This window comes from Haliotis rubra, unplaced genomic scaffold (assembly GCF_003918875.1).
Source record: "Haliotis rubra isolate DU_JTF1 unplaced genomic scaffold, ASM391887v1 Scf451, whole genome shotgun sequence".
NCBI classification, from domain to species: Eukaryota; Metazoa; Mollusca; class Gastropoda; order Lepetellida; family Haliotidae; genus Haliotis; species Haliotis rubra.
Genome location: NW_025767137.1, coordinates 711,753 through 772,700, shown reverse-complemented (window position 1 = coordinate 772,700; position 60,948 = coordinate 711,753). Strand labels below are relative to the sequence as shown.

Genomic DNA, 60,948 nt, shown 5'->3' with positions numbered 1-60,948 from the left:
GGTATTCTTGTTTCTAAAAACAAACGAAGGTGTTTAGAAAACTTAAGGCTGGATATGATTGATAGAGGAACTGTGGCTGTCTGTAAGGAGACAATTAGAACTGAGCTGCATGCAATGGGTTGGCAGAAAAGTCGAGGAATTCCATCACCGATCATGAAACCTGAACAAAAGGAGCTAGTGTTTCCCCCCGTCATATTTGGCAGGGTGCAGCGCCCTGCCCTTTATATTCAGCGCCCTGTCATTGTGACAGATCATAGGAACAGGCTGAAAGTAAATAACTGCACCAAGCTACTTATGGTCAGCATGAATGCTAAGTCTTCTACTGACATTGACTTGAGGAAGTGTGTGGCCAAGTTCTTGGCACGAAAGAAGAGGAGAATATGGATGAATAATTTTATGAACTTTGCATCAAAGCATGCCAAACAGACCCAAATTATGTCATCCACAGTAAATTATTGAACCCTTAATTGTTGTGCCTTTTTTGTTTGCTGAATGCCCTTTTGAATTTTAAAGTGCCCTTTTTTCTCTGAGTCTACCCTGCCCTTTCATAATCCTGGGGGAAACACTAGGAGCGAAGGTTGAACTGGTGCTTACAGCATAGAAATTTTAACTGGGACAATGTGATTTTCTCAGATGAAAGTTCTGTGTGGCTGTTTCCTAATACACTGAAATTCTGGACCAAGCAAACCGAAAAACTTTTGTATCAGCACCCAAAGTACAGTCCGAAATTTAACGTGTGGGGTGGCATATCAGTGTTAGGGGCAACACCCTCTGTGTATTTGAAGGGAATATGAACAGTGAGCGGTACACAGATATTCTCGAGGGACATTTACTTCCATCTGCTCACGTGTTCTATGGAATTTTTTCCAGCAGGACAACGACCCAAAACATCGTTCAAAGTATCACAGGCCTGGTTTCGGACCCAAAATATGACATTATTAGATTGGCCAAGCTATAGCCCTGACCTAAATCCAATAGAAAATGTTTGGGGACTTATGAAGGAAAGTGTCAATAAGAAAAATCTGACAAATATTGCTGAAATGAAAGAAGAGGTGGTCCGATATTGGGACAGCATGGACCACTACTTTCTAACTTATTTGATCAGTAGTATGTACACAAACAGGATTTGCTATGGGGGTATTATTGGGAGGAAGCCAGTGATATGACAGACAGGAGAATAATGGGATTATTGAGTATTGTACATCATTAGCTTGATAACAGTGTTAGTAGCTACACCGAAACATCGCTCATATTATATTAAAGAAGTTGTATATCCATAGAACCCTCTCCTTGTTCATCACATCAACTGCTAAATGCCACTCAAACAAGTTGCATGGGGTAAGTTCAGGTCTGAAGAAGCAAATGTATTACATGTCATGTAATATGCACGTGGAGGTGCGATAAGAGGTTGATTATTAGTTGAGTTTTAAAAACATGGATCAAAAGATTAACTGATAACATGTTGACTGATTTACCACTTTTATGCACAGTGGACTTGTCAAAACATAGTGTTTATGTAGGTTTACTTACATGAAAATGTGACGGTGTATAAACAACATCCTTTGTTCAAAGGGTTAACTGATAAAATGTTCATCGACTGCTTGTTGCTCTCTACCTGATTGACTTTTTCATAAAGAACGGTTGACATGAAAATAGTTGTCACATAACAGTTTGTGAGTTTGAGTTTTATGCTGCTTTTAGCAATATTCCAGCAATATCATGGCAGGTGACACCAGAAATGGCTGACAGAATGAAAATTAAACACAAGAATGTGATGAATCACTAAAGTTCATACAAAGAGATTAGAATGTGATGACATACAATTCTCATTCAGAACTAATACTTGTCTTCATGGACAGTCAACAACCTGCAACTATTCCCATATATTTCCCAACATGAATAAACTCTACTCTACTCAAACTCTGCATGTATAAATGACTCCACTGTTACACCTGCATATCTCTCCTAGCATACAACTATTTCCTTCCTGTAAAGGTCAAGTTAGTAGATGTTGGGGTTAACCTACACCCAGTGTTGCTGAAGGGGCCATTGTCAGCATTTGTACTACAGATATGTACTCAAGGTTCATTTGTGTATTCAGAAACATATCATCCCAAAATCAGAATACAAAAAATGTATCCTACAATGAGGCCTTTTCGCATTGCACTGTTTCCTTGATCAGATTGAGTGAGTGAGCGAGTTGGGTTTTACGCCGCTTTTAGCAATATTCCAGCAATATCACGGTGGGGGACACCAGAAATGGGCTTCACACATTGTACCCATGTGGGGACTCGAACCTGGGCCTTCGGCGTGACGAGCGAAAGCTTTAACCACTAGACTACCCCACCGCCCCTTTCTTGATCAGAACTGTCTACTGTTGTATGAGATGCATTCCACTGTGTTATGGAAGAAAGGAGTATACATAATGATGAATATTTCACAATGTATATAGCATCAGTCAAAATCACATGAACAGGAACTACTACATACAGTTTTAGTTGCGGGATGAGGAATATGGACTCGTGTGCGATTTAGGGTACTGGGTACATTTCGGTATTTTTGACTTTGTTTAGAGTACATTTCTGTATATAGAAACATACTTGGGGTACATATCTGTAGTACCCGTGCTGACAATGACCACTTCTGACCCAGTATTTATAAATATATATGCAGCCCATGAGTTTGTTACAAAACCATAAACTAACATGGATAAAATGAACAAACATTTGCTCTAGAAAATAGATTTTATTCAAAAGTAACTTCATTATGCACAGTTGATTATCAAAGTACTGAATAGTAAAAGCAGTTTTGATGATTATTGATACCTGACTTTATACATGTGAACAGAAAGAAAATAGTGTTATTATATAACAATAAAGACAGCACATAGCATAGTAAACAGTAGATAATAGCATTGCATTAAAGACGTGAAGCTGTAAAACTATTTTCAAAATCTAAAAACTATAAACACATTTAATGTTTTGTTAGATCAAAACTTGCCTCCCAAGGCCAAGAAAGCCACTTTCTTCCCTGAAAGTATGCTTACATACATCTGTATCACAAGAAATATATGGATATATATGAACCATAATTTGAGTAAAACTAGAAAGGTAATGTGTAAAATATAAAATAAGTGGTAAAGAAAATATTTCTGGAAAAAATGTCATAAAATAAAATGCATTTGGGTATATGATTAATGAAAATAATATTTGGTATTAACAATTATCAGCTAACATTTGATGTGTGAGTTTAGTTTTAGCCACTTTTACAAATATTCCAGCAACATCACGGCAGGGGACAACAGAAATGGGCTTCACACATTGTACCCATGTGGGCAATAGAACCCTGGTCTTCAGCGTGACGAGCGTACGCTTTAACCATTAGACTACCCCCACCGCCAACATTTGATATGTAGCAGTAAGAGCACCTTGTATATGTATTAACCAAGAGTTTCTCAACACCAACCACTAGTTATTATGGGGGATAGTGAAGAACAAAATTGCACAGGAAACTGGAAGAGGAATGACATGGAAGAACAACCGGGTGATGCCATCATGAACACACCATTACCCAAACACTGATCACTGTGACATTCCAGTATTGTGTTCTATACAAAGCATGGATATAATCCTATTAAGATTTTACAAGTTTTACCACTGATATGACTAAAGAAGCAACACATACTTGATATAAAGGTACAGGACATATGCAGTTACATGTTTAGGGCTGATATGAACCGATAATCTACACATATTTCATATGAAAGAACCAGATATATCTAGAACTGGTCACAGCTAGGTGGAATTTTCATTTGTTGCATTCTCAAAACGGTTAATGTGGCCAAAGTTAATTTTGAGGTAAAGGTAAAGACTTCTATGGCAAAGTAAAAACTGGGACCAAGTCTAACATAGTGATATGTATTCTAATCTCGAATGCAGGATAATCAGTCAAATCTTGTATATCAAAGAGGACCAGAGAAGAGCAGATGTTCATCTTTTGATCAGAAAGAACAAGCTGATTTATATAGTACTGTCGTTTCTTTTATATATGCCGGAGCAAATCCATACACTGACTTGAGAGTTCACAGCATCTTGTAACATGTATTCAGAGCATATCATGTCTTAGGTGAATGTCATCTTAGATTCCAACAGGGAAATACAATAACGTTTGGATATTTGTGCAATTTTATCCTCAACTGAATCAGAAAATAACTGCAATAACAGTTTGCTTACATAAAAAACAGATGTCATACTAGTAAATGAACAGTTGAGCTTTTGCAACACAGTTGCCCATACTAAATGTGAGAAATGAGAGACAAGACATACGAGATCAGTTCACATGTACATGTGGTGGTGTTGATAGGGCTTAAAAGAACAATAATCAGAAATGTTCTGAATGGGAAGAATTATTAACAATTTTTGATATGAAAATTATATTATATTGATAAAATCTAACATAAACTTTTGATGAAATACAGTTTTAATTTAAACACACAAACCCAAAGTTTTGTGTTTATTCATGGGCTGTTACTATCCTAAGTTAAGAGTGCTAATTTGTGAGTAATCCATGCATGTATATTTCAAAACTCACCAGTGACGTGAAAAACGTTGCTGTATTTTTTTTAGAGTTTTTCTGCATTTTTGCTCAATGTGACTTCCATGATTTCTATGATCTACATTGATAGCCTGCCCTAGGTGTTCACAGTACAACATCCACACACATACAACAGTAATATGACAAACTGCCACTATTGTTGCTTGTGAACATTGTAATGGCATGACATTATTGCTTCTGAATGGCTTGGTGTTCACTTGACACAAGCCGATAACTCTGGACCTTTCAAACATGTTCCTTCAACACAAGCCTGTAAGTATGGACTTTTCTCGCCTCAACCCTGCTTTCCTAACAACTGTTGAGAATGTCTACATACATAATGACATTACTCATCACTATCTTAAGTACATGCATTTATGTTAACCTCAGAGCTTTCACACAGGAATAGTAATGTCGGAATTAACAAGACCTTTCTAACTTGTTCCTTTAACACAAGTCGGTTACTATGAAACTTTCAAACTTCAACCCTGCTTTCCTAACAATTCTGTTGAGACTGTCTACATACATCATGGACATTACTCATTACTTGTAAGTACATGTATTTATGTCAATATGAAAGACTTCACCCAGGAATAGTACAGTATGGATGAACAAACCTCTTACCCTGGACTTTTCAAACCTCAACCCTGCTTTCCTAACAATTCTGTAGAGACTGTCTACATACATGATGGACATTACTCATCACTTGTAAGTACATGTATTTATGTCAATATGAAAGACTTCACCCAGGAATAGTACAGTCTGGATTAACAAGTCTACACAGAACCAGATGTATGTCTCCCCACATATGATTGTAAGAATGAAACAATGAATCATACCCAACATATTCAAAGCAGTTCTATTACAAAATATAAGCAGCTTCATAAATATCCTGGAAAACTTTAAAATTTCATACAACAAAATGATACATCCCCTCTCTTTCAATAAAACTCTCACAGTTAATTTCAACAAGAACTTATCCAATCATGACAATTTTCTATTTGCTCTCCAATAAGAAATGTTCACTCGTAAAAAGTAATTTGTTGAATCTACAATCACAAATCCCTCGGATGCAAAAAACATCTACATCAAGTAATAAGACAAGAAATATACCTTGTTAGTTTCTAATAACATATTTCTACTGTTATTCTACTTGTCTTGTTTCAATATAATATATTAATAATCTGTAAAACTAGATATTTTCACAGTTACATATATATGTGTAGATACTACTCTTCACATCATTAAACCCTCACAACATCAGCAGGAGATAACCCTTAACTGATACTATGCAATAATAACATATTTTTGCATATCATTCTGAACACTATCAGTAAACAGAAAGACCAGTTTTCATAACTTTTCAAATGAAGAAAAGGATTTTTTAATTGTGGACAGTGACAGAATCCCAAAGTGACACAGTGAAAGAAAAATGAGCAGCCTTCTCTAGGAATGTGTGATTATTTTTTGTCACTGTTCCAACGATATGTGCCTGTATACTTGAAACCCTTCTTGGCAATAAGATCATCAGCTTCTGACGGACCGCGACTGAAATCACCAGAAAATAAGGCCATTAGAAACTAACAAATACAACAATTAAATAATCTGGCTTCTGTGAACCTAGCACTTTCATACTTTCATCCTGCAATATGTGGCAGTAACTCTCAACAAATGTCAAAGGAGGACAAATGTAGATTGATGTTCAGTTCCAGAAATAATGTTGTCCTATTTAAGAATATAGATCTAAATAAAAAATCCAAATGGAGACCAGGGGCTCCTTTCATGAAGCAACCTTTACTAAAGTTAACCTTAACTCCCATTCTTTAACACTGCACTAAGGTTACCATAGTGATTTAAGATCATCCTTAGTGTCTTGTGAAAGGAGACCCTGAACAATATTATCTCTGGCCAAGAGCGGAGACAATATCTAGCCTAGCCAAATATATTCTAGACTTGAGTTGGACTCCTATTTAATTTATTCCTTAGGGTCAGGATGACAAACTGGCAACACCATGATTGATCAATACTGTAATATAGAAGTGATGTTCAGATGCAATATCAAACCAGATGTGCTGATAAATTGTGCTATGGTGTAAGATTCAATTTGTTCATTTGATATGCATTTCCAATTTTTGATTAAATAATTTGTTTCACTTTTTGGCAGGATAAACAGCTGTTACTAATTTACAAACCACATGATTTGTCTGTGTCGAGAGCAGTCTACTTGATTTGTTTGTTTGTTGTATAACGCTGCACACAGCAATATTACTAAGAAGTGTAATCCCAAATATAACATATGTTACGATATCCCAGTTGTATGGCAGCGGCCTGTAAATAATTGAGTCTGGACTAGACAATCCAGTGATTGGCATCTTGAGCATCGTTCTATGCAAATGAGATTCCATGAGTCAGCAAGCCTGACTTTCCAATCCCATTCGTCGCCTCTTACGGTTGGTTTCTTGTTTAACACCGCACTCAGCAATATTCCAGCTATATGGCGAGTCACCTCCGATGACAGGCAAGTGAGTGAGTTTAGTTTTACGCCGCACTCAGCAATATTCCAGCTATATGGCGGCAGTAAATAATCGAGTCTGCACCAGACAATCCAGTGATCAACAGCATGATCAACCCAGTTATTGAGCCTGACGACCCGATCTTCTTAGTTGCCTCTTATGGCAAGTATGGGTTACTGAAGATCAATTCTAACCCGGATCTTCACGGGTTGGGTTACTGAAGACCAATGGTAACCCAGACAGTCTATTTGAGAGCATCTGGTTAATCAACCTTCACATTTCATGGAGTGTAGTAAGTGCAAATCTGATGATGAGTCAAACTGCAAAACTTAGTCACGATCAAATTTCAACCTATGTATTCTTCAGTCTGAATAACAAATTGACCCCTGCACATTCCAACAGTAAACCAAGTACACCCCATTAATGTGCAATAAAATTCCATGAAGATTACATACAAACTTTTGTCCAAACATCATCTACAGCTGATTAAAATTCTTTGAAGACATTTGGAAACAGTGTCTATCATAAACATTTTGCTTTAAGTGTACTGCAGATTCACCCCAGTGAAGCATAAGACATTTGTGCCGAGAACAATGGACATCTGTGAGTCATTGGTTCTTATGGCTGGACAAATTGCTGTGGCTCTTGCTCACTTTCAATGACTCAGAACATCATAAATCATGAGTACAACATCTTAAACTTACTTTGATGAACAAGACAATATTAAACTTCTTTGAAGCATAACTCTAAAGTCTCATGACTAACACAAACATTACACAACTTATGATATTAAACAACCTAAAGAAACATTCAAGACAAAATACAAACTATGATGACAAAGCTATTTTCAAAATAAGACCTCAAAGCCACATTTTAAATGAACTCAAAAGCTAATTCAAACTAAGACCTCATAGCTATATTCAAAACATGACCTCAGTGCTAAATTTTAGATGAATTCAAACCTAAACACAAAACATGACCTCAAAACTAAAGTTTAGATGAATTCAAACCTAAACACAAAATATGACCTCAAAGCTAAATTTTAAATGAATTCAAACCTAAACACAAAATATGACCTCAATGCTAAATTATAAATGAATTCAAACCTAAACACAAAACATGACCTCAAAACTAAATTTTAGATGAATTCAAACCTAAACACAAAACATGACTCAAAACTAAATTTTAGATGAATTCAAACCTAAACACAAAATATGACCTCAAAGCTAAATTTTTAAGATATGGACTTAATACTAAATTCACCCAAACCAAGCAGTGAAAGCAACCTACAATTTGGATCACAAAGTCTCTATTGCAGGTACCATGGTAACTATTACATAAATATTGTGCTTTATGGTTGCATTTTTAGTAAGACACCGCATTCAGCGCGTGTGTATAGAGCCAAAATGTACAGACAAAGCGATCTCCATGGCAACGAAATCGAAAACTGAACACAATCAGCTAGAGTATGTTTCATGAATTTGTAGTCAGAAGTTGTCAAGAGTTCAGTCCCTAAATGTTGAGCCTCTAGAACACAAACATCATATCCTGATATACGGGCCAGCTTCACAGCAGGCTACCTCAGAACCATCACATGACAGTAACTAACAGGTGGCAAAACAACATCAAAGGCTGTTTGGTGCAAAATTTGGTTCTGTGTTAATTATGTCTAAAGTCTAGACACAGTCAAAACTCTGAAAATGGCTGCCTAAAGGGTCCACCACTGCAGTAATGAACAAGTGTCATCAGAAGATGGCAAATCTTTCTGGCTCTCACAAACTAAAAAAAACCAAATCATCAGATTTTGTTCAGCGAGTCCTACAAAAGTGAACTGTCCATCTTGATGAGAATACCTATCTTATCTGGCTGTCTGTGTAAAAGAGGAGGTTTCATTGGCATCAAATCTATACATGGAATTGGGATTTGGAACCTAGTATTTGTTTGACAGGTTCTTTTTCACAAAGATAGAAGTCAGCGGAATTCACAATATTCGAAATTCGGTCAAGGATTAAAGGAACCGGTCTACAATTTGATTACTATATGTACTGAAGACAACAGATTGTTTTGGAGATGTGCTCTGGTAAAGAACATTCCTCTTAAATAACTTGTTGCAATGGAAACAGAGAAATTAGAGACATACTAAAAATCCCTAGATATGAAAAGGCACACGTTGACAACCTGACCTTTGTGTGTGCACATATTTATGAAAGAATACCTATTAGTCATGGTCCAGACAAACACACCACTATGAACAGACAATGAATAAGACAAAGTCAAATTTGTTAACATAGAAACTGGAAAAATATAATGCAAAAATGCCCATAAATATCAAAAGGCACCAGTTCATAAACCGCATGACTGAATACAACTTAGTTTCATAGATAGGATATGATTACAGACAGACAAGCTGACTTTTTTATCCCCTCTTTGGTGAGATTCAAGTACAAATTGTTTTTTTTATATGCTAAATATGTATTTCTCCCATACGTAAGAGTCTCATGTAATTGAATCAAGTTGTATTCCGATTCATCAAAATTCTTTGAAGACTTTCTACTTTAACTTTGTTTAACACGATGTCATGTTTGTATATGGTCCTTGATAAGAACAGAGCTGGCTAAATTGCCTGCATTCCCACCAACTTCCTGACATTAGTACCAGCAACTGAAGTCATAAGCATCACTGAGGTTTCACTGCCATCAATACCTGCTAACACGGAGGGATTACATGCTTCATCAAAGATTATACTTCATCTTGACAGGTCCTTGGGTCGTTCGACTTGCTGCTACTGAATTTGAATCTATGATCCCTACTAAATCTTGAACTCAATAACACTGGGATAATGAAAAGAACCCCTAACTTTAATGCTTAATTTCAACCACTCACAAGAGTTGCATGAAATACATATGGTAATTGGTCCTCAGTCCTGCAAACACAGTATTGCTTAGGACACTGAAAATTTATTCACCTGCAACTCCAGAGTCGAAAGGTCTCAGCCTTGCATCTGGGAGTTAGATGTGCCATGAATAAAATGACAGTAGGTCCATTAAAGGGATGCAGTTTTAATTCCAATGTTTTTTGTCCTACTGTTGCACATAAATTTTACTTGGCTTTTATTCACCTCACCATCTTTACACTGAAAGCGATTTGAACATGTCCCATGTTGAACAGAGCTTAGATTGACATTACACAGCATGTTGTGTGGTGAATATTCCAACAGGACCCACTTGGCTTGAAAGTTTGTTTTTGCCTCTTACGACAAGAATGGGTTACTGAAGACAAGTTCTAACCTGTATCTTCACAGGTCACTTGGCTTGTAAGCTTCATCATTTGGACACTTCAAAATGTGCATTTTATGCACTATATGGTTTAACAAGATTGTATTAATATGTATGTTTTAATAAAAAAATTGTCTCACAATGAACTGATGCATTACATTGTTACCATTTCAGATCAGTTCTAAAACCGACAAGTCATCGGGATCATAATACGTTATACTGGAGTGTCATGGGGGAGTCAGTGATTTACGACTTATTATGACTACCGGTATTTTACATTAGCCCTGTACGCTTGCTGAAAGTACAGAAACAGTCAGGTCACACACAATTACCACCAATTTCAGTCTTCAAACAGAGTGCTGATGACATATTCTGTCCTGGAATTTCCACAGGACTTAGTTGTCAGGCACGTCCACTGAACCTTGTCATGAGTGACTGAGCACAGATAAGCTGTCATTGTAGAGAAATTCAAGCTGTATTCAGGGATACTACACAACAATCAAAAGATACTTGCCCAAATGCATGTGAAACTTTATTAGCCTTGGTGCTTTTAACACTAAACAGTCTTGGGCTAGAAGAATAGAGCCAAAATGTTCCCAAATATTCACCTTATTGTGGCATGGGGCACATACTGAACTTAGTAAGGGCCATTAGTTTGTTAGTCTGAGGCTAGTCAAAATGGACTAGTTGTTTTCTCCCCATAGTTAGCTATCATATTTAAACCACAAGTCCGAACTGAGCTGGAAACTACTTAGATATGCAGGGATTGCCATAGGCTCCCGAATACGAGGGTCATCAGACTCCCTCCCTGTCTTCATAAGAGTCATATGCATATAATACTGGGTCATCTTAAAAAAAAAAAGAATAAACTGTAGAAAATTAATTCATTGATTCAGAAACAATCAATATGCAATCATACCATGTCAGTATGTGATAATGCATAATGATCTTCAACCATGTTTGTGAAATGTAATTTTTAGAGTAAAATTGATATTTTATACTTATCCTGACTCATGCTCTTTTGCTTGTCTTCTTCTTCTTGCGAACATAGTGGAACACTTGTATCTCCTTATTTGAAGCTCCCTTCAAAATAAAATCACTAATTGGTACTCACCACGAGTTGCTCCCCTTTGTTTCCCCTGGCGGGGAAAGGTGTAAGCCACCCTCTGGCCATGTGCTCCACTCTCTCCTGATTTTGCTTGAGCCCAACACTTGAACTTACAGGGAAATCCAAAAGTGTTATGTGGGGAGGATGGGAGGGCTAACCTCATGAGTCAGGATAAGTATAAAATATCAATTTTACTCTAAAAATTACATATTTTTCCTTATCCTGACTCATGCTCTTTTGCTTGTAGCATCCTACGGACACGGAGGTGGGAGTAACAGAATACTTTGGATTTATAATTAGTGATTTTGTATAGATATACTGTAATATCCCCCCTCGGGAACTTCATGAAGGCTTAGACTTAGGATGTTTGTTGTATTAAAAACCATTGGTTACATAATGCCATTAAAGGGAATTACATTATAAATATATTGAACAATACATATATATATATATATATATAAGTGACTCTGATAGAGGCACTGAAACTGAAGATATCATAGTATAAGCTTAAGGCTGAATAACTTAAGCTGAACATATATACATAGCCCTAAAACTCCATTAGAGTTATAAGCTAGATAAGTATGTATATAATACATATTAATCTTGTGAGGGTAATATTTAAGCCCTCACGAGGAACTGTCAGTTGCTGGCGAGGACCAGTGGTCGAAATGGTGAATGCCAGAGACATCTTCTGTAGTGATGTCTCTCAGGTAGTGATTAGCAAATACCATGTTAGATTTCCAATAGCATCCTTCCATAATCGTGTTCAAGGAACAGTTGCGTGAAGAGGCTGAGGGTGGAGGCCAATGCCCTGATCTCATGTGGATTTGATGCTGTTGGTGGAGTCAAACCTGCTGCCTTGTAGGCCGCGGAGAATGACAGTCCTTATCCAAATAGATATTGTGGTCCATTGACACTTCTGTTTGATTTGTAGGCGATAAGGGGATGAATAAGCGTTTGAGAAATCTTCTCCTTGTTTTGGATAAATTAAGTAAATAAACTTTGGCTCTTACTGGACACAGTGATAAGTCTTGTGTATCTTGTGATCGAGAATAGAGGATAAGCGCCGGGATGTGGAATAACCTGTCTGGTTGACCTGGCAGTTGATTTTTAGCGATGAAATCCCATCTTAGTCGAGTGCTGTGTTATGATTGTCATCAAACTGTATCCTCTCGTAATCTAGGCGTGAATTTCAGACATTCTTGCTGCGTGGCTAGAGATAGCAGAAAAAGTGTTTTCTGTGAGAGAAATTCAAAGTTGTCGATTCCAAAGGTTCATAAACCTCACTTTCGTGAGGTGTTGTAACACTATATTCAGATCCCAAGCTGGAAGTGGAACTTCGCTTTTGGTCCTCAATCGGAATGCTTTCGTAGTAAGGCCAGTAACTCTGGAGATCTTGTCAACTTGACACCCGTTCTCATGGTGATTACAGAACTAAAGCGGCAAGATATGTTGATATCGTTGAACCTTTTAAATGTTTGTTTTGGCAGGTAACACAAATAGTCTGCCACTTGAGGCTGTGAAGCCTCTCTGGCTGTAAAACCTTTCTTTGCTGCATAATTTTGAAACTGTGCCACTTGTGTCAGGTACAAGTTCACGAGTTGAGTAGCGTAAGGCAAAGCGTGACTGCTTTTGCGCCCTGGCAGAATATCCTCTCTTGTTTAAACACATTTGTATACAGTCCATACGTGTAGTTGGAACATTGCTGGGTTTCCGTGCACTTGTTTGGTGTGAGGATGAATTAACAGGTTTCTTGGCGGCAGGTAGCTCCAGTGCTGGTTGACCGATTTCTTGAATTAGTATGGGAAACCACGTTCTGGCGACCAGTAGTAGCGACCAAAGTGAGTTGTAGGCTCTGTGTTTGTCTGATTTTCTGTAATACTTGAGGTATTATTGCTGGCGTGTGAGCAGCGTACGCATTGAGGCCTTCCATGATAGACTTAAATCCGTTGCCCAAGCTTGAGGGTCTGGGACTGGTGACCACGAATGTCGGTAGCTGATTGTTGAATCGGCGTGGCGAAAAGGTCTATTAAGCGGTAGCTCCTAATTGCTTGATTATCTGTGCAAATATTTCCCTGTTGATCATCCACTCTGTCGGTGATGGTAGATGAGGCCGAGAGAAGCGTCTGCTAGTATATTTCTGGCTCGGGGAATGTGAACTGCTCTGACATGTAGATTTAGATCTTGTATTAAATCGAACAGTTGAAAGCTTAGGTTCAAAAGGTTCAGCGATCTCGTTGAGCCTTGCTTGTTTATGTAGAAACGCCACTGTCGAATTGTCTGTATGGATCATTAGGTGCGCATTTTGTAGAAATGTGCTCCAATGTAGAATGGCGTTGATTACAGCTTTCATTTCTAGACTGTTTATATGGAGTTTGCATTCTTGCTGATTCCATAATCCTGATATCGTGTGGTTGGTGAGATGAGCTCCCCAACCTTGGGTGTGGCGTCTACATATAGATGGGTTTTGAATTCCTGCTCTGCTAAACAAATCCCTTCGCAGACATTCGATTTCTTGGTCCACCATAGTAGATGAGGTCTGAGATGTTTGGTGAACTGAATGGTTGTACATCGTTGAGATGTCGTTGATGAGGACCTGTAGGGGCCGTAACTGTAATCTGCCTGTGACAGTCATGTCTTGGGCTGATGTGAGAAGACCTAGTAGGCTCTGCCATTGTCGAAGTGGTAGCGGGAGAGTAGAGCTGGTGGAATGGTCTGTTGTATCTTGAGCCAGCGGTCTTCTGGTACAACGATCACGGTTCGCGATTTGTGATGAATCGAATACCTAGGAACTGCAGGTCTTTGCGATGGTACTAGGTCCGACTTGCGTAAGTTTACTAACCATCCTAGTTGTGTTAGTAGCTTTATGATGTAATTTAACTGTAGTTTGAGATGCTGTGGATCTTGATCTACCTGTATCCCGTCGTCGAGGTAAAAGCGCTCGTAGCCCTTGGCGATGTAGAAAAGATGATAATCGGTTTCGTTATCCTCGTGAATAGCCAGGGGCTGATGATATTCGAATGGGAATTACTTTCCACTGGTAATGTAGCCCTTCTAGAGTAAACCGTGGGTATTTCCTGGAATCGGGATGAATGGGGATGTGCAGGTAGGCATCCTGTAGATCTATGCTGCCCATGTAGTCCATAGGGCCGAATCATCTGGCGTAACTGAGGTAAATGTATCATCTTGAGAAAACCCGGTGGTTTGCGTAGATAATTCTTGTTGAAAAAGCTCATGTTGTAGATGAGTCTGTATTTCTCCGTGGAGTTTTCTTGGGAACTAGGAAAACTGGGGAGTAGAAACCTGGTTCGGCGTTTGCTTGATCTATTACTTCTATGGCCTGTTTGGATAGGAGTGATGAAACAGCCTCTCTTATCTTTGGTAGTTGTTGCGCTTGTAAATCGAACTTGAGGGGTTTGATTGTCAGCGGAGGCTTAGCCTGTAGTGGGATCGAAATCCGTGTTGAAGAATGTTGGAGGCGTAAAGGGTCTTGCAATATTCCCCAGTTTTCCCAGTGTAGTTGGAGGCGTCCACCCACTTGTGCTGGCTGTACTGGAGCGGCTGGGGTGGAAGACTCCAGTCGTTCCGAACCTGTGTTTCAGCGTCTATAGTTGCGGGAACCTCTGGGTGTCCTGCCTCTTCCTGATCCTCCTCTATAGTTGCCATATGGCCGACGAAAAGAATCTTTACCTCTAGAGCTGGCTATCTTCCTGTCTCTTGCTCTTTGTAGGCCCGTGAACTTAGATCTGCCTGAGTATCTTTGTGAAGTCTGGCCGAATGGCGCTGGCTAGTGTGTCCATCGATTTAATCATAAGGACTTCCCTGGAATCCTTAGAGACTTCCTTGGCGACTTTGTCGATTTCTCCGTCAAAGATGGATGTTGTCGACCACGGGGCTGTATAAAGTGGGGCTGTAAAGTTCTCCCCCCAATTGCAGGAAGCGAGGAGGCCTTGGCGGCGAGCTAAGGGTCAATGCTGCTGAAACAGATGTAAGATGATCCGTTAAAAACTGCTGATCTTTCTTTTGCATAAGTAAGGCAGAATAAATCATTCTATCATCTTCCGTCGTGGAATCCCGGAATCTAGTGATAAGAGTCTCATTGATCGTCCTAGATCTATTTAACCCAAAGAACATACGTCTCGTCATGGTTTCTATATGAGCCAACTTGCGATCATCCATCTTGTAAATCTTGTTCTTGACATGGCTGATGATCTTATAGTTCTCATCGATGTCCTGGGCTTTGTAGAAACAGTCCATGTTATCGTGGAGAACTTCTTGGCATGAAAGTTGGGTAGATGTGGTGTCTGAACTTTTCGTAGCTTTCTGGAAAGCTGCATCTAGATTCTGTGGCACTGCCATGATGTCGGGTCAATCGGGGTAGAGTGATCGCATCTGGATCGTCTTCCTTCATCAAATCGTCTAAGCTGTATTGCCACTTTTAGATGGTGATGAGAGATCTAGGTTATTGACCATCAATACCGTATCTCTGCATCGGAGAAAATGATTCCTCCATCATCCTCAATACCATCATCATTAGCGAATTGTAGATGCTCGCCGGGACTGCGTGTAGCTGTCTGTATGTCGATGAGGCTTGTGGCGATCTAGTTGACTTGTGCGCCGCTCTATGTGGAGATCTGGTGATCGACATGGTGATGAAGCGAAGTGGAGATCGTCTATGGGATGATTTTTCGGAGACTTGTGAAGTGACGTTGATAGCCAGCGAAGCTCTTCTATAGTCCCTCGATGTCCTTCTAGATGATGAAGATCTGGAATCATATGTCGCCAGCGAATGCCTTAGCGAAGCTTCATTGCGTCGGTCGGGGGATCGATGATATGACCTTAGCGAAGGCCTCTGTGGCGTCTGATGGTCGAGTCCATATCTAGGGATGAAATCGAAGATGGTGATGATCTGTCCGCCAGCCGAAGGCCTTAGCGAAGGCTGCTGTACATCTAGGTCCTTCGTCAAGGTGGTCGGGACTTCCGCCAGCGAAGGTGACATCGTCTTAGCTGCTCGTTGGCCGGGGGTGCCTCTGGGGTGCTGTCACGTTGGAGCCTTAGCGAAAACTTCGGACCCTGCTTCTGCAGTTTATAGTGGTCCTCCATGATGTTCATAATTTGCGCATCATGTCTTCTGGGATGATCTGTGGCGAAGTCGTCGGCGTCTTCTCTGCGATGGGGTCCACATCAATAGCGTTCGGCGTCAGTGTAGAGGCATCAGGCTGCATGGTGATCTCTGCAGAAGTCACAGTCGCTGACACGGTCGCTTCTTGTGCGTAAGTCGGGGATGATTATCGGCTGATCATCGTAGAGGCCCAATTCTGCTGCTGGAGCGATCTCGGCTGAAAAGTTCGCTGTCTTCGTAGATTTCCCTTTGGAAGTCTGCGCTGCCCTGGGGGGTCCTAAGTCTGCGTTGAGAAGGCGTTGAGGCCCTCTTAGACTTGGTCTGCGATGGCGGGATGTCTGGGGAGGCGGTCGTTTCTTCGAGGTAGCGGACTGCGTCCACGTTCCTCTACGCGGGGTCTCTAGCAGCACACCAGGCGGGAGAGGGTCGATCGCTAGCAGCTGACTGGATGGAATATCTGGACTATCTGCCATGTTTTGCCCTTGTTTGCGTGACCTATCTGCATGCGTCTTAAAGGCGCAAAGATGATATTTATTAAATGCAGAATGAGATAGATTAATGCAGTAACTGCAGCGTGAATCAAAGCGCTGCAGTAGCACAACTAGGGCATATTACATGCGGATCAGAGGCGGAAAAAGCGTAATCTACAAATAGTACAGATTTTCATCAGCGTAAAGCTAGCTGAACAATCCGCGAATACCGTGAATAAACAGTAGAAATACGATAAATAATCAATACAAATTAGTAAAGGATACTAGCTATACCTCTATAGTAACCTAAAGAGGTAAAACTAAGAAATTATCAAAGGATATGGTGTGTAAGGAGACCGCGAGGCTCTCACATCCTGCTCACTGGGCGAAGAAGGAGAGTGAAGCACATGGCCAGAGGGTGGCGACACCTTTCCGCCAGGGGAAACAAAGGGGAGCAACTTCGTGGTGAGTACCAATTAGTGATTTTATTTTGAAGGGGCTTCAAATAAGGAGATACAAGTGTTCCACTATGTTAGCAAGAAGAAGAAGACAAACAAAAGAGCATGAGTCAGGATAAGGAAAAATAAATAAATATTTGATATATATCTTTTAGTGAAGGCTGAGTAAAACCATTGCATAATGTCCCTGAAAATATTCATGATCCCTATGTAGGTGTTCTTGCTCAATACACATGATAACACTATTCTTCCCCTGCACTCTAGTACCACACACAGCTGGCATCTATCTTCAAGTATATATGTTACAGATCAGCTAATAATGTTATACATGTGCTCGGACAATCTTCTCCATTTATAGTGACACCCATAAAACAACTCATGTTCTTTATTACTGGTAATATTAAAGTTGTTGTGCAGCTACTTTTGTTACCATGATATCCAACCTTGGCAGGCTTTTATACTCGTCAGCTGGGTGATACATATCACTTTGTTCACCATGGCTATACATTGAGCAATACAAAACTGACATCTCATCCTGGGTGCATTCTCTCATACAGTATTTTATCTCTAAACATTATTTATGATAAAGGAATGCAGAAGAAAACAAAAGTTTGGGCATCAGTTACTGCCCAGATGATAATATGTGCAAAAAACGAACATTCCTGTAACATTAAAATATGCTATATGAAAAATATAGAATTTCAAATCTATGCTTGTTCTCTTCCTATCAACACATTTGAGAAAACCAAAACGCTTTTGACGGTCTAACTTCAGTTTTATTTCCACTCCAACAACAGACCCAAAGTTCTGTATAAATATAAAAGGTTGTGAAGACAATGGTGTCTGACTAGCTTACACAGTTGCCTCTAAAGGTGAGGAGGTGCGCGGAAGAGTGAGTGAGTATGGTTTTATGCTGCTTCTCAAGCAATATTCAAACAATATCAGTGTAGGAAAGATAGCTCCCGTCCCAACGTCGAAGACGGGTGAATTTTGTGGAGGACGGGTTAAAAAATATCTAGTCCATTCCTCATGTCGGGTCAATTTTATGCAAACCAATGACATATATATAATGATTATAACCTTTTGAATATCTACTGCCGAAGGTGTTTTATTTATATTTGGAGGACAGGCTAGATTTTGTCAGGACTGGTAAAAATTGACCTGTCAGTCCTGTGGACAGGCTAGATTTTCTACATCTTTCCTACACTGGCAATATCACTGCTGTGGGGACACCAGAAATGGGCTTCCACACATTGTACTAATGTGGGAAATCAACCTGGGCCTTCAGCGTGACGGTTTAATGCTTTAACCACTAGGCTACCGCCCAGTGAGCCGGAAGAAGAGTGAAGCATGTTAAGCTGCCTTAAGTCATATATCAAAATATCCTCTGGCACATCAGCAATGAGTTTCACTCGATCTAGGAGAACTAGGATGGATTGACTGATTGTTGTTTAATGCTGCACTCAGCACTGTTACAGCTATATGGTGGCTGTCTGTAAATAGTCGAGTCTGGACCAGACAATCCAATGATCAACAGCATGAGCATCAATCTACACAATTGGGATACCACCATGACATGTGTCAGCAAGGGATTTAAGATTTGAACTCTGAGATCCTGGCATGCTAAAGGGATGTAACTGCACAGTGAATTGCAGTGCCTTAGATGACTTCGGTCAGGCAAATCAGCTGTTGAATTATTTTGCAATGCTCCACTAAGTGACATGCAACAGACCAAATCAATCACTGATCCAAGTTGGTCACCTTTGTGAACCTTAAAGATGAGCCTTAAAAATGATAATATCTTCAGAGGACCAGGTAAAATGGTTCACTAAGCTTGTTATGGGGAAGATTCTATGCATGCTATGGGTTCTAGGCTATTAATCTGCACTATCTATCAAAATAGGGAGCACTCACCAAAGTACTACAAAACAGCAAGTACAAAACAAAGTTTCACTCAAAATCTCATTCTTGACACAATTCAACAAAATATAAATACTAGGGTGAGTCTCCTAATATCTCCAAGGTGTACAACACTCACAGATAGATCTATATTATATCCAAGATGCAGGGGTAAAAATTCCTTTTATTACAACTCTAAAGTAACAAAAACATTGAACCATTTTTGCAGACTTTTTTCACTTGATTGAATGATTGTTAGAAAGTTCGGGATTTTGTGCACATGAATCCTCACCTATATTTTCTATTGTCTGTGTCTATTATGCCTATGAATTTCATACTTCTTTGAAAATTGGTTGTCAACATACAATTGTTTTCATTTGAAAAACTAATATGACATATATGTGGGAAAGAATAAGGAGATCACTGAAAATTGGAATTTCCTACATTTTGCCTCTTCATAGCAGCTGTCACTGAAAGCTACACCACATATATGTAAGAAGAACGGCTCTCGTGACACCATATCCTATCATAATGTATATACCAATGTTTCAAGCAACATCATAACTCATACTTTTACAAGCACATCTCATGTAACTGTCAGGCTATGACACTATAAGCTTTCATGAACAGTTACGTTCAAAATGAGGGGAAGGACAGGTCCTAATTAATCCAACCACGCACTCTACTTCTGGCTACCCACTGGTACCTGTGGTAATCCCAAGAGTTGAGTACAAAATGTACATTTGGACATTGTTATCCCACAGCCCTGATGAAAACTGTTTAGATAACCACAAAGTGATATGATCATGCATACACAGAACCTGCATTAAGCTTTATGTTTACTCACACACACATGAAGTCAGATAGAATGTGTGTGAAGTCAGACTCTGGATTGTGAACATCTGCATTTGAGGTTTAACCAAGGAGTTTACTGTTTTTATCAGTATATCGTGTGGCTAACCACAGGTATGGATTGTCCTGTAGGTACCCAGGGTCTTGCTGCACTCATTCTTGCCATTCTGAGTATGCTTAATTACATGTCCCACACCTGATAGGAATGATTATCAGTTGACTTAAACTACAATGAGTAATATGATAATGGTAAGTATACAAAAGTCAAAACACACGTAAAAACAGGAAGCTTCAGGAACATGCAATAAAACAAAGGAACATCAGGGGTTAAATAACAGAAAGTTTCCACTTATTCAAGCACATCTAGAACTTCATTACTTCATTCCATTTGATTTTAGAGTGAGTGAGTGAATTGGGTTTAATACTCACAGCACTCTGAACAATGTCCAGTGAGGTTTACAGGTGCCAAGATCTTACAAGATAAAAAATGTAATTTTTAAAATGTAATTTTTAAAATTGATATTTTATACTTATCCTGACTCATGCTCTTTTGCTTGTCTTCTTCTTCTTGCGAACATAGTGGAACACTTGTATCTCCTTATTTGAAGCTCCTTCAAAATAAAATCACTAATTGGTACTCACCACGAGGTTGCTCCCCTTTGTCTCCCCTGGCGGAAAAGGTGTTAAGCCACCCTCTGGCCATGTGCTCCACTCTCTCCTGATTTAGCGAGCCCAACACTTGAATTTACAGGAAATCCAAAAGTGTTATGTGGGGAGGATGGGAGGGAGCTAACCTCATGAGTCAGGATAAAGTATAAAATATCAATTTTACTCTAAAAATTACATATTTTTTCCTTATCCTGACTCATGCTCTTGCTTGTGCAGCATCCTCACGGAGCGGAGGTGGGTAACAGAATACTTTGGATTTATAATTAGTGATTTTGTATAGATATACTGTAATATCCCCTCTGGGGAACTTCATGAAGTCTTAGATTTAGGATGTTTCCTGTATAAAAAAAACCATAGGTTATATAAAGCCATTAAGGGGAATTACATTATGAATATATTGAACAATACATATAAATTATATATATATATATAGGTGACTCTGATAGAGGCACTGAAATTGACTATATCAAGTATATGCTTAAGGTAGAATACTTAAGCTGAACATATATACATAGCCCTAAAACTCCTTAGAGTTATAAGCTAGATGAGTATGTATAAAATACATATTAATCTTGTGAGGCTAATATTTTAACGCCTACGAGGGACTGTCAGTTGCTGAGCGAGGACCAGTGGTCCCAATGGTGAATGCCAGAGACATCTTCTTGTAGTGATGTCTCTTAGGTAGCATTTCTAGCAAAATACCATGTTAGATTTCCAATGCATCACCAACATCCTAACTCATACTTCTTTACAAGCACATCTCATGTAACTGGTTGTGGTAATGACACTATGTTTTCAATGAACAGTTACGTGCTCAAATTGGGGAAGGACAGGTCCTAATTAACTAACCATCGTGACTCCAACTCCCTAAGGTTACCGGACCATACCCGCACCTGTGGTAGCAATCCCAAGAGCTGGAAGCAAAATGTACATTTGGACATTGCTATCCTACACAGCCCTGATGAAAACTGTTTAGGATAGTACACACAAAGTGATATGATCATGCATACACAGAACCTTGCCTTTTAAGCTTTATAAGGTTTATCTAGTTTCACACACACGGTGTGCTAGAATGTGTGTGAAGTCAGACTGGATTGTGAACATCTGTGACTTGAGGTTTAACCAAGGAGTTTACTCGTTTTATCACCTAGCATCATGTGGCTAACCACAGGTTTGTGTTTGTCCTGTAGGTACCCAGGTCTTACAAGGCACCCATTCTGCCATTCCTGAGTATGCTAATCATACATCCCACACCTGATAGGAATTGATTATCAGTTGACTTAAAACTACAAATGAGTAATAAGAATGATAATGGTAAGTATACAAAACAAAACACACGGTAAACAGGAAGCCAGGGAAACACACAAGCAATAAAACAAAGGAACATCAGGGTTAAATAACAGAAAGTTTCCACTTATTCAAGCACATCTAGAACTTCATTACTTCATTCCATTTGATTTTAGGAGTGAGTGAGTGAATTCTGTTTACTACTCACAGCACTCTGAACAATGTCCAGTGAGGATATGTCTGGCCCCAATTTCTCAAACAAACTTAAGTTTACTCTAAATTTCAAACTGAGTTTTGAATTTGAAACAGCTGAATTTATAAATCAGCTGCATTTTTAAAATAAAAAGCCCAAACAACTTAAGTATTCTATTCACCAAACTCAAATTGTCTACCAGGTTTGAGTTTAACATCTATTTCAGTTGAACATGGGAAATGCTTTTCTCAAATTTGAGTAAAAATTTGAACTTAAGTCAAACTCAGACTTCTAAGTTTGTTTCTGAGAAATCGGGGCCAGAACTTCTTACAGCCAAGATCTTACAAGATAAAATGTCATGGTCTTAAAACAGCCTTCTCCTCATTATCACAAATATGTAATTTTTAGAGTAAAATTGATATTTCCATAATTTATCCTGACTCCATGCTCTTCTTGTTTGTCTTCTTCTTCTTGGCGCAATACAGTGTGAACACTTGTATCTCCATTTGAAGCCCTTCAAAATAAAATCACTAATTGGTGTAACTCCCACCACGAAGTTGCTCTCCTCTGTCTCTGGCGTGGAAAAGGTGTCAGCCAACCTCCTGGCCATGTGCTCCACTCCACTCTCCTGATTTAGCGAGCCCACTAATTTGAATCTCTACAGGGAAATCCAAAGTGTTATGTGGGAGGATGGGATATCTTTAATTGATGAGATCAGGATAAGTATGTCACCACTTTACTCTAAAATTACATATTTCTTTTCCTTATCCTGACTCATGCTCTTTTTGCTTGTGCAGCATCCTAAGGTATACAGAACGGAAAAGTGTAACACTTTGGATTTACAATTAGTGATTTTGTATAGATATACTGTACATTCCCCTACGGAACTCTTCATGAAGCCTTAGATTTAGGATAGTTTCCTGTATAAAGAAACCATAGGCTATATAAAGCCATTAAAGGGGAATTACATTATGAATGATATTGAACAATACCTATAAATTATATATATATATATATAAAGACTCTGATAGAGCAATTGGAAATTGACTATATCCAAGTATATGCTTAAGGTAGAATACTTAAGCTGAACATAAGCATATATAGCCCTAAACTCCTTAGAGTTGTATAAGCTAGATGAGGCGTATAAAATATTACATTAATCTTTGTGGCGCTAACATTTTAACTTACTTAGGACTAAGGTTGTTGTTGCTGAGTGACCAGGTCGCGGAATGGTGGAATGCCAGAGACATCTTCTGTAGTGATAGTTCTAGGTAGTGATTAGCAAATACCTATGCTAGATTTCCAACAAGCATCCTTCCATAATCGTGTTCCGCATGAAATAGTTAATGCGGTAGGGCGAGAGGGTAGAGGCCAGTGCCCTGATCTCATGTGGATTTGATGTTGCTGGTGGGTTCCAAGCCTGCTGCCTTGTAGGCATCGGAGAATGACGCCAGTCCTTATCCAAATAGGATATTGTGGTCCGGTGATTAATTTCTGTTTGATTCAGAGGGCTACAATGGGATGAATAAACGCTTTGAGAAATCTTTCTCCTTTGTTTTGGATCAGCCGTAACAAACTTCTTTGAGCTTTACCGGACAACAGTGATAGAATCTTGTGTATCTTGTAATCCCGAATAGTGATAGCCGGATAGTGCCGAATAATCTGTCTGGCTGACCTCCGGCAGTTGACTTCTTTGCAATGAAATCCCCATCTTAATCCGAAGGTGCTTGCAAGGTTATGATTGTCATCAAACTGTATCCCTCGCAGATCCAGAGCCGCATTTCGAATACCCTGCCAGGTTGTGCGGGTCAGCCAAAGCAGCAGAAACAATGTTTCTTCGTGTGAGAAATTCAAAGTTTGTCGGACCTGGTCTATAGGACTCTCACTCGTGAGGTGTTGTAACACTACATTCAGATCCTGCTACGTGGAACTTCCGCTTTTGGTCCCCTCCAATCGAAAGCTCGAGGTAAGGCCAGTAACTCTGGAGATCTCTATTACAATTTGGACAATCTTCCTATGCGATTACAGAGCTAAGCCGGCAAAGATATGTCATTATCGCTATGGAACCTTTTAAACGTTTGCTTTGCTTTTGGGTACATTAAAAATAGTCTGCCACTCTGAGGTTGTGAAGCTCTCTGCTGCTGCTGTAAACCCTTTCTTTGTTGCATAATTCCTTTTCAAACTGTGCCACTCTATCAGCCGCATTGCCAAAGCATGAGTTGAGTAACGTAAGGCAAGCTTGGACTGCTTTTGCATACGCTCTGGCAGAATGCTATCCTCTCTTGTTTAAAACACATTTGTATACAGTCCATAACGTAGTAGCTGGAACATTTGCTGGGTTTCGCGGCACTTGTTGTTTGGTGAGGGATGAATTAACGGGTTTGGCACCATTAGGTACCGCTCCAGTGCTGGTTACGACCCGATTTTTGAATTAGTATGGGAAACCACGCTCTGGTCGCGAGCCACCAAAGTGAGCGCCAGGAAACTGTGTTTGTCTGATTTTCTCGTAATACCTCTGAGGTATTATTGCTGGCGCGAACGCAGCGTGCATTGAGGCCTCCCATGATAGACTTAGAGTCCGCTGCCTGCTGCTTGGGGGTCTGGGACTGCAGGACATGTAATGTCGAAGCTGATTGTTGAATCGCTGTGGCCCGACAGGGTCTATTAGCGGTAGCGCTCCTAATTGCTTGATTATCTGTGCAAAATTTCCGTTGATCATCACACAATTTCTGTCGGGTGATGGTAGATGAGGCATAAGGAGAGACCGCCTGCTAGTATATTATTTCTGGCTCCGGGAATGTGCACTGCTCTGACATGTAGATTTAGATCTTGTATTAAATCAACAGTTGAAAGCTTAGAAGTCTGCGCGTTCATCGATCTCAGCTTGAGCCTTGCTTGTTTATGCCTGGTAGAGAGCCACTGGGTCTAATTGTCTGTATGGATCATTAAGAAGCGATTTTGTGGTAGAAATGCGGCTCCAATGTAAACGCATGCTGATTGACGCAGCTTTCATTTCTAAGACTGTTTATATAGAGTTTGCATTCTTCCTGATTCCATAACCCTGATATCGTGGTTGGTGAGATGAGCCCCCAACCTTGGAGGACGCCATCTACATACAGATGGGTTTTGTATTCCTGCCTCCAAGGCTAAAACAAACCCTTCAGAGACATTCGGGATTTCTTGGTCCACCATAGTAGACGTGGTCTGAGATGTTTTGGCAGACTGAATGTGGTTGTACATGCGTTGAGATGTGCGCTGATGAGGACCTGTAGGGACGCAGTAACTGTAATCCTGCCCGTGACAGTCATGTCTTGGGCTGATGTGAGAAGACCTAGTAGGCTCTGCCATTGTCGTGAGTGGTAACCCAGAGAGTAGAGCTGGTGGAATGGTCTGTTGTATCTTGAGCCAACGGTCTTCTGGTACCATAATACAGTTGGCGATTTGTGATGAATCGAATAATTCCACAGGAACTGTAGGTCTTTAATATGGTACTAGGTCCGACTTATGTAAGTTTACTAACCAACCTAGTTGTGTTAGTAGCTTTATGATGTACCTTGAATCCGTAGTTTGAGGCGCGAGTGGATCCTTGATCTACTTATTATCCTACGTCGTCGAGGTAAACGCGACTTTCGTAGCTCCTTAGCCCGATGTAGAGCGTGATAATCGGTTTAGTTTCATATCCTCGTGAATAGCCAGGGGCTGATGATATTCGAATGTGGGATTACTTTCCACTGGTAATGGTAGCCCTCCCCAAATTCAATCGTAGGTATTTCCCTGAACGGGATGAATGGGGATGTGCAGGTAGGCATCCCGTAGATCTATGCAGCCCATGTAGTCCATAGGATCTAATCATCACAATGAACTGAGGAAAATGTATCATCACGCGAAACGATTGGTTTTATGCAGGATATTTCTTGTTGAAAGAAGCTCATGTTGTAGATGAGTCTGTATACCTCCGATGGAGTTTTCTTTGGGAACCAGGGAAACCTGGGGCATTAGAAACCTGGTCGTCTGACGCTTGTTTGATCTATTACTTCTATGGCCTGTTTGGATAGGAGTGATGAGACAGCCTCTTTTATCTTTGGTAGTTGATGTTGCCGTAAATCGCAACTTGGGGGTTTGATTGTCAGCCGGAGGCTTGGTCCTGTAGAGGGATAATGAAATCCGTGTTGTTGAATAATGTTGGAGATCGTAATGATCTTGCAGCATTCCCCAGTTTTCCCAGTGTAGTTGGAAGGCGTCCACCCACTTGAGCTGGTTGTACTGGAACGGGCTGGGGGTGGAAGACTCCAGTCGTTCAACCTGTGTTTCAGCGCCTATAACTGGGAACCTCCGCAAGTCCTGCCTCTTCCTGATCCTCTCTATAGTTGCCATATGGGCATGCCATTTAAAAGAATCTTTACCTCTAGAGCTGGCTATCTTCCTGTCTCTTGCTCTTTTTCAGGCCCGTGAACTTAGATCCGCCTGAGTATCTTGTGAAGTCTGGACTGAATGACGCTGGCTAGTGTGTCCATCGATCTAATCATAAGGACTTCCCTGGAATCCTTAGAGAGACTTCCTTCTTTGGCGACCTTATCGAATTGTCTCATCACACAAAGATGGATGTTGTCGACCACGGGCTGTATAAAGTGGGCTGTAAAGTTCTCCCCAATTACAGGAGGCAGGGAGAGGCCTTGACGATTTGCAGCTAAGGTCAGCTGCTGAAACAGATGTAAGATGATCCGTTAAAACTGGCTGGATCTTTCTTTGCATAAGCAAGGCAGAATAAATCATCTCCTATCATCTTCCGTCGCATTCCCGGAATCTAGTAATAAGAGTCTCACTGATCAGTCCTAGATCTATTTAACTCCAAGGAACATACCGCCTCGCCAAGTGGTTTCGCGAGGGAGCCAACTTGTAATCATCCATCATCTGGAAATCTTGTTCTTTACATCGCTGATGATCTTATAGTTCTGGCGTCCATGTCCTGGGCCTTGTAGAAGGAGTCCGGCGTTATCGCGTGGAGAACTTCTTGGCTTGAAAGTTGGGTAGATGTAGGTATCTGGAACTTTCGTGAGCTTTCTGGAAAGCTGCATCTAGATTCCGTGGCACTGCAAGCAATCGAGATGCGTCGGAGTAGAGTGATTGCATCTGGATCATCTTCCTTCATCAAATATCGCCTGAGAGCTGTCGTATTGCCACTTTTAGATGGTGATGTGGCAGGATCTAGGTTATTGGACCATCCAATACCGTGATCTCTGCATCAGAAAATATGATTCCTCCATCATCCTCCAAACCATCATCATTAATAAATTGTAGATGCTCTCGGGACTGGGCGTGTAGCTGTTCGTATATCTGATGAGGTTTGTGGCGATCTAGTTGACTTGTGCTACCAGCTCTGGCGTGGAGATCTGATGGGTGATCAATCTGGTGATGAACGGATTGGAGATGCGCCTATGGGATGATCTTCTCTCGAGACTTGTGAGGTGAATGTTGATAGCTTCGCGCAAGCTCTTCGGCAGTCCCTCGATGTTCTTCTAGGCGATGAAGATGCTGGAATCATATGTCCTTCGATAATGCCTTCGAAGCTTCATTTGGCGCCCGTCCGGGATCGATGATATGACCTTCGCCAAGGCTTCCGTGATGTCTGATGGTCTGAGTCCATATCTAGAGATGAAATCGAAGATGGTGATGATCTCTCCCGCCGCTTTCGCGAAGGCCGCGAAAGGCTGTACATCTAGGTCCTTCGTCAAGGTGGTCGCGGACTCCTTTCGCCGCATAAGGTGACATCGCCTTGGCTGCTACGTTGACGGGGTGCCTCTGGGGTGCTGTTCACGTTGGAGCCTTCGCTGGTTGCTCGGACCTTCGCTTGCGAAGGCGTTTGTAGTGGTCCTCCATGATGTTCATAATCTGGCCGCATCATGTCTTCTGGGATGATCTGCAGGCGAAGTCGCCGGGCGCTCTTTCTGGCGATGGGGTTCACATCAATGACGTCTGACGCCGTGTAGAGGCATCAGGCTGCATGGAGATCTCTGCAGAAGTCACAGTCGCTGACACCGGGTCGCCTTCTTCTGTCAGTAAGTCGGGATGATTATCGGCTGATCATCGTAGAGGCCCAACTCTGCTGCTGGAACGATCTCGGCTGAGAAAGTTCTTGCTGTCTTCAGATTTCCCTTTGGGAAGTGGCGCTGCCCTGGGTGTCCTCAATCTGCGTTGAGATCGCATCACGATGAAGCCCCTCTTAGACTTGGTCTGCAATGGCCAGGATGTCTGGGGAGGCTGGTCGCTTCTTGAGGTAACGGACTCATATTCCCCGCGTTCCTCTGCCGCAGGGTCTCTAGCAGAACACCAGACGGGAGAGGGTCGATCGCTAGCAGCTGACTGGAAGGAATATCTGGACTCTCTGCCATGTTTTGCCCTTGTTTGCGTGATCTATCTGCAGCACGTCTTAAGACGCAAAGATGATATTTATTAAATGCAGAATGAGATAAATTAATGCAGTAACTGCAACGTGAATTAAACGCACACCTGCGTAGAACAACTAAGGGCATATTACATGTGGATCGGAGGCAGAAAACGTAATCTACAAATCGTACAGATTTTCATGAACGCGTAAAGCTAGCTAAATACGATAATACACGTGAATAAACAGTAGAAATCATGATAATTAATCAATACAAATAGTAAAGGATACTAGCTATACCTCTATAGTAACCTATGAGGAGGTAAAAACTAAGAGATTATCAAAGGATATGTGTAAGGAGACACAAGGCTCTCACATCCTGCTCACTGGGCTTAAGAAGGAGAGTGGAGCACATGGCCAGAGGGTGGCGACACCTTTTCCTTCAGGAGACAAAGGGGAGCAACTCGTGGTGAGTACCAATTAGTGATTTTATTTTGAAGGGAGCTTCAAATAAGGAGATACAAGTGTTCCACTATGTTCGCAAGAAGAAGAAGACAAGCAAAAGAGCATGAGTCAGGATAAGGAAAATATAAAACTGTCTAATGTTTAGCAGCAAATGTGAACACTTTGTGGTATTCCTGGATAATGGTGTATCAATGGTTAAAGCCTTTGTTTGACTCCCAACAGGCGACAATGTGTGAAGTGCTTTTAACTGTCCCTCATTGCTGGAATATTGCTGCAAGGTGCATTCAACCTTATTCACTCACTGTTTAGGTGTCTTTACATGGATAGCCTTTTTGCAGCTGAAGTCTCTTGATTTATACATAGATTTTAAAACATTTTCAGCCAAGGAAATAATCTTCAAATCTAGAACCAAGTTTGTCCACATGTCTATGTTATTTAACCCCTGATGACATACTCAAAATGTGTTAGTCACAAAGCATGGGTATTAGCTATAAAAATACAAGCACAGTAACTCAGAAATAATCTCCATCAAACTATTAAGCACAATAACACCATTTATTTCTCATGTTCTTAAAACCAGCTTCTTCAATTTGTTAGATTCTGATATGGGTTCTTTAATAAGAGCATTATGTGGTCTATAGCTCTGTGTGAATAGCTGCAAATTTACTGATTCAGTCATCAGTTAATGAAACAAGACAGTAGGATCAGGTAGTACCCAAATTGGTATAATTTTCATGGCGATGATCAACATTTTTCCAGATTCTACTTTCAAGGCGTGTATATATCTGTGGAGTTTATTTCTGTGTTTTTCAACCAACGGGACACTGACCTGCCGAGACATATGGAATCGGTTTGGGCTTTTCCTTGTCCACCTGGTGCAGAAGTGGTGTGAATATCCTCCAAGCCTCTGACAGCTCGTCGTCAGATCGGACAAAGTGGATCTGGGATCCCATGAAGACATCCAGGATTAGGCGGCTTCGTAGGCATCAGGAGCTTCACTTCCTGCAAATGCAAGTGCAACTGTAGATTGCTTGGAGGAACAACAAAGGCAACGAATTCTACTCGTTCTGGATCTACTTGATTCTGTTCATGTGTACTGTTTTCTCTTGGAATAAATGCCTTTTTTCTAAGGTCAGTATCATGAGGGCAAGGAGGGGTGGGGGTGATTGGGGTCTGCAGTAACCATGGTAACTAACCAGCTGACACAGCATGTGAGATAAAACATCATTAGACACAATGATTTACCATTTAAATCATATCTCCTGTTCTGCTTGGCATTGTTTTATATGGAGAGATCAAGGTGGAAACAGAAACATCAAGAATATCTAATGCCTATACGCACTATCAAAGTAAGTTTCAACTCACCTTGTAGCGGCTTCCGTAGGAGAGGTCAAGTTCAGATTCTTCACATTCAATGGCCATTCCAGGAGTCTTGGTCATCATCTTCATATACACGGCCTCATTGGGCTGGACACGGATCACAAGCTCGTTGCGCTTCACCTCACCAGTAGGGAAAATATCCCCAGCCACTTCGCGGAACTGTACACGCACCTCCGCCTTCCGCTCATTCAGGGCTGCATAAAGATAACACCTCATTATTTCATAGTTACATAACCACAAGGTCTCAGCTTTATGACATTGCAACACATCTACAAATAAATGAGAATATCACAAACGTAACTAACATTAAAATGTGATAATAGTGAACAAGCACTAAACTATTATGCATCACAAAACTAGATATAAAAGCAAATATTATTAAAGAAAATCTAGAACAAACTTCATTACTTTTTCATTTGATTTCAGAGTGAGTGAGTGAGTGAGTGAGTGAGTGAGTGAGTGAGTGAGTGAGTGAGTGAGTGAGTGAGTGAATAGGGTTTAATGTCACAGCAGCCTGAACCATGTCCAGTGTGGAGAAGACAAACCAGTTGAACAGTGTCAGAAACATATCTGTGCCAATATCTTACAAGGAAAAACTGCCATGTCTTAAATCCAATCTTCCCATATTATTACCCATTTAAGTATTACTAATGTTAAGCAGCATATGTGGGCATGCATGCGTAAACAACATCACTTTGAACAGTATTTCAGTTATATCACTGCACAGCGGCAAACCAGTTAAACCGGTATTCGCTCATCCACACTGCAGGACTTCTATGCTGGTAGCATGGTATGTCTTATACCCTTAATTGGCCATCAGTTTGTTTCAGGTAATGAATCACGTCAGCTCCAGCGACCACTTTCACTCCTGAACCAATTTTACAAATGAACAGCATGGTAGGAAATAAAACAGCCCAACTGACCTGTTAATGGGTAAATGATAACATGCACCAACATGTTATTGATTTAATTTGAATTGCTCACCTTTACCACACCTGAGTATGAATGGCACACCATCCCACCTCTCATTCCTCACAAATAACACAGCAGTGGCAAATGTTGGAGTCACTGAACCTGAAGCCATAAAATGGTTGTATCAGAGGACACATACTTCCTGGTCAACACACTACACAGCACAGCTTTACCTGTCCACATCATTACTTTCTAAAATGATATAGGCTCTCTGTGGGCAAATGCCATTAGGTAAAATGATCAAATATTTCAAAGTTAACATTACAGCTATATGACGGCAGCCTGTAAATAATCCAGTCTAGACCAGACAATCCAGTGATCAACATCATGAGCATCAATCTACACAATTAGATGACATGTGTCAACCAAGTCAGTGAGTCTGACCACTTGATTCCATTATCACCTCTTATGATAAGCATGGATTGCAAAAGACCAATTCTATCCCGGATCTTCATGCGATACTTGTCATAAAAACGGACATAGGATTTTTATGGAGAAGCATGTACAATGTGAATGACCCCCTAAAATTTATGTACAAAATCAATGACCCCCCCTTCCCATAATTTCTAAGCATATTTTTTAACACACATTTTATGTACAAAATTGCTGACCCCCCTTGCTCCCCAGAACAAATGGGTGAAACCCCCAGAAAAAAAAAATCATCATCACCCCCTAGCCATAAATTATGAACGGTCCCTAATTTAACAAGTAGGAGAGAGTGATATATTTAAAAAAATGACCCCATGGAAATTCACTAGCCAGTCGGGCCAGTGACTGTGGAGATTTACTGGCCCGACTGGATTTTTACGAGCTAGTGGCTATTTTGCACACTCTCTAGAAGCTGCAGTATATTGTAATACAGAATTTCTGCCAATCATCATCCCTACTTAAGACTATAGGATAATAAGAGTCAGTCTAGCTAACCTGCCCAGCTGAGATCTGTACCTACCCTTGGGGACGGTGGGATCATCAAGGTATCCATCCTTCTCTTCTCCCTTGCCATCCTTCTTGCCCACATACTGGCCAAGCACCACCTCGTCCATCTTTATGGGCAAGATGCTTCACAACACCTTTACCTACACAATAAAAAAACAACAACTTAAACTATGTTGAACATATTTCAAATGAACTAATGTGCTGACAAATAGTGATTGGAAATACAAAACTAAGCTATCATAAGATGGAAGTGAGTGAGTATTGTTTTACGCCGCTTTTAGCAATATTCCAGCAATATCATGGCAAGGGACACCAGAAAGGGGCTTCGCACATTGTACCTATGTGGGGAACCAAACCCAGGCCATGACAAGCGAACACTTTAACCATTAGGCTACCCAACCGCCATTCCAAAAGATGGAACATTATCCATATTGAGGGCAAAGCTTTGTAAATTAATTGAAATACCGTTGACATGCGGTGATAGATACCCTGTGAACTTCAACACCACTGATGACAAAAATATAACACAGGAGTAGATCTTTATCTACAGTCTAACATTGGTACAATGTTTGTATGAAACTATAGATAATTTGACACATGCTCAGGCCACTGTATTTTTTAGTTTGAAAGCATTGTGTAACATTTGAGCAAGAAGGTCTAGAGTTTGATACCATAGCCATCGACTAGCATAATTGTGTTTGGATGACATACATCAACTGCTAGTGAACCTGACCCCAATCCCGTTTGTCATATCAAGAAGTCAAACCTCGATCTGCACAGGGGAAGTTCCACTTCAAGTAACTTTACATTTGTAATCTTCCTTGTTCTGAAGGTGTGTAGTATCTAAGATCAATTCAACCTACAACCCATATTATCCTGACTGTTCGTTTAATATATGGTGTATGCCTCCCCACATCACACCCCATTGCTCCACCAACCTTCTCATTTCGGATGTCTTCAGCTCCTGTTGAAGGTGGCTTCTCCATGGCAACCAAAGTCAGGATCTGGAGTAAGTGGTTCTGCATCACATCTCTGTCAAGGGACGTATTAAAACAGGCTTCATTGTAAAACCATATGTGACCAAAGGTACAAAAGATATTTCAGCAACAATATTTCTGAAAGTTTGTATGTCCTTGGGTTTGATCTGGCCACTGGCTGGCGAGTAAGTCCTCGACCAGTTAAAAACCTGAGTCAGCAGATTTCGTCTAGAACAAAGTAACACATCCTGAACCACAACTCTGAAACATGTAACTGGACTAAGTAAGGATAAGATATATAGATGAGCAACTTATTTATTTAGCAACTGTGTAAGAATCTTCTCCAGAATGTCACTCCTCAATATACATAAAGACGCTTTTCATCCTTATATCTTATCCTTACCTAGTACTCCAACTTGTATATGCATTTGAAAGACTGACTGAGTTTGGTTTTACGCCGCTTTTAGCAATATTCCAGCAATATCACGGCGGGGGACACCAGAAATGGGCTTCACTCATTGTACCAATGTGGGGATTCGAACCCGGGTCTTCGGCGTGACGAGCATTTGAAAGAAGTGTAACTGGAGATCACATGAGTGTACCAAGCAGATGCACATGTTTTATTTCTTAATGCACATGGCAACAATATTCTGTACTATGACAAGTGCTTGATTATAACAGATTCAACACCATAACATTATAATCCTGGGGTTGATATCATGAGCAACAATCTATGCCATAGGAGGAACTTGACAAGCCATAAACCGAGTCAATGGACTCAAGATCCATAAGGCCAGGACCCGATTTCTCAAAACAAACTTAAGTTTTTACTCAAATTTCAAACTGAGTTTGACAATTTGAAACAATTGAATGTTTAACTCAACTGCATTTTAAAAAATACAAAAGTCCAAACAACTTAAGTAATCTATCCACCAAACTCAAATTGTCTACTATGTTTGAGTTTAATACCGATTTCAGTTCATGCTGGGAAATGCATTTTCTCAAATTTGAGTAAAAACTCTAACTTAAGTCAAATATCAGACTTAAGTTTCTTTTGAGAAATTGGGACCTGCATAGGTTTCTGAGGACCCGTTCTGATCATGATTCTGAAAGGTTTATCATGTCTGTCCCTGTTGATATGTCTTAAATAAACAAAAGAAACACTGCATACCAAGCTTACCTGATGATTCCAAACTGGTCAAAATATCCCCCTCTTCCCTGAGTGCCAAACGGCTCCTTGAAACTTATGACAACACTGGCAATGTTGTCCCTGTTCCAGACAGGGCTGAGGATGCGGTTCCCAAACCTATAAAACAGTATACACGTCAATCATATGAAAGCTGTTAGACATTACACTGTAGCTCACCTTCAAATATATAGTGCCAACAGCTTTACGTGTGAACAAGACTGCAAATGACCGTAGTTGTCAGCATTGATATTTTATCATGTTTTCTGCTTATGACTAAACGCCTAAACTAAACCAATGATTTGACTAAATAACACTTGATGTTGTCATCATAAGGGGAACTTTACATGCCAAACTTCAAGACTTTCATTCTGACACATTTACAAAGGGTCTCATAACTAGCTGAACAAAATCATTCAATTTCATTAAACTTTCAGTTCATACTGCGTGATTTAATTCAGGAGTCATTGGGACGAAACATATAAAGTTAAAGTTTCATTGACTAAAAGTTTAAAGAATTTAAGAGCATGGTTTAAGTGGAAAGGTCAGATAATTTGAAATAAAACAAAAAATATTGCATGAAAATGCATAAATCATTTCCTACACACAACTGTCTACACATCGTTATTCAATTGCGTAATCTCCAAAAATAGGGAGCTGCCATTTTGAAAATCAGAATTTAAACTCTTGATAAATGGGGTTTCATCACTGGTACAAATATGCATATCACATTTCAGCTTCATTAATTCAGTGGTTTCTAAAAACTAGATTTGATTACAGACCTTGCTATAAGCACTGAAGTTAGGTGAAATATCATTAACTGTGACTCTCTAAAACTCCACCTCAGTAGAGTAAAAATGGGCCAAAACTCCCAATGCATGCATTATGGTCTTTCAATATAGACAAACTATATGGATAACAACAACAAAGAAGTTGTTATCCATGAATTTTGTCTATATTGTACTTCCCAACTTCTAAAATGCCACTCAAAGAAATTATTATCGTCCGTTGAGAGCAGGGACAGATAACTATCTCCCCATCATGAACTGAGAGTGAATGTAAAAATAATGACACTGACAATATTCTACATTATTACAAAGTACTCCTTTCTATTGCACTGATGACAATGATTGTCTGACTCTGACATAAGAGAGCGTTGCCCACATCAGCAGTTTTGCTGCTAAAGTGCTATAAACCTATGAAGACCTGGTAATGTCAATCTCAACATTTATATTTCAAGCATGAGAGGATGGAGTGAATTGGTAATGAATGTCACAGTGTGTGGATGGGTGAGTAAGCTAATATTTAAGTGGTCATTTTGAACTACAAAGTGTATTCTTGTATCCATAAATGAGTGGATGCATGTCATGAATTTGTAAGCAAGTCACCGGAGTGACGGGTGGGAGAATGAGATAAATATCATTTTTACTTACTGATCCAGCAGTACGCCACATGGTGTGGCATACAGCCTTGGAGGAGATTAATGTAGAGAGGACACAATCTGAGAGTGTCATGAATATACGAGTCCAAACTAGATGCTAACATTAGGGAGTGAGTATGGTTTTACGCCGCTTTTAGCAATATTCCAGCAACATCACGGCTGGGGACACCAGAAATGAGTGTCTGAAGAGCAATTCTAGGGACACCAGAAATTACCACTGCTGAGTGGTAATTTGTGCATGTCTCATGACATGAACGCTCCACCTGATTTTCAAGATTTGACTCATGTCATTCTTCTGAGCCTTGAACTTATTATAATGTATGCATCTTCAGCATTAGATCACAAACAATAAAAACTTCATACTTAAACTTCAAGTGTTTTTCTTATTAGAACAGAAATGTCAATTCTGTGTAATGTACAATCTATTTTAACTATAACAATTCAAGCCATAGTTTTTCTGATTACACATAGTCATGTTACAAATTAAATGATCTTTGCACAAGTCATCAAGAAAGATCTGTTACACAGTTGCAATCTAAATGGTAGACGTGTAGATGTCAAACACTGCAACCATGGACATTATCTATGTGACCATAAAGAACCATAATCCATTATCCTGTGTATTAAATTTCCATTCTATTATGATGAAAGCTCTGGACCAAGTATATGGCAGTCAATTATGGATGCAATAGACTTATGATAATAAATTAGGGACATGATGCACAGGAAAATTAAAGCTATGAAATACCAAACTGAGCACTGTTAAAGATAGATGAAACACTAATGTATGTCCTGACATTTGTCTTGACGTTGCTGACATTTTCAGGACATTTCCAGACATGAAGGATGAAAATCTAACCCAAACATAACCTGGCCATGATAAGTGTCATCTAAAAAAACTAACTCTGTATTCATCGTTAAACCAGCATGTGTAAATGAGCTTGTTTGTTGTTAAACACTGCCCTCAGCAATATTCCAGCTGTGCGCGCCAGTCTGTAAATAATCGAATCTGGATCAGACCATTCAGTGATCAACATCATGAGCATCGATCTATGCAATTGGGATACGATGACATGTATCATCAAGCCTGACCACCCCGATCCCGTTAGTTGCCTCCTTAGATAAACAGGAGTTGCTGAAGAGCAATTCTAACCCGCATCTTCACAAGTTGCAAATACAAGTGAATATGATAACACTGAATTGTACAAAACGTATCATGCTAAGGTTATGTTCGGACATGTAGATTAAAGGTTTGTCTTAGACTGTCCAGCTATAAACTTTCCTAACTGAAACTTACCCTGAGCCTTATTTCTTATGGGTTTATTTTCAGAAACTGACCCAGTTGACAGAAGACAATTTCAATTCAGAACATTTGTTGGTACAAACTAAGGACAGAGATTTTTACACTGCCTGATATTCTCCCCTCATAGAACCCAAGAGTGGTCACTGTCCACAACCTGAGATCCTAGATGGGTGATCACCATTGCTCACAAACAGGCCAAAGTGGCCACTACAATAATGACACACATCACAAATGTCCTGTGGAATGAATGTTCTGGACCAGCAAAAGACTGTTAGTGTTAAAAAATGTCTCACCTGAGAACCATAAGATTCTGTACCATTTCTTTGCCAAGATAGTGGTCAATTCTGTACAGTTGTTCCTCCTGGAACAAGGCCGCCAGATGGGTTGACAAACGATTGGATGAGTCCAGATCATGTCCAAATGGCTTCTCTACGATGATGCGGGTCCATTTGTCTCTGGAAGTGTTAATTTTAATATACAGTAAACGAGAGTTATAACAAACTCAAGGGGACCACTAACTTAGGTTCATTATAACAAAAGTTTGTTCTAGACATATTGACTACAGCACATAGCAAATGACAACAAGGCCAACTTGTAAAATCGGTGAACTTGTCATAAACTTTGTATATTTTACTCCAAAGGATATTTTAGCAAAAGTGAGTGAATGAGTGAGTTTGGTTTTACGCCGCTTTTAGCAATATTCCAGCAATATCACGGCGGGGGACACCAGAAATGGGCTTAACACATTGTACCCATGTGGGGAATCAAACCCGGATCTTCGGCGTGACGAGCGAACACCTTAACCACTAGGCTACCCCACCGCCCCTTTAGCAAAAGTGAGTGAGTATGGTTTTACTCAGTGTTTAGTAATATAGTCCAGCAGTTTCATCATGTTGGGTGGACACCAGACATGGACTTCACACTGTACCCATGTAGGGAATCTAACCTGGATCTTTGTTATGCGGAGTGAATGCTTTAACCACTGGTTAACCCTATACATTGCAATGCAGACACACATGATACAATCATTATAATGTACCTCAAGATTGACCGTACAACAATGTTACACAAAACAAAATTGTCATCCATAGCATTGATTTCTGATTTCCAATGGTGAACTGGTAAACTTCAGTCAAGCAGAAAATATTTCACAAGAGACATAAAGATGATTACGTTTATATACAATTGTGGATGAATGGTATATTCTTTTTTACCACAGACCACAGATTTGAAGTGGAATCAGTAGAAATGAACCGTTTGCCTTCTTTTCATGGTTACAGAGAAACTTGAGGTTCATTGACCTAAACAAAGTAGAGGTGAATGATGTCCAAAATAAGAATCTGTTTAATGTTTCTTCAAACAGATGTGGGTTTTAGTTGCTCTTCAGAAAATGTTGGGGAAGAACTCACTAACATTGCATAATTGTGATTGGCAATTTGCTCAACACTAGTTGAAAGAAGTTATGCCATATTCCTCTGGTAACATTCTCAGCCAAATTATCAAAAGGTGTCACAATTCAGTTTGGTTCACTCAGAGACAGTTCTGGTGGCATCTACAGCAGAACAACCGTAACAAGTCTATCATGATACTAATATGATTTGGTATGCTTTGGTTGTTGTTTTATGCCATACTCTGTCTGTAAATAATTAGGTCTTGTCCAGAAAATCCAGTGATCAACAGCATGAGCGTCGATCCACGCAATTGGGAACCGATGACATGTGTCAGCCAATCCAGTGAACCTGACCACCTGATCCCGTTAGTCGTCTCTTACAACAAGCATAGGATACTGAAGATCAATTCTAACCCAGATCTTCACAAGTATGTAATAAATGAATTCTTAAAGTTTGACACACAAGCCAGGTACTAATTTATTCATTTCCCATTATCTGTATTACACACGCCTTCAAGCACGCATACTTGATGCTCACAATTTAACTCATGTTTGCATTTTTGTTTGTTTCTGGTTATGTTATGAAACAAATATATCAGGGAATTCTGGCTGGTGAATGTTACACTCTGCACTCGATATGAGTAGATACCTAGAACATTTCGACATTTTAAGATGTTAATATACCATAATATAAAATTGCAACATTGTACAGACTGCACATTGCCCTATTGAAACCGAAATGGACATATGAAGTTTTAACACTGGGGGCTTAAATTTACATACCAGAAAACAAAATTGCAAGAAGTACCTACTTTTCTGACATGCAGACTGCCTTGAGGTTGAGGGTGACACTCTCAAAGACTGATGGTGGAAGGGCCAGGTAGAACAGCCTGTTAGGATCTCCCTTCTGTTTGATGGCCTTGTTCAGTTTGGAAAAGCCATCTGCCTTGTCATAGCTTCCGGCCACATACTCATTGAGCTTGAAGAATTGTTCCAGCTTTGCTTCTTCACCTTTCTTTACCTGGAGGTGAAGCATGTGAGTGAATAAAGGCTTTTCCCATGGATCCAAGCATTATGCAGCTGAACGTGTGACTTACTATAGCCTTAGTCACAGTCTCTGAACCCCATTATTTTCCCTTCCACCGAGCCCTCGCTGCAATGCTAAAGCCCTAAATGAAGCAAGTTCAGATTTCCTCAAGTTCAGAATCTCCCATCTCACTGGGACTCTTCAATTTAAAAGCAAATATTTGTTTCTATTAAAATCATACATATTCAGAGACTAAGCAGTAGTCTAACTCATGCCCATACTGGTTACACTGCTTCAGTGGTGTGTTGGTTTAATGTCGCCTTTTGCAAAATTCAAGCAATATCGAAGCCTTGGAGACCAGAAATGGGCTTCACCCAACTTGGGAGGGAGTTGGCCTTCAGTGAGTGAGTGAGTGAGTTTAGTTTTACGCTGCACTCAGAAATATTCCAGCTATATGGCGGCGGTCTGTAAATAATCGAGTCTGGACCAGACAATCCAGTGATCAACAGCATGAGCATCGATCTGCGCAATTGGGAACCGATGACATGTGTCAACCAAGTCAGCGAGCCTGACCACCCGATCCCGTTAGTCGCCTCTTACGACAAGCATAGTCGCCTTTTACGACAAGCATGGGTTACTGAAGACCAATTCTAACCTGGAACCTTCACGGGTGTGTTGGCCTTCAGAATGACTGTTGTTAGCTCACCTTCATGTATTGAATACTTTGCTTCTTGATAGCTTCTACTGTCAGATTGCTCCTGGCATAGCCAATGAAGAAGGTCTTGGGAGGAAGAAGTCCATCCTTGAAGAGCCACCTGAAGAGATGTGTGATATGTTTGTCACTTGGCAACTGCTTTTATCATTTTTCAAAATAAAGATTTTTAAAATTTATTCTTTAAAATTACAGATTAATGATCATAATGACAAAGACATTAACAACTTAACAGAAAAACAGGTTCTCCTTCTTACCATAATGTAGGGTAAATTTTCTTCTTTGCCAGATCGCCCTGAAACAGATAGAAACGGATATGATTCTTTGTTAAGATTGTGTGGGTATGCAGGTTAGAATTTCATATACTGACTGACTGAGTTTGGTTTTACGCCGTTTTTGGCAATATTCCAGCAATACCACGGCAGGGGACACCAGAAATGGGCTTCACAAATTGTACCCATGTGGGGAATCGAACCCGGCCTTCGGCATGACAAGTGAATGCTTTAACCACTAGGCTACCCCAACGCCCCAGAATTTCATATACAATGACCATGTACACTGAAAGAAGAGATGATGTAACAGGGATGCAATAATTATTTACTGTCTGTTTACTCTGGGCAAAGAGCCAGGACAGGGCTGCACCATATACACCATGAGACGAATACAAATTGTTTCAGGAATATAGGGTAACGAATGTGAATAATTAAATAATAATAAAATAAATTAAATATGCACTTGCTTAGGTTGAAACTTTTCAATAATATTTTTTGGGTAAGGCACAAAAGTATCATAACAATGCCTAATGACAGTCCCAAGGGTCTTGGTGAAATGACAGTAGTCATGCTACAGTATAGTGTGTGAAATAGTCTCCAGATTTTGACAGCCAGTCGGGCTAGCTATTCCTGAAGGTTACTAGCCCACAAAATAATTTACTAGCCCGAAATGTGAATGTAGGCCTGGGTTTCATTGTTGAGCATCCAGTATGATGAACATTTTTATCAGGCCATAATCTTGCATGATTTAAAAGTGTATTATAACTTAACGAGCCGAAGAGAATCACGATATATTTACAAAATGACCCCATGAAATTCACTAGCCAGTCGGGCCAGTGACTATGGCGATTTACTGGCCCGACTGGATTTTACAAGCCACTGGCTAGCGGGCCAGTGGCTATTTCACACACTGCTACTGTATGGCTTGTACATATTCAATTTTTCGTAACACTTTGATAAATATCAGATCAGTTCATATTGAAAAAACACTTCTTTAAAAAATATTCGATTCTAGTGAGCACGAATAACGGAGTGAATTCATGAAGAGATGTGGTTTGTTTCACCAAATACGCAAGTGAATTGTGACTATTTGTTGGTATTCAATATACCTTACTCAATATCATTCTATATGACATATACCAAAGAGCAGACATTTTAAAAATTCTACTTCAAACGCTGTCCTCAACTAAGGTAACTATGTGAAAATATACAGCAAAGTTGGTTGTATGACTTATCAACAGCCGCTAGTTTGAGGTTACGTTGTGTAGGTTAAACAGTGCGATGAGGGACATGTGCATTATTCATTGCAAGAGAGTCCATGTATATATATTGCCTGCATTCAATTAGTACACAAACACTTGTAAAGAAATACGTGAGCTGAAAATCCAAACTGTTACACCACAGGGTTGTTGCCTAATGTCACAATATTTGGTATATTTTATTTCAAAATAGCTGAAAAATATTGGTGTTATCATGTGGTGAGATATTTTCCTGTTGTTCTGCAAATACACAGTTTATATTGTAGTCTGATGTTAATGCTAACTGATGCTGTTCCTCAAATTACCTATGTTCAAAAACTGCACTCAAGTCGCATGCACACAATTTGTTATCAGAAAAATATTGCTTCAAACCTTTATCTATAATAGCAATTGTTCATCAAATATTTGACCTATAGATACAAAACGACATGCAAAATTTTTTAATTAGTTTATGTTATTTCATTTTCATATTAATAATAGCAATTATTAACCAAATATTTGATTTTTTAATTAAGTTTTTAATATTACATTTTCATATTAATATAGCAATTAAACAACATTGAATTTGTTTAACAACAAGCTGAATTTTTTAATATTTCATTTTCATATTAATAATAGCAATTATTAACCAAATATTTGACCTACAGATACAAAACAACATGCTGAATTTGTTTAATTAAGTTTTTAATATTTCATTTTCATATTAATGATAGCAATTACTACCCAATTATTTGACCTACATATACAAAACAACATGCTGAATTTGTTTGTTATTTCATTTTCATAATAACAACTGTACAGTCTATTACTTTGATGAAACCTCCAGCTGGCAAGATATAATTGTCTCAATGCACAACTGAATACAGTATGCAACACCTGACTATCAATTATGTGTCATCAAGACAAGGTGGTGACCCTGATTACACAGTGACCTCCACACCACTGTCTTAACAAGGCACCATTCGTCAGGAACGTATCATTATATTTCCATCTTGTCAGTCCAGGCACACAGTAGGGATGGCAAAAACTAAACATTAACGATAATCAATATGAAAGTTGTGTCCTTGATGATATCACATACATGCTATAGTGATAGAGACACATTTAGACAGACGGAAACAGACTTGTTATTGACAATTGCAAAAGACGAAAAGCAACCGTTTTTGTTGATATGAAATTCCCAAACAATAGTCTTTGCACAAATTTGTCATCACTCACCTGTGACATAAAACATATAGTTTTCTCTCAGAGCTTTTTTCTTTATTGGCTCTGATATAGAACATTAGGTATGTCTTTACCATTTAGGAAAGAACCAAGAGATGGAGTTAATCAGGTGGAAAAATCCAATGTTCTCAATGTTAAAAACATCAAGGTGAATAGACATACTGAGATGCCAGTAGAAATGTTTTCAGGTGAAAACAGAAACAAATTTTGTTGTTAAATAAAAATCAAATAAAAACTCGACTAATCATTTAAAATATTTAAGGTGCTACTGACAGGGTTTTGGGTATTTTCTATATGACTTTGCTTTCATGAAAACTTGAAAATATACAAGATAATTATCACCTTTTGGGATAAACAGGATAAATGTGACAAGTATGAGAAAACACAGTTTTAAACTGGTTTTAGAAACATTCTAACAATTTGTTGGTGGGGAACACAAGAAACAGGCTGAATGCATATAAGGTTCAAACCTTGCTTTTCAACATGATGTTTGTTTGTGTGTTTCTAAACACTCAGCAACATTCCCGCTACATGGCGGTGGTCTGTAAATAATCCAGTCTGGACCAGACAATTCAGTGATCAATAGCATTAAGCATCAATCTACGCAACTGGTGAGTGAGGTAAGTTTTGCGTTGCTTTTATCAATATCAGAGGCTATTCCAGCAATATCACAGTTGGGGGACACCAGAAATGGGCTTCACACATTGTACCCATTTCGGAAACGAACCCTGGTCATCAAGTGAACGCTTTAACCACTTGGCTACCTCACAGCCCCTCTAAACATTGGGATAATGTCAGCGAGCCTGACCACCCTGTCCCATAAGTCATCTCTTATGACATGCATGGGTTGCTGAAGACCACTTTTAACCCGGATCTTCACAGGTTCGATCTTCAACATGACCATTGACAGCTTTAACCACTGGGCCACCTAACCACCCAAAACCACAAGAACAATCTTCCTAGCACAGTGAAATTGCCTGATTTGGGTTAGTATCCTTAGGTAAGATATAAGATGTTTTTTTGAAAAACTATTATAATCAACAATCTTTTCAACACAAAACAAATGGCTGCAATTTACTGTTAAAGAAATTTAAGTGATTTTGATTCCATATTATCCCTCTTAATCTTCTAAACATATGGACAAGTCAATACAAGAAGCAACAGTAAATATCAAAGTGTAACTTACCCTAAATGGATCAGAAGGTAAAAAAACATCAAGATAAAACCAATCCTATATGGTGAGAATCCCATACTGACATCAATTACTGTAATCAGATTTGATTTACAAGACCAACACTAAGGGGAATATGATCATGAAAGACTAATAGAATTGACAATGGTTTCTAGACGTAAAGATATCGATCGTAAGGTCTTTCTTCGCCACAATCTAATTCCTTGCTAATTAAGTACTGCTAAAGCAGAGGTCGAGTCGTTACACTGACCAGCTGTTTGACAGTCTGCTCACTCTCTGTCAGACAAATCTCATCATGAAATACCTCCTTTATTACAACCTTGGCTTTCGTGAAAATCTGTTAAAGAAAGGATTAATGTTTGGGTAATGGAAAAGGTTTGGGACATTAGAACATGAGTTCATGTTATGCCTGTAAATTAGCCCATAAATATCGAGCCATTCCATTGCAAATATCCATCAGATTTTCTTTACAAAGGAGTAAATAGATCCATCGTAAAATCATATCAAAACACACATGCTGAATTGACCACTTTGTTGAATATATCCACAAAAGCAGTGTATCGTTAGTGGACAAGTGAATAATGCTGTGTCATCATTAGTCAGGAATGAAAATAACAGTAATATATTTTTAAACATGCCTAAATGCACATCCAATTTAGGAATGAATTGATAATTGCGATAAACGTGTTAATAAATGCAGCTGATATCTTAAGATAACAATGTCTAATTTCTAAAAAAAATATCACCTTTCAGCAATGATTCTCAGATTTTACTGTGATTGAAAGTTGTTAAATGACAAGCTACTTGACCACTTTTTAGGGTCAGATAAAGTAAATATGCTCTGTGCATAGTAACACGTCATATCTGAGGATGGTCAACATGTTTGAATGACATAGGCATAGTGGATGAAAGGTTTTCTTTGTAATTTTAGTAGTTTGTTGTTGATTCTGCTGGCTTGATAATACAAATTTGGTGTTGCCAGACACATACTGAAGTGTTGCAAAATTTGAACAAAACAAATTTAAAGGTGTAGTTTCATTTTATAGTATTTTGTGAATGCATCTGCCAAGTCTGGCAGCTTGACTCCTGAGAGTTTCTAGGACTATAGTCCTGTACCACAATGAAGCACATGTGACAGAAGTGTGTGAGTGAGTGAGTGTAGTTTTACGCCACCTTTAGCAATATTCCAGCAATATCATGGCGGGGGACACCAGAAATGGGCTTAACACATTGTGCCCATGTGGGGAATTGAACCCAGGTCTTCGGTGTGACGAGCGAATGCGTTCACCACTAAGCTACCCCAGCGCTCCTACAGAAGTAGTCTCACCTTAGGCTGGTGAGTTTGCTAAAAATTACCTCTGTTCACCCAGCAGTGAATGGGTACCTGGTGGGATAAGATGGTCATATGGCTGTTATCCTGAGCATCACTGAGCATCATTGAGGTGAATATTAGGTGCTCTACAAATGTACTATATAATTCTAAACAGTTTAGTTATTCCAGGCAGCTCTGGGGCCTGATTCTGTCTTCCTCCAGTAAGCTAGTTCCTTCAAACAATGCTGAATAAGTCTTTGACAGACCAAGGATTATAATCAGGAAAGATCTAAGTGAGTGAGTTTGGTCCATCACAGTAGGTGCTTGCTTCATGTTATACAGTTCTCAGATGTTTACCACCTTTGTGGGTGCAGTGGGGTAGCCTGGTGATTAAAGTGTTCGCTCGTCAAACCGAAGACCCAGGTTCGATTCCCCACATGGGTACAATGTGCGAAGCCCATTTCTGGTGTCCCCTGCTGTGATATTGCTGGAATATTGCTAAAAGTGGCATAAAACTAAACTCACTTACTACCACCTTTGTGAATCCCATGGGCACAGCAGTGTTGACAAACCTAGAAACATAATTGGGTTCAAATGGGAGACAAGTCTGAGACAGACACCTTTTCTAAAATTAATTATGATTCACTAAACTGAAGTACATGTTGGAGCACTGTGTGGAGCTAAAACAGTATTTTAGGTCACAGGTAACCACTGAAGCAGGTTTTCATATCTCTCCTAAAACAGTCATATAGTACCTAAGTGTAAAAAATATTCCACTCAGAAGATTTGTGGTTGATAAGAGAACAAAATGTCATGTGAATGTCTTTTTACCACATATCTTAAATTCCAAATGTCACAAGAGTGATTACAATCCTCGGCATGCAATGACCACACATTTAACTGACTTTCCACGCAGTACTAGCATTACATCAAATAAAACCATGCTACGTGATATTACTCATAACAGATCAACTTTTGAAATGTCAACATGTTTTGAAATGGTGGCAATTTTCCACATCTTTCTGTCAGTTTCAATGTTTTTTGATAAATATATTTTATGGATATACAGAGCTCCAGATAAGATTTAGCTCATGTGGGTACTGTACCCACTGTATTTTTTTGGAATTGGTATTATGAATGTTGAGTGGGTATTTCATTTTCCGTTACCCACTGCTTTCAAATATGTGAGTATTTCAGTCATTTTACTCACCTAAGTATTATGTGACTGAGTAAGTTTACTAAGCAGGTATGTTCTGCCTTATGTCATACCTAATCAAAACCAACTTAAATATAATGGAAATGATTTCATAAAAAATCACTCATCCTATACTGACAGTACAACACTTGTCCTATACTAACAGTACAACTTGATAGCAATCAATGTCTCTTTCATTACGCAAGCGATTTTTATAAATATATTCCATGCGCATTTGTTTTGGTCTACTCCCATTTGTGAGAACTCCCAGTTGTGAGACAGTGGAGTAGGTACTTAGCAAAGAAAACACACCTTACTCCCCTATCTGATAGAATGGATTAACCCCAGCTAATTATGGATTAGCTATTTAACTGAATCTTGTGGAGGTAACTTAAAGGTCACATGCAACCAAAAAATCAAACATAATTAAAACACAATTATCACTTATTCGTGACATATAATATACATTGCTGGTTACGAAAAAACATATAAACAAAATTATAAGCGTACAATCGCAAATCAAAAGTGCAATATTGTGTACTTCGGTTTACTTCCCAAGAAACGAAGCAGCCGGGATACCGAACCCAGTCAGAGCGGGTGGGTGTGCACTCAAGTGTAACGGCTGGTTCATTTGCATATGCCCTCAGGGCTTATTGTGTGTGTATATGTAGAGATGTGGTGGGTTTTGTAAATACATGCTCATTTTTGTGTATAACATTTTGCAATCAACAGACATCATAACATGTCAAGTGTTCAACTATCACACCTGCCTGTCTGTGTAATTACATAATGTGACAGAGACCGAACTCGGGCCATAAATCAATGCATTTTGTTTATGGTGTATAGCCTGATTGGTGTTAAGTTCAAATTGCATGTGGTCAGTGATAGCAGCTGTGTATTAAATATTGTCATTAGCAGACAGGCAGGCAGACACACAGGTGTCAATAAAAAAGACATTGAGTTTTGTCTGTGACAACGACATATCTATATCACAGTTAGAAATTCTGTCAACCCTAAATAATGACATTGCTTTTAAGTATCGAACTGAGAAAGTGACTCGGTAACACAAAAGGCATTTGAAACCACCATACAAGGAGCGAATCCATAGTCACAAATTAACTGTCACTAAACAGGGATTTACCCGTGAAGGTCTGGGTTAGAATGAGCCTTCAGTAACCCATGCTTGTTGTAAGAGGCGACTTACGGGATCGGGTGGTCAGGCTCGCTGGCTTGGTTGACACGTCATCGGTTCCCAATTGCGCAGGTCGATGCGCATGCTGTTGATCACTGGATTGTCTGGTCCAGACTCGATTATTTACAGACCACCGCCATAAAGCTGGAACATTGCTGAGTGTGGCGTAAAACTAAACTCACTCACTCACTAAACAGGGATTTACAGGACTCAAATTCCTGCGTCCTATATGCATAAAAATTGACAATGGATCCAACGAAATTTATTAGCACATCCACAGGGATGCAGTCCAAATACTTTTTGTATAAATTCCAATCAAGTAGCAATAACTTATCACTGAGTTTGCTTCTAGCTGGGTTATGGTATCATTTGCTATTTAATTACTGTAACAATGTGATGATCATGATACACAATACAATAACAGTATTAATAATAATATTTAAGTGTCTGGGACCCCCATTTTGTACTCCAGGACCCCTGAAAATTAAGAATGTGAGTCCCAGGGACCCTCAAATACAGGAACCGAGGTAAAACGCTGACTAAATTAAATTACTAAAACTTCATATATCAACTTTTACCATGACATTCGTCATTAAAACACCACTTAGAATTAATTACCCTATCATGTTTATTAGTTTTTGTGTATCAATTGCAAATATAATTATAATTTTGAGATTTCAAGCATAAAAATGGCTCTTAGTATCATTTTCATTACCTTGAGTGTTTTCAAATGGCATTTTATGATCTGATCTTACGAGACCGAACACAGTTTTACTAGACTATAGCGTACTGCAACAGCTATGTAAAATTCTGTTTATCATTCAGCAAATGCATTGTTTGCAGTGAGATCAACTAATGAGGAATGAAAAATTACATTTTCTCTAGCCCAAGGGACTTGATGGCAATCACGAGAGAGAGAAGCCAAGAAATATGCATGACATTATTTCCTTCTGGAAACAAACTGCAAATTCGATTTCGTTATCCTCTTGCTTAAGGCAAAATCAAACTTATATCAAATGTCTGAGATATCCTATCCCTAACTACCGTCAAAATTTCTAGTTTTTTCTAAAATCCATACCTAACATGTCAAGCTATTCACTATAAGTAAGTTTGTGTAAATAACTTGCTCTTACCACTGAAATTTAGTGTATATTCACATGAACAAAAAACCATGCAAAACTTATGAAATATGCTGTTGCATTTAATTCATTAACTGTAACAAATAAAAGTTAACATAATATATATATATCAACATCAGCAACTTGTGGGAATGTCATTGAAGTGGATCACAAATTCAAATGTGTTGACGTAAGGCTCAGAAAGCCCATTTTATGTAGTTTTTACCTGAATATGTACATGATGCTACAACTGCCTTCCAACAATGGACAGATGGATAGGGTGAGTGATTGATTGAGTTTAGTTTTACGCAGCACTCGGCAATATTCCAGCTATATGGCGGTGGTCTGTAAATAATCGAGTCTGAACCAGACAATCCAGTGATCAACAGCATGAGCATCGACCTGCGTAATTGGGAACCGATGACATGTGTCAACCAAGCCAGCGAACCTGACCACCCGATCCCATTAGTCACCTCTTACGACAAGCATGGGTTACTGAAGGTTCATTCTAACCCGGACCTACATGGGTTCACAGATGGATAGGGAATATTCATGAAGTCACAGTTATATATTTTGAATCAGAATCCAGAATTATGAAATATTTCATTCCATATCAGTATGTGGGTGATAGACTTCTAAACTAACTAGTCCTGGAGAATTATTTTTGAATTTATAGAAAAATTAACTCGCATGTCATAGTGTTACTCAAATCATGTTGAATTAATATATAATTAAAACAAATAGCTTTACCTATATCTACCTAATTTCAAATGTCTTCACTTCACTTTCAAGATTTATTTCACGATGCAAGTCATAGAAGGAGATATCAGTAATAGATTGAACTTGAAGAAAATAAAGTTCTTACTAGAATAGTAATGTCAGTTGTAACAAGTGATCTGCCATCCTGATTAGATTGTATGATTCAAATGGACATATATTTTAGTTCCCCAAGGAAAGTGTTCAGTCAATTTGTTTCCATTCTCAATTTGTATGCATAGAGGATGCAATATTTTGTACTGAGTACAACTCTCCATCAAACAAGTATGTGACTAACATCACAAGCATAATCCCATGTTTAATGACACCCTGTCCTTATGCTTGTTGTAAAAGGCGATTGTAGCTCATGCTGTTGATCACTGGATTGTCTAGTCCAGACTCGATTATTTACAGACCGCCACCATTTAGCTGGAATACTGCAGAGTGCAGCGTTAAACAACAAACCAACCAACTCTCTTTACTTCAATCATATTTTGCATAATTTCTTAATTCAACCCATGTGTATTTGAAAACTGCATACAAATCAATGCATCACATAAAACCCTACAGATGTGTAGTGAGTGATTGTCAAACACAAGAAAACTGGATTTCAGTTAATATTGAGTGATATCAGATTGTCAGACAAATGTCATGAACCCTTTTAGATTAAATGTTTCATAAAACAGTTGAGCAATGATGGCTAATGGATCATAAACAAAACTGTGAGATAAACCAAATTTAAAACAACAACTGAACCTACAATATCATGATTAGTCAGCAACAAACAGTCAAAGCAGATTCGAAAACCGTTAAGTACAGGGATTATTCTAGAACTCCTCAAATGTCAGTAAACATTCTCTAATTTATATTAGGAATTTGTCAAGTCATGGTTTTAGCATGATCATCAATATACAGAGGTGACTTGCATATCTCGGATTAAACAACCAATGAACGGAATAGGCTTATGTTTAGTTTGCAGTCATCAACCCCACAAGTTTGACAAAAAACTTAAAATGATAAGACAGGGCACTTTTGGTAATAGCTCACTATCCACATAATGCTCAGTCATGCTTTATCAGCACACATTACAGACAGTTTCAAAACACAGCAGTTGCTAGGTGACTAAGAGTTCCAAACAGCTTGCTCAGCATTGTTTATTCACTGAACTGCTTTTTTAGTGAGGAATTGCATGATATTTCACCTGTCAATAGTTTCTCTGTGGTCTCTCGCTTATCATTAGCTATAAGATATTCTGATAGTGTTCATTAGTAAACATGATAATAGTAAAGCATTAAAATGCTGTATTTCCTGCTGGATTAAAATAAAGAGATTTTATAAGTTATATCCCACTGGGACTTTCCATACTAATGGTTGAAAGATGAACATATCTTTGATATTATTTCAATATGATTAGATGTGATAGGGTTAGTAGCCGAATCATCATTTTACCATGTTACAGGTCCTCTGCTTGATGTACAGAATACATGATATCAATTACTGTATCCAATATGTCTGTAACAGCTGCACCAGACATTGAATGGACACAGTTATGTCAAATTCACACAGTTATTTTGTGTGTGCATCAAATACTGTTTGATAAACCAGTCACCTCACATGTGAGGTTTACATGGCAAATTACAATTTCCTGATGTAAGAAACTTTTAAGGTACATGTACAATAAGTGAGTTAGAAGTTTAACGTCACAGGAGAATTATCTCAGACATAAACTGATGAAGAATGTTGAACAAAATATAAACTTGACCAAGTTGACAAATATTCTGAATGTGTGTATTGTTAGGTAACCAAGCTATGCAAACTGCACCATGAGTGTTTTGACAGTGAAGGTGGGTGATACTCAAGATGCCATATGACTTCCATTTGTAAATTTCTTGCCTTTACACTATTGATGTTCAATCAATGGTTAGAGTTGATAACAGAAACTGAGATATGGCAAAGTCAAAACCATAATCTTAAAAGTCCTGCTATTCAAATACTGTATTACAAACCCCAGTTACCTCCATTTTAATATCTAATGCAGTTATTGCCCATTAAAACATATTCATATTTCTATATAGAAATATATGTATGGGGCTGGAAGATTATTATGCATATATAAAACTTTCATGACTAAGCTTTTAAGAGTCACTTTTATTCTTCACTGGTGTGACGTTCATGCAGGTGAATGTGCAAACTGTTATCAAATGATAAAAGTGTTTTGATACTGTTGTCATTCGCCACAACAAAACATTACAGACAAAATGAATCAAATGTTTACAGTACGGTCGCACATTATTTACAATCCTGTGAGGGAATTACCGTGCCGAATTCCCTTCCTGATTGTGACTGTGAGTGTAACATTGTCAGGATATGCTCGCCTTCACAATCACCATGCAAATCAAAGTAAATCGGTTTGTCCAGGAAGTCAGTGAAAAAAAATGCCATTCTCTATTTCACATTGAAATTTTGTTTGATTGTGCTGTGTGAGATTACCGCAATTCGCTTTCCGACAAGCGAGTCCCCTCCCACCCAAGCTACGCGCAGTGAACAGCGTCCAGTTCACATCGTTTGCTAACTCCGTCCACTGTAAAGCACAAGCGTGCATTACAGAGAAATAAAATGAAATGCCATAGCAGACGCTGAAGATATCCCTTGGTGAACTTATTCCCTAAATCTCCTAAACGAACTCGAATATTACTGTAACGAGAGAGTCACTATTAGTGTAAGGCTAGTTCTGATATTTCGCCGAGTCATTTTCACTGACAGTTTCGTCCCTTGTGTAACTTTTGTAAGTCCAAGTTGTCACGCTCTAAAAACACAACATTTAGAAAACAACTGACAGTACTTACCGAAGCACCGAGCACGACAAACACATGGGAGGCACCATGGCCTTCCTGTTCCACAGAATCTCGAATGCGAGACAAAACTTCCTCCGTTGCTGGCGATTCCATGCTTGCCATACTAAAGCTGCAGACGAACTGAGCAGGAAGTAAATCTCACGTATGCGCTGTGTCTCACTGCGCCTGAGCCGAGCTCGTTGTATGGAACACCGTAGAGGACATAATTTTGAAAGCTGCCTTCGCTGCTGTGGCTAAAATATATCGGCTGTTGAGCGTTTCAAGAAATCACAAGTGATAGATTTATAATCTGTGTCCTGTTTTTGTGTCAGTCAATATGGGTCATTTGTATTATCATACATGACCTTGTTTTATATCAGGGAAACTAAATAAAGGACAATATTCTCGTTCTTTCCATTTAGCCATATTGAAGAGAATACAGTTACGACTTATTATAGCAAACTAGTGCAGATCTTAGCATGTTTACAAATAAAATAATTTACTTGCACACACGCGGGCAAACTTAAATATCCAGCTGTCCGTATTATTTTCTGGGAATCCCTCTGAATTTTCATTCCGACGTGAAATAATATTCTTAAATTAATTTTCCCCGCTGCTGTCGACATTTTTGCCCTTATGTGATGAAAAATACTCTCATTCTTGCACCGTCATTAAACAAAAGATCCTTTTAATATTTCTCCATCTACAATTATCAACAAAATGATTCTGAAGCAACGCGACTCGATCTACATTCTACATAATAAATTAGTTTACTGACTATTGCCAAGTGATCTAAATGGTAATATGAATTGCAAAATTAGGGGAAAATTATTTTCATTTTGCTCGCTGTTTTTGGGTTGCAGGTGACAAACACATAAACATATACTCTGGAGCCATTCCGTCGCCTCTGCTTTGTTTTCGTTGTTAGTTTTTAGCGGTGAGCATGACATGAATTTAGAATTAGGCGTTCAATCCATGAAATGGGTGTTCCTAAAAGTTGAAATACTCCTGGGTGCGTGTTGTGTTTTTAACCACTGCATGCATGGAAACTTCAGGTAGCATCGAGAGATCCATCCCCATGTCTCACAACTAGAGTAATATATATTCCAGCTTTAGCTTGATGAAAATACATCTTGTGATTGGACTAAACTCACCGAGGTCTCGCTTCTACAAGTTTTAAAAATTTGAACGATGATCTTTTTTAAATTCTGAATGTTGATTTTAATTCAAGAGGCATTGATAATGGGCTTTACTTTCACTGGTCGTATTTAAACAAATATTATTTCTATTTTACTGCGTCGAATTATAAGTTCTTAATTAGGATTTACAGTCTTTATTCTACAGAAAGTAGCAGATGTTGCGCTTCCATAGATTCAGATACGTCACGCATGTCCGGCTATGTTTTTGATCCTCCTACAAGATCCGCAACTATCGGACCAGGTATTTCAAGGTATACATATATGACCCAAAACAGCAACCGGATTCTGTAGAACATGTCCGTGTTCAACTCCCGGAAAACAATGTATGTCAAAGACAGAAGACATGAGAATATGTTTCATAAATTGACTCGCTGTATATAGTACATGTACATTTATGCTCAACAAAGTTAAGTATCACCCCAATATTCAATATGTAAGTATCATATGGATATATAGATCATAATACGAACTATTAAATACTTTAATATTGAAACTTGGGGTGGTCCTTAACTTTTTGTGTTGAGTATAGTTACTATACGTGGAAACTGTTTCCGGAGTAAATGAGCAGAAAGAATTTTAGTTACTTATCACCCCGTGTCACTTAAGTGGGGAAGGAGATAACAAAATGGTACAAAAAGTTTCTATATGATTCGGTGAGTGAGTGAGTGAGTGAGTTGGGTTTATGGCCGCTTTGAACAGTAGTACACTTATTTTACTACGTGTCAGCTCGAAGGGGGAGAAAATTCCTAAGTGACGTCTTTAATGACTACTACCTTAGTTTGTTTGTTTGAACATATTGTTTGAACATATGAACATTTGCAAACACCCAGTTGCGGGTACAGCAACGTGCAGTAAACTTGGACAAAGTACTGTGACTATGTGTCCCAGTCCACCCAGCTGTGAATGGGTACCTCGTAAGGATGGGAATGCCACAATACCTCGGTGCGCCTATAGTGGCTGCAAGAGTTGTATGATCCCCAGGGAGTTGAGATTGGCAATACGATGTGCCGCTGAGATTGACATCCAGTGAACGAGGGAAAAACAAAGCGCCTTTGAGCAGCTGAGCTGGATATCGGCGCTATACAAATGTTAGTATGTATGTAGTATGTATGTATGTATGTATATTGTATTCAGCACTGAAAGGGACTCGGCACAAGTTATTCAACTTATTAAAGCCCGCTCCTGACAATCACATGGAAAAATACATGTAATGGACAATGAACATCGGCAAGACATATTACACATGAACTGAAACGGTTACTACGTACAATGAATTTATGGACTAGACTAAACATATTTTCATTTATAGTTTGTGGCAGACTAAGGCTGCCGTACAGAATGGTGTAAATGTCTAAGCTAACTTTTAGGATTTCAAAGCCCTGTATCAAATCAGACCGGCAGCTGACATACTTAGGACTGCTTTAGTCAACCTTGAGGAGGGGTACAGTACATAAAAAAAATCAAAGTTGGTATAGAGAAGGAAGTGATCCTTTGATTTGAAACGACGACAGGCATGTTATTGCGACACAACACTGCATTTAAATAAACATTGAACAGATCAACCAGGGGCTCCTTTCACGAAGCAACCTTTACTAAGGTTAACCTTGACTCCCATTCTTTAACATTGCACTAAGGTTACCTTAATGACTTAAGATCACCTTAGTGCTTTGTGAAATGGGACCCATATCAACCGTCACACCCGTGCTCCCGGTATCAGCTGTGTTTTTCTGTTAAATGTGTTTTCACCACAACACTCCAGTTATGGCGCGGCCTGTAATAATTTAGTCAGGGCCAGGCAATCCAGTATTCAAAATCGTCAACAGAAATCGTCAACAACGATCCCCACGGTCGCGTCCAATGACCTGCCATTACCGAGTCCCGGGCCTGGCCACCAGATCCATTTTGTCGCCTCCGGCACATACTCAGTAGGCTGCTTGGGACGACTCGCAACTCCCTTGGGCCTACAATATAAGCGACCACAAATAGGAAATAATATTTGCCTATGTTATTTGTCGAATTTGAAAGGAGGACATAGAGGTTCGGCAAGCAACTAACTGATGCATCCGTTATAAGATGACCAACTCTCGGGAAACGACAACTCCCCTTTCGACGTTTGTCGAGTGCGTGATCGTCGAATAACGGAACCAGACAGTATAGTCAAGTACACATAATATAGAGACTCATGAGTTATGTTTTCCGTCAGATGAAATATCAAAAGGTAAATAACCCAAGCTGCCCCGTATATACTAATATGACAGTGACCCTGCTACCTATATAGAGATTACTAGTATTATACGTGCTAGTGCGTCATAAGGATTTTGCGAAACGAGTGTCAGAATTCTTGTATTTCCTGAACGAGGGCGAGGGTAATACATGAATTGTTTGTTTGTTTGCTTCTGTCTTTAACGCGACACTCAGCAATATTCCAGCTATGTGGTGGCGGTCTGTAAATAATTGAGTCTGGACGAGACAACCCCATGATCAAATCGTGAGCATCGACCTGCGCAATTGGGAACCGATGACATGTGTCAACCCAGTCAGCGAGCCTGACCCCCGATGACGTTAGTCGCCTCTTACGACAAGCATGGGTTACTAAAGACTAACGCAAACACGGATTTCCACAATACACGAATTCTTACAGTTTTACACTCAAGCCAACTACAGTACTAATTTATTCATTTCCCATTATTCGTATTACACGCAGACGCACACGCACACGCACGCATACATGAAAAACACGATGCTCTCAATTTATCTCTTTTTTTTCACATATTTGTTTGTTTCTGATTATATGTTATTAAACAAATATGTCCGGGAATTCCGACTGGTGGATGTAACACCAAGTACTCTATATGAAAAGTTACCTCTAACATTTCGATGTTATAAGGTGTTAATTTACCATAATATAAAGTTGCTACATTGTACTTACTTTATTACTTGATTTTGTTACAAGATGCCCTTTTGAAACCGAAATAGACATATGGAGTTATATGCTGTTGTTGATGAAACTCAACTCTCGGGTAGACGTAATTGTTCTTGTGGGCATATTGTGACTTACTTAAGTACTTGCTGTTTCTCCCTTGTTTTGTCTGTGGCACTATTTACACGTGAACTCTTTTGGAAGAGCCTGATAGGCATTGCGACCTGCCGTTATACATGTGGGGGAACAATCGTTCAATCCATAATACAAATTGAACCTTTAGTGTGTGAATGTCACTTTGTATTGATGGCCACGCTTTAGGTGGATAATGAACACGTTAAGAAGAAACGACATGTGTTTATTGTAAAACTGACAAAGCTATGAGGTCGGTATGTTATCAACACGTTCCAGTTAGATGCTCATGTTTAGCAGCCAAAGACATACATCTGCGTTTGTTTGCATACGCTTGCAATGACTGGCCACAATTCAGTTTGAGAAAACAACGCTGGCCGACATTACTATTGCAAGTCAGCGTGACAGTGCGTTATACACGTGGACAAAATCACAGGGTCAAATGCATCAGATCGATAACAGAAGAATCAATCATATCCATTTAGTTTATAGAAATTACGTGAACATGTACGTGAGAAAGCTTTTATTACCATTATTTATTTATCTTTAGCTATACATGTTTTTTATATATATATTTATATGAAACAAAGATTTTGTAACTTATGTGACTCACATTTGAATGGAGATGAGTTTCACTATTTGTTTAAATGTAATTATTTTGCAGACATACGTAAATCGTTGTTAAAAGAACCTTATAGTTTCTGGCCAAATTTGTCAAAGTTTCGTCAACTTTTTTAAAGTAAAATATCTTCCCTTAAAAATGTATCCAAGATCATTAAGATTGTTTGTAAACACTTTAATTGATGTATCATTTAGTCATGTTGTTGTACATATCGTAGGTACTCTTTTGTTATACTCATGTACCACCGATGGTGGATTATTTTGAGTAATAAACGTGTGATGATGATGATGATGATGATGATGATGATATTGTCGTTCTTTTCAGATTATAGTTAATTCCATACATCAATTTCCGAAATAAGCTGAGCAGATACATTGTTAATAAAAGTACCTGTGTGATCATACCTTTACTAAATCGATTGTGAAAATAACCTACTTTCTATTATCTTTTGGATGAGTTAAAATATATCGTCTCCCCACCATACTGCGACGAGTTTTGAGTGATTACTTTCAACGGGCTTTGACAATCTAAACTGCAGTGATGTTTACAAAGGCCAAATACTGATCCATGGGCTTGCTAAAGACTTATCAATATATTTTTCGTACTAAAATTGCAAGCTGAATCAAATCAGATGCATATGCCATGATTTAGCAGGCCTGACAAGGGTAGTACCCCACTGAATGTGTCAGTACTGGGCTACCGTAGTATATTAATTGCAGTCCCGTTCCTCGTTATAACACCATTTAGTATAATATCCATCCTGGTCAGGTGATATGCCAGTCTCGTATTGTTGATATACAACACCGAACTCGTGCAGGGACCAATATTAATACCATTTCGTACGAAACAATTGAGTACGTCTGCTAAATGGTTGTTTCTGAACCCATTGATGTATTCCTGTCAGGCCGTGTATGTTATGATAGCAGGTTGCTGTACATTAGGGAGGATTCAGATTTATCACTAAGAGGTGTCAAATGGCAGTAGCCACCTCTGACTGAAACAGCAGATATGACGACTGTATCAAATACTATTGATAAAAGTGTTATTTATGGTAAGAATTTTAACTATATTCATTATTACATGCATTTATTATAAATTCATACTTTCCGTATGTCCAATTTTCAAAGTAAGATCATTGATGAACATATTTTTGTAGAAATAGATTTGAAATCAAATGAGAGTGTGTATTCCAGTTTCGAGAACAACAGAGCCTGAAATTTCGCGTATTTTATGCCCGACTCTTACGTCATATTTTCTGCGTCATAATGAACGATCTGACGTCATAATTGTGACGCTCGGTGTAGAACAAAGCTTGCAGGGCTTGCTTCATGTTGACGTGCGAAGTATCTGTGCCACATCCTTTTTATGACTGCCATACTTTGCAAATGCATATTGAAATTAGAAAAACCGAATAATTGCAATTCGTATAATGTTTATTACAGGTGTTTCAACAAACAAGCCATTCAAAACATTGAACTAAAATAACTGTTTCTTCGTTTACCTAAAAGAGCTCGAGATAAAAGTAGGTACATCCAATCTTTGTTCTTCTTCTTCAGTTAGGTGCTTTTGAGGTCGCCTTCGTTTGTTGGCATTTCGGCAGACCTATAAACTACTTCAGAATATATAGATACAGGTGGTGTCCAGTTCATAATTTTATAATCGCATTAATGGCTCCGAACTATTTGAATAATAATGTATCGGTATTTCTGTCCGGGTTTAGAGTTAGAAATAGAACATAGCGTCAACTCATGGTAGTCATGGTAACAGAAGCGAATATCACGCCACAGAATTGTGAATGCCATGCGTCTAAAGGAAACTCACTGTTTCCTTTCTAACCACAAACTCTCAGTTCAAGTGAAACTCAAGTCATGTTTGGTGATATTTTGATTTAGGTCATAACCAACGCTGGAGTGATGAGTATCGTAGCGTTGCCATGACAACCAGACCTCATCATGACGACCCACGTCCGTCAGTAATGTAGAGATGTGGTAAAATTGTAACGATATTGCAACACACTTTGTTGAGTGGGCACCCACCGCTCTTTCATTTTCGATTGCAATTTGTGCGTGTGTCTTTCGTTATTATTACAATCCCTTGTGTATTAGGTAAGTTCAATATGTGGTATATTTTAGTTAAATAAACTCTAAAACTGACTGCCAGGTAGATGTAATGGGTTTTTTAGAAAGTAATTATCGTCCCAGACTGGCTAGAACAGACGACAAGGCTGGTATGAAATATATATAGAATGCTACACGAGATCTCGTTAGATACTAATTTTACGAAACGAGTGAAGTTCCTGTTGTGTTAGATATGATAAGAAAATCATGATTCTGGTATAGTTGGTATCTAACAGAGCGATTGTGGTCTTTCATATACAACTCAAGTAAATTACTGTTTGATTGACATTTTAGCTGAAGAATGCTAAGAAAGTTATGATACTTTTATGGATAACACCGTCTTTATTATATTATGATGCGACGTTTGGGTATGGATTCTTATACCGTTGTCAAGCAAGAGACAGTAAATTACTGTTGATTTTTGTGAAAATTTTCACCTTTTGTATTCACGACCGAAACCGGTTTAAGAAAGAAGTTGCGGAGGAATGATTCTAATGTATGCGGTGAAGTTCTTAGCTTTGCGTAGAAAATAAATACATAAAGACTGAAGAGTGAGTGAGTTAAGATTTAAAGTCACATCGGCAGTTTTAAAGACTGAAGAAACTAAGCCTGTAGAATCAGTGACGGAATTGTAACGAGAGGATGAATAACGTTGGGTTGGAGCTATGAGAAAGAGATTGAAGCTATAGGTATACCAAAATTCACGCAGTGTCATATCCGCCTCCTTCCCGTTGTATTCAGCTGTCTCTCGGTGTGGTTATCAGCAGTTGTGTCGGCAATAGAGTTCAGGTGGAGTTCAGGTAACGTAGACCCGTGAAGATCAGGGTTAGAACTGGTCTTCAGTAACCCATGCTTGTCGTAAGAGGCGACTAACGGGATCGGGTGGTCAGGCTCGCTGACTTGGTTACCACATGTCATCGTATACCAATTGCGCAGGTCGATGATCATGATGTCAATAACTGGATTGACTGGTCCAGACTCGATTATTTACAGA

General features: G+C 39.1%; 1 protein-coding gene across 1 annotated transcript; it reads right to left on the bottom strand.

Annotated features, from left to right (window-relative positions):
- Positions 1-2,730: 2,730 nt before the first annotated feature.
- LOC124289919 (glucose-6-phosphate 1-dehydrogenase-like) lies at positions 2,731-53,117 on the bottom strand. Its single transcript, XM_046726591.1, is given in 12 exon segments — positions 2,731-6,141; positions 30,116-30,288; positions 30,652-30,860; positions 31,651-31,740; positions 32,588-32,714; positions 33,513-33,606; positions 34,732-34,857; positions 37,775-37,936; positions 39,684-39,892; positions 40,605-40,713; positions 40,868-40,905; positions 52,977-53,117. Coding segments are annotated over 11 exon segments (1,356 nt in total). The 5' UTR covers positions 53,088-53,117; the 3' UTR covers positions 2,731-6,141; positions 30,116-30,207.
- Positions 53,118-60,948: the final 7,831 nt, after the last annotated feature.